Genomic DNA, 60,948 nt, shown 5'->3' with positions numbered 1-60,948 from the left:
GATATCTACTTCGTTTGAGTAAGTGTATGGTAATGGACTGGCTAACGTTCTTGGTTTTTAAAATACAATAAAAATTACGTATAATATTCAGTGATGTAAATGAAAATACTTAAAAAATTGAGTTTTTAAGTGTGAGAAGACCCTTTATTTCTGAGTAGAGAAATTGGGGTCACCTTTTACTTTCTTTTATTGAGCTTTTCTGTATTGTTTCAGGGGTGTCCAACCTTTTGACATCTCTCTTCCACATTGGGAAAAGAGTTGTCTTGGGCCACACATTAAATACATTGTGACATGTAAATCACACACACAAAAAATCCCATAATGTCTTAAATAAATTTATGATTTTGTGCTGAGCTGCATTCACAGACATTCTGAGCTTCATTGGCCGCATGGTGGGCACCCCTGAAATATAAAAAAGGCCACTTTATTTGTGGAAAAGAAACTTTGTATTAGACACTGTTAATAAGTTATAACACCATATAAGCAATAATTAGACCACAAATAGTGATGAGAAAAATTGTGAAAGACTAGATAATGGGGAACCTTTAAATAGTAATTTTATAAAAGTTGGGAAAATTGGCACTGAACATGTCAAAAGTGGTGAAAAACCGATGAAATGTCAGTTTAATGGAAGTTTGATAGCTATTCTTTTTTGTAAATTTATATATACCTTGAATACTCTTATGCAGGATTTAATTTGGCGTCATCTCATTTTAGTAAAAGCATTTATTCACTCTAAGAGCTTGATGGAAACTGTTTCTATAATAAACATACAGGTTTGTTTCCATGTGGTTTCATAATAATGTGGTATAGATTTCCCCCACTAATACGAAGCCTTTCGTAAGTCAAACTAGCATGATGATACTGTGTCACAATGCATTTGGGAGCAGAAGGAGCCTGGATTCTTTTAGCTGCATAAGGGGTGCCAAGAGTTCCCTAGAAATAATAAATTGTCTTGTGGTGTGAGAAGAGTCAGCCAGCGGGAACACAACGGAGGACAAATCCTAGAGTCAGAAAAAGTGTTAGAGAATTCTAGGAGTGCAGCATTCATTGTCTGGTACAGTCCAGAATTGATGCCGACTGAACCCCTCTACAATTCCTCACTTTTCAAAAACCTTTTGGTGATATCTCTCCTTAAGAATGCATCTTGATTTTGTAATGGAACTTGGCTCTTAGGCCATTTCATTTTTACTTTAAAGCTTACAACACAAAGAAAAACATGCATATCTAATCTAATCTGTCAAATCTTGCCAAGTCTCTCTCAATATTTTGTTACAAAATGGTGGCCGTGAAATGTGAAATATTTATATTCCTGGCATGTATGTGCCCTTTTGCTTACACGTGTCTGTTTGACTTAAACTACTCCGTATTCTTCCATCTCTAAATTCCTTTGTTTTGAGGTTGCTTTTTATTTTCAGTGAATACTTTCTCCCTCTCACTCTCTCTCTCTCTTTTTAGAGACAGTTTATTTGAGCCAAATTGACAACAATTGCCAGCAGCAAAATCTCAATGGATTGAGAAAATGCTCCGGAAAATGGAAGTTTTACCACTTATTTTATACATCAGAATCAAAGGGGAATATGGAAGGGGGATACATGAAATTCATTGGTGATAGATTAGGGAGGCAGGAGAAAGCAAATTGGGGAAATCTGTGGGATTGGATAAAAAGTAAAATGAATAGATATATACTTCTTTTACATTTGTGGGTACAGGATAGTTACCAGTTAACATTTAACACGATAATAACAATGAGGGGATTTGTGGTCTCTGCTCTGGCCTGTGTGGTGGTGCCCTGGATAGTCAAGTGGTGCTGGGCTGGGTGAGGAGGGGGGTAGGGGAGGAGCTGGAAAGAAAATCACCCTGACATTCCAAAATTATGTTATCATAGATGCAAAAAGACAATAGGCAGGCTCCGTTAAGTACAGATTGACCATTGCCAGGGAAGATACTGGCGTAGGATATAAGTACCTGCCATGATCTCTTTTTAGTTAAAAAGTTTTAATTTCAGACCGCCCTATGTGTTACTTTGGGTCTCTGAGTTTGGAAGGCCACCAAGCCAGGCCTCCCCTGAGCTGGTCAGGTTTACTATGTGAATGTTTTTTTGTCCACACTTTCCCTTTTTTGGTTGTAAATCAGTCTGAAGGGTGCATTGATGATCAACCTTTGGTCCCACAGTGCTAGAGAGGCTCATTCCTAGGAAGTCTCTTTATCAGCATTTATCTTCTGAATGATGGACCATTGGGGATGGGGTAAGACTGTACCCTCGGATGGAAGTCAAGCCCAGATTTTTCTCAAAAGTGACAAGTAGGTAAATGGGAGGCAGTCAAGTCTTATGGACTTTCATTAAGAAAAACACTCTGGATCGTTTCTAACCTATAGGCTATCATGAATACAAGTTTTGCTATCTGCCCCATTTCCCTGTATTTTACATCTAGTATAACATTTATTTGTAATTTGATGCACACTATCCACCTCTTCAGTTTAATGAATACTTTCTTTTGAGTCTTAGTGTCAAAAACTGTACCATGAAAACAAAATCTTTTATTTAAAATTGAATTTATTAGGGTGACATTGATTAATAAAATTATATTGGTTTCGGGTACACAATTCTGTAAAATCTCAATTGTATATTGTAGTGTGTGTTCTCATTACCTCGAGTCAAGTCTGTTTCCATCACCATTCATCCCCTCCATACCCTCCTCTACCTCCCCCATCCCTTTCCCTTCTGCTAGTCACTGTCCTGTTGTCTGTGTCTATGAGTATTTTTTTTCAATCTCTTTACCATTTTCATCCAGTCCCACAATCCACCTCCACTCTGACAGCTGTCAGTCTGTTCTCTATGAGTCTGTTTCTGTTTTGTTTGTTTATTTTGTTCATTAGATTCCACATATGAGTGAAATCATATAGCACTTGTCTTCCTCTGACTGGCTTATTTCACTTAGCATAATACTCTCCGGGTCCATCCATGCTGTTGAGAAAGATAAGATCTCCTTTTTTACAGCCAAGTAGTTTTTCATTGTGTAAATGTACCACTGCTTTTTTATCTACTCATCGACTGATAAACATCTGGGCTGCTTCCAAATCTTGGCTATTGTAAATAACCCTGCAATGAATGTAGGACTGCATATAGTCTTTCTAATTAGTGTTTTGAGTTTCCTTAGATACATTCCCAGAAGTGAAATCGCTGGGTCCTAAAGTAGTTCCATTCATAATGTTTTGTGGTAACTCCATACTGCTTTCCACAATGGCTGCACCAATTTGCATTCCCGCCAACGGTGCAGAAGGTTCCCTTTTCTCCGCAGCTTTGCAAACACTTGTTGTTTGTTGATTTATTGATGATAAAAAAAAATCTTGAAAAAAGAAACGACATCACAATATTGAGGCTTGGAACCAAGTTTCTTCAGTGTTTGTATATCCATGGCTTCTGAAAGCCTTGCCATCCCAGCTGCTGTGCATCTTCATTAGCTACAGACATATTCACATTTGTTTAGGGGCCTGGTTCCTAGGCCAATAATTTAATTTCTTTAAAAAACCATATATGCCTTGTATCTATATGACTTCCTTACAGGAAGGGACTAAATGAACCAGGAAATGAAGATTCCTAATTAATCTTTAAGTCACTGTCCTGTCATGTCATGAAAATCTATTATGTCTTATTTGCATAATTCCTATCAGAAATCTGGCATCACCTATATCAGTCTTATTAAAGAGTAGTCAAGAAAATTGGTATAAATCTGAGGGTGACAGGATAATTAAATATCTTGCAATTGGATTTGTATTTTTAGCCAAAAATGACAATATTTACTTTCTAAAAAAATCTGAAATTTATTTTCTACATAATCTCTTCATGTTGAAATTTTCTATCTCTTAAAAGATAAATAACTTCAGAGTTTTTTATTACATTGGTATTTGCCAATTATGGAGGAATTCCATGATCTAAGAAACCAGGTATGATCACCTGTGTCCTTAAATTCCTTTTATTTCCAGAATAATATTTTATTAATTTTTATTCTCCATAAAATAGCTATGATGTCTAAGTCTGAAGATGTAGGCTTCTTTTAGGTTGCACAATTGTGTAATTTCTAACTGGTGCTCTCTTGTTCATCCATTTGCAAGTAATTACCTCTATTCTGTTCAAATTGAACATCATGCATTTACTTGACACATCAGGTACTTTTGTTATTTCTTTGGTTGTTTAAATAATTATTATTGATCTCTAAAATCGTTGTTTATAATTTAATTTTTCAATTAGTCTTATTTTTTTTTCTTTTTATCTTCACCTGAGGACATGCTTATTGATTTTAGAGAGAGGGGAAGGGAAGGAGAGCAAGAGGGAGAGAAACATCGATGTGAGAAACATTGATTGGTTGCCTCTCATACACATCCCGACAGGAACTCAACCTGCAACCTAGGTATGTGCCCTGACTGGGAATAGAACCCCTGACCTTTCCATTTTACATGATGATACTCCAATCAACTGAGCCACACCCACCAAGGCTAGTCTTTTAAGTAAGAAATGAAAGCTACTCTCCTCAAAATATATTGTTTTCAGGAAATTAGAGGTATTCCTTAACTTTTATACACACACACATATATGTATACACACATACACACACACACATATCAGTAAGTGTTGAGCTGGTCCACTCAGTTATTTGCAGGGGTAACATACAACATACCTAAGCATCTGGAGGGTACATGGACCAACCAAGAAGAACAGCATATTGGTCTTAGAGCTGGAGAAAATTGCTAGATCATGAAGACAGGGCTTCTGGGACAGCAGCTGGAATAAATGGAGTAGCTGTATCAAAAAGACCCAGCTATTCTATTGTTTGAAGAACTGTGCCAAGATTCTAGATTCCACCTTGATGTAGGCCAGTTGACAGATAGAGCCATTTACAATGCCTCCCCTCTCTCTAAAATAGAGCAGCATGACAGTGAGGAAAGAGCATGGACTTCAGAGTCAGCAAGGCCAAGTTTGGCATAATAGTCATTTGAGCCTGGGAAAATTTCTTATCCTCTAGCAATGTCAATTTCCTTCCCTATAGGGAGCATAGCAATGTCGTCCGTGTAAGGTTGCTGGATGGTTACAAATAACATGGGGAAACCCTGGTCCACAGGAAGTGAGAGTGGTTGCCATTATTCCCTTTATTTCCGTGACCCCATTCTCTTGGGTGGCTTTATTTTTTGGAAAACTTTCTCTTGGACGCTTTGTTTTCTGCTCATACCTTAGACCTGAGTGCTTACTAGAATTCTTCCTATGGCTTTCTTGTGTTCTCTGTCTGCATACTCTCTCGAGCAATCTCATCTACCACCAGGACTTCTACCGTCACCTTAGCAACGACTTCCTCATCTGAGTCACTGTTCAGCATTCTTCCTGGGCTCAAATCTAACATATTAGTAGTAATCTGCTTGAATATGCTACAGGTACTTCAGACTCCACATGTCTCGAATTGACCTCATTTCATCACATACTTTTCTTTGCATCTCCCACTTAAAGTAGTACCATTCATTTTTAAGGGTCATCTTTGAACATTCACTACTTATTTTTATACCATAATACGTCATCTTTAAACATTTGCTACCATTTTTGGTGTCCAAATATGTCAACCATTTCTGTCAGTTTTGTCACTTAAATTATCTTTTTATCTCCACTGTCTTAGTTCAGGTCCCCATTTAAAAAAAGATTTTATGTATTTATTTTTAGAGAGAGGGAAAGGGAGGGAGAAAGAAAGGGAAAGAAGCATCGACTGGTTGCATCTCCTGTGTCCCTCACTGGGGACCTGGCCCACAACCTATGCACATGCTCTGACCGGTGACCTTTTGGTTCACAGGCCAACGCTCAATCCACTGGGCCACACCAGCCAGGGCAGGTCCTCAGTTCTTTCTCTGCTTTCCCTGTTTCCAGCATCAACCATCTCCAGACCATTTTATGCAAAGCCAGGAGAATTTTTTTCTTTTTAATATTATTTCCTTTTACATTTTTGATTACCCCCCAAATGACTATTTATTGTAGGAAGATCAAAAAATAAAGATATTTAAAAATAAGACATAAAAAATGACTAATCCTTACAGTCACAGACACAGATGACATACTGCTGAAAATTTTATATACATTCTTTCAAACTATTTTGAATGTACAAATAATGGAAAAAGGTTGAACTGTAGTATATTTCAAACCTTTGATGAAGGGAGATTGAAAATAAACTGAACTGAGATTTTCTGTCTGACCTGCACTGGGCATTTGATGGCGTATCCACTGTGCTGATGTTAAAGTGAGACCATTGTTTGGTGATTGATTATTGGCTGTTTTTATTTTAAAGGAAATTATAGCAAATCACATTATCTTTGTTGAGGTTATGGTTTCTCCTGAGGGAAATAAATATCCCTGCTGTCAGCCATCCTGAGTGATCAATTCTGGAGCATGAAACTTAGAAGGCAAGCTGAAGTGAGGTAAAAAGTTTTTCTCTTCTAAACACCAGAAGTTCTTGTAATCTACATTCTGAAGAACAGGATTCCAGGACATTTCCAGTGAATTAACAGTTATGGCTACATGGAGGATGCTGGGATCAAATCAGTCCTATTAGGAAACAAAGGTATGCTTTGACCCTGAGCAGTAGAAATTCTGGATAATTCTGCATGTGGTGTTTCCCTCTCAATATTCCCAAAACTAATGGAAATGATACTCCATGGAAGTTACAACCTGCTTCCTGAGGAACGATGGGAAAAAAGGGGAAGGGCCCGTTTGATACTTGAGGCAAAATTGAATGACTAGTAAATATAACTGGAAAGGCTTGACAGAGCCAAAATAACCACTAAGTAAATGTAGTTAAAATATATTCAGTATTTGGTAAGTAATTTAAACTTAGTAGTACAGAAAGTAGGTAAATTATAACAGACAAGTGCATCTTCTCAGAATTATGAACTTAATTGCATGCACTGTGTGCTTTATAATCCTGCATGTGGCAATAACTTAACTGAATGATCTTTAAAAGGTAAAATCTTTAGATGTTTGATTTTTAGCTAGATAATAATCTTTTGAGAAAACAAACCTTCACAGACAATAGGGGGCCGTGTTTATCTGCTTGATTTCATTGTTCAGAAGCTCTTCATTGCTGACTGTTGCTCACAGGTTTTGCACAGTGGGGAGTTCCTGTGGTTAGTAGTTACCCACACAGTATCTCCACATTGCCTCCAGTAATGGTGTTGCTTTGGCGCTTGTATGATTATCTTCTGATGGAACCTGCAGTTCTTCAGTTTAAGTCTATCTTGTGAATGCTTTTTTTGTTAGCTAGTGGCAAGTAGATCTGAGATTTCCTAAATCTCAAAAGGCATTTTTATGGACCAATTATTTTAACCTAATATCTTTGAAGACAGCAATTAACATGATGCATTTAAATAGTTAAGTTTTCCCTCTTCATTTCCTAGCCTCTGATCCTGTATAGCAATTCTAGTTAGATCATGGGGAAGAGGTGTTTCAACTTAACATAAAAACAAAGTTGCCCATTCCTAGTTTTATTTTATTGCTGTTGAACAGATTCAAGTGGGAATTTGCTCTGTAAACTATTTTTTGTTTCTTAAGAATACCCTTCTCATGGAGTCAAGCTAAGTACCTCTTTCACCTTTTTCTAAATATTTTGCATTCATAGATATGAAATGAAAATATTTTCAGTTTTTATAGTACCGAAATTGTGTCTGAACTTTTTTTAAAAAAATGTTTTATGTATTTATTTTTAGAGAGAAGTAAAGGAGAGAGAAAGAGAGGGAGAGAAACATTGATGTGTGGTTGCCTCTTGAGCACCCCCAAGTGGATACCCGGCCAGCAACCCAGGCATGGGCTCTGACTGGGAATTGAACCAGCAACCCTTTGGTTGCCAGCCCAGCGCTCAATCCAATGAGCCACAGCAGCCAGTGCCAGACTTTTTATAATTGAACAAAATACACCACGATAACTTCTGTTTTATAAGTCGTGTTATATGGATTGAATTAAATGCACACTAATGTTCAAATACTTAGGTACATTAATATTTAAATATTGGTCTTCTCCAATGGCTCAAGACAGCAGCTTGTTTATACCACTGGATCTCCAACTTTAGCTTGCATCCTACTCGGTCCCACCCCAAGTTTCTCATTCAGTAGGGCTGAGTAGGGGGCAAGAATTCACCTTTCAAACAAGTTTTTGTAGGTGACTTTGATGCTTCTAGTCTGGGGATCCCGCTTGAAGAACCATTGGTTTAATCATTCAGGTGAATGCTCTTCACAGGGTGTGCCTGGAGACAGCAGTGTTTCTGTGGCCATTAGATTCAGATGGGGTCCCTCATGGGTGTTTCATTTCTAAGTCTTTTGATCTTATACCTCCATTTAATTTCATGACCTTTAGAATTTGGGCTCAGGTGATGGGGAGAGGGCTGGTGCCATTAGCCCCAAGTCTGCTGTTGGAGAGTAGACCAGAGTTACTCTCCTGTCTACAGTTTGTTAGTTTAGGTTTGTATAAATGAAGTAAGAAGTCCAGGTGGAGGTATGCTAAAGACAAACAGAAATTACAGAGCAAGAACAGGGCTAATAACTTACTGACAACTTAATGATAGATACCTTCATTGTTTCATTTCATTTAATCTACACAAGTTTCCTGAGGGAAAGCAATAGTATTCTTATTTTTATGGATGAGGAAGGAAACTTACATTCAGAACATTTAAGTAACTTGTAATCATCTAGGGCCCAATTTTGAACCCGGCTGGTTTGTTTCTCAACTCTCTATTATATCTATGGATGAGAAAGTTTGAGAAGGAAAGGTATGCACAGTGCTGTCTGAAAGGAAAACCTTCAGTATTTTGGTTGGTGGGTGTAAGTCTCCCAATGGTAGAGACAAGATGGGAGAGGCAGTAAGTAAAGATTTGCTTTCTGAAAAGATAGGTTTTAAAAGGAAAGAGACAAGAAAATGATATTGTGAGAATAAAGGCCTTCCCTAATATAGGCACTTGTTAAGGACTGAATGTTTGTATCTATGCAAATTTTTATGTTGAAGCCCTAACCCCAATGTGATGGTATTTGGAGGTGAGGCCTTCAGGAGGTAATTAGGTTTAGATTAGGTAAAGGAGGTAGGACCCTCATGATGGTACCAGTGCCCTTATAAAAAGAGGAAGAGAAAGAAATCTCTTTTTCTCCATGGGCATGCACCAGAAAAGACCATGTGAGCCCGCAGTGAGAAGCCAGGCACCGCAACCCAGGAAGAAGACGCGCACCAGGCAACGCGGGTGCCCTGCTCTCAGACTTCCAGACTCCAGAACTATGAGAAAATAAGCCCAAGACAGCTGAGACAGCACCCATGCAAACTGGTGTTATTTACTCAGGCATGATCCATTAAAAGGTTTTTCCAAGGTTTCTAAATATATTGACTTGATGTTTCTTGATGTTTTTTTTACTCTCCCTACTTCTGTTGGAACACTTACAAATGAGCAGGGAATTCCTGTCCTGGCAGGATTCTCCTGCCAAATATGCTTAATTATGTAACTGGGTTAGGTATGTACTGCCTCTTACATAAGAACTGGTTTTTCTTTCATTTATCAAGAGGGATTGAGCTACTTCTCTTATGCTTGTGTGTATGTGATATGCATGTGGTGAAGGTAATGTTAAAGGCATTACTTGAATGGCTTTCAGTCTTAGTTTGTTTGAGCTTTAGAACTGATGAGCTAAAGTTCTTAACATGACACCAAGGAAATAAACTCTATTATATTTGTCTCTGACATGTTTAGAGAGCTTCCCAAAAATAAATGAACTATTAAGTTATTGATAAATATGGGTCAGTCTGTTAATATAAAACACAGTACAAAATTTTATTTCATTTATGCTATGAATTTACTATTTTATCTATTTTACCTTTTGATTTGAAGTTACAATGGAGATACTTATAAATTACTATAGATTTTTTCTACAGCATGAGTAAAAATTTCTTAGTTGATTTACTACTGAACTCCCAAATATTTAACAGTTAAAGCCAAGAGGATGAACAACATATTAAACACAAAGCTAGTGTGACTCAAATTCTTTTTAGAACAAGGCAGAATAGAAAATAACTAATATATTACAAAGATACTAATTAGTATCTAAGAGAAAATGATATTGCTGGCATCACATGATTTCTATGAATTGAAATAGGTTTTGAAAATGACTTATGGGTGTTTCTTTTGTCACATATACACTAACTAAATTTCCAAAACTGCTAGGAATTCTCCCCGAGTGTAAGGATAAAGACTGTGTGAAGCCATACTTTTCTTATTCTTCCACAATATGAGAATTCAAACTACCCCCAAAGTTAACCCATATTAGGTGAAATTTATCAGCTTTCCACACAAAATTGGAGAACCATTGGCAGCTTCTAATATATAGTTACTTTACAGGCCAGTGGTGGCGCTGTTTATCTCCTTCTAAGTCACCTGAAAGAAATCACAAATATTAGAACATTGCTTTGGGTTATACAATGAACAGGTGAACTATACCAACTGACCACCTGAATGTGAATTTTTATATATACACACACACACACACACACACACACACACACACACACACGTGTGTATATATATGTGTATATATACATATATATGGCTATATATTATATTTTATATATAAATATATATAGCTATATTTGTATATATTATATGGCTATATTTTATATATAAATATATATGGCTATATATTATATTTTATATATAAATATATATATGGCTATAACTTGTGTCTCAGTTTGCTCATCTGTAAAATGGGGATAATACTAGTACCTAGTTTATAGACTAGTTGTAAGGATTCAGTATTAATGCATGTACAACCCTTAGAACTATGCCTGCCGCAGAATAGGCCCCAGGTAAAGTAACACATCTATTACCTAAAAGGAAAAATAGAATAAGCCCCTCTCCCTGAAGCTAACAGTGGAAAGTAAAAAAAAAAAAAAGAAAGAAAAGTAAAAAGTAGAGGTGATTCAGCCAGGTAAGTTTGGCATGAAGAGGCAGATAGGCAGATTGGATAACATTCATGAAGTAAACGTTGTCCTGGAAGGGCACATTATGATGGAGATGGACCTTGTTTGCTCAGCAGAGCACCACTTGTGGGGACAGTGTCTCCCAGTGGGTGGCCAGGGTAAGCAGGGGCAATCCTCGAATTCCCTTTATAGAAGCTGCGTGTTTTGCTTTTGGAGCGTTGTTATCTCTGGACAAAAGCTCTAGCCTGGGCACGTTTTGAAGGATGCCACTTTCTCCTAAGATTTAGGGGCTCTCCTTCTCTTCCTTGCTCTCAACTTTTCTCCAGAGGGAGAAAAAGCTATGTTGTTTACTTCTTTAAGCATCTGTGGACAGATAACTTTTCTTAACAGACCTCTCTAATCAAGGAATCACAAAGCCCCCTCTAGATTTATATATTAAAATGTTGCATAGTCACTGTTTCCTGCTTGCTGGTGTGGTTTGGCTGTTGCAGCCTTAAACGAGCCTCTTCCAACAGCTGCATCACACCATGTTTGGGCCAGCATTGTGGGGGAATCAGGAGCTGGGAAGCACCAGTTAGAGCCATTAGCAACCTTGTTGATGGCTTTATGATTTTACTACTACTGAGCAAGTCTTCAGGCCTCCTTAGGACTCCATTTCCTTCTTACACGTAAAATGCTGAGCCAGTCTCTAAACCCCATCAAGCTATGATGTCACATTTGATTGACGCAACCCCAGTCACAAAGAAGTTCACTAACTCTAGGGCTGCTAATATGTTTCTTACATACCGATCACAAAAGCAATTTGACAGAAAACTTTTTTCTCAAAAACAATCTTAAAGCTATTGGCTCTACTGACATGGAAGCCACTATTACAGCTGACTTTACTGTGAGCTCCCTTTTGTCTGGTCTGATCTCCCCCACCTTCTCTTTACTTGAAGTAAGCTCAGTTATTCACTTCCTGGAGCTCTCAAAGTTGAAACCAGTTCATCAGAACAATCCCTGGGCTCACAAACTTCCTGGAATTGGAAGGTTTTAATTGTAAGACTTGTAAGAGTGTGTCTAGGACTCTACGGTCATTGGCAATTGTTGATGTAATAACTGGTCAAAAATACTTGGAATTGGATCATTTTCCAAACATTATCATGATAACACTTTTCTGGCAGCTAGCAACCGTGAAGAGAGGGCATGAGAAAAAAATTACTAATATGGGACTATGATGTTGCTGTGAAATTACAAAATTGGATTTCTAATGTATTTTAGGGGTCACAAAATGACCAGTAAGAATGGTTAATGCTGACTCTATTAGTGCCCGGGAAACTGTACGGTGAGTATAAAGAGCTTAAAGACATTATGTCTGACAGTGATGGGATTTGCTCCCTGTATATTTCCAGCAGTAGACATTTAAGTGTCTGGATATTATACATATGGATAATGTGAACCTGTAATGTTTCGGTCAAAGGTTTTGCAAATTATTTTGTAAACTTCTTGTATGTAGTGCCAGACTTCATTATATTCATAATAGAGGTTCAGCTGCTTCAAATGCTTTTTGAGATGAAAAGAGGAGATATCTACATACATAAATAAATCACATAATGTGTTCGATAGATATTTTAAGTGAAAATGTGGTCCCCTTACTTGTCAGAGAAGCTCATAGGTTCTCTTGAGCAAATTTATTTAAAATGTCCTATTTCCATTTTATCATTCTGGTTTGGGAACCTAGGAGATTTAAGTCATATCAAAATGCACAAAACAAGATATTTTCTTAATGCAATTAATGTCTTCACCTTGTTTTACTAGGCTTGATTGTTGTCAAGGAGCTTTAATGGGGTTGCTAAACGCTGAAATATTTCACATGCATGTGAAATGACTTAAAGTCAGTGAAGACTGGTTTACTAATAATAAGCCAAGCCTTCTCAGATGTACCTTTTTCTCTTTTCCTGAGAGCTTCACAAGGCCCAGGAATGGAAACCAGCTTATTTCTCAGCATAATTCAGAAATTGTTTCAAGATTGTACCCTAAAGAGTGTGGGTATTTGTATCTCTTTTTAGTTATTTGTTTAAATTATGAAATATCCTAGACCTATATAATATATAGATGACAGTATAATGAATACTCAGTGTACTGGTCAATTTGTATAAGAAGACCACAAACACAATTCAAGTCCTCATAAAACCCTATTAATCTCCCCCCTCCCCCATTCTTCCCAGTTTTTATACTTTTTGTAAAAAAAGTTTATTTTATTCTCATTGGAAAGAGAAAGATACATCGATGTGAGAGAGAAACATCGATTGGTTGCCTCCCTTATGCACCCCGACTGGGGGAACCACCTAGGTATGTTCCTTGATCGGGAATTGAACTAGTGACCTTTCTCCAACTAATTGCTCCACACCAGCCAGGGTTATACTTTTACAATATACATATATAGCCTTAAAAATTAAGGTATTTTTTGGTGTATTTTTAATTTGTATATAGATTGTATCATGCTGTATATATCTTCCTTCAAAAACTTTTTTATTTGTTAAACAATATATTTTTGACATTTAACCAAGTTGACAGATGTAGCTCTGTTTTGTTCACTTACACTGATGTTTGGTATTTTATTGGGTGAATAGAACAAAAAAACTTTCAGCTGTTCTGTTGATTAACCAAAATTTTTTAGTTAAAAAAATTGTATTAAATGTTCTTTAACATTTCTCCATATCTCTTAGTCAAGAATCTCTTTAGGGATATGTGTAAGAGTGAAATTGCTAGGTCATAGGGTATGTCCATCTTTACCAAAATTAGATATGGCTAAATTGTCCTCCACAGTGGTTATGCCAGAAGGTGCCTTTTATAGTTTTCCCTAAGAGTGTGCCTGTTGCTCCACTTTCTCACTAACACTTATTATCAGAATTTTTCTTTTGTACCAATCTGATGAGTATGAAATAGTATACATTATTGTTTTTTTAAATAAATTTTATTGATTATGGTCCTACAGTTGTCCCAATTTTCCCCCCTTTGTCCTGCTCTGCCTGGCACCTCTGTTCCCTCCAGCAATCCCCTCCCTTAGTTCATGTCCATGGGTCATGCATATTAGTTCTTTGGCTACTCCATTTGCTATATGATTCTTAACATTCCCCTGTCTATTTTGTACCTACCACTTTGTACTTCTTAATCCATGAACATTTTCCTCCATATTCCACCTTCCTCCTCCTAGCTTGTTAACCCTCCAAAATATCTCCATATCTATGATTCTGTTCTTGTTCTGGTTGTTTGCTTAGTTTGATTTTTAGATTCAGTTGTTGATAGTTGTGAATTTGTTGCCTTTTTAATGTTCATAGTTTTGATGTTCTTTTTCTTAAATACTCCCCTCTAACATTTCATATAATAATTGCTTGGCAATGATGAGCTCCTTTAGTTTTATCTTATCTGGGAAACACTTTATCTGCCCTTCCATTCTAAATGATAGCTTTGCAGGATAGAGTAATCTGGATTGCAGGTCCTTCTCTTTCATCACTTTGAATACTTCTTGCCAGTTTCTTGTAGCCCGCAAATCTTCTTTTGAGACATCACCTGACAGCTTTATGGGAACTCCTTTGAGGTAACTCTCTGCTACTCTCTAGCTGCTTTTAAGACTCTCTATCTTTAACCTTTGGCATTTTAATTATGATGTGTCTTGGTGTGGCCCTCTTTGGGTCCAACTTGTTTGGGACTCTCTGTGCTTCCAGGACTTGTATGTCTATTTCCTTCACCAAATTAGGGAATTTTTCTTTCATTATTCAAATAATATGAAATTATTTTGTTTTCACTTTCTCGCTAACACTTACTATCAGAATTTTTCTTTTGTACCAATCTGATGAGTATGAAATAGTATACATTATTGTTTTTTTAAAATATATTTTATTGATTATGGTCCTACAGTTGTCCCATATAAGGACAACTTACAAGTTGTCAAAAGTTTTCATTTTCTTGCTCTTCTTCTTCTCTTTCTGGCACACCTATTATTTGTATATTGGTATGTTTGGGAATGTCCTAGAGGCTCCTTATTCTATCCTCACTTTTCTGAATTCTTTTTTTCTCTTTGCTGTTCTGATTGAATGCTTTTTTCTTCCTTATGTTCCAAATTACTGATGTGTTTCTTGGCTTCATCCCCTCCACTGTTAATTCCCTGTACATTTTTCTTGATTTCATTTAATGCAAACTTCATCTCTGCCTGTTTTTCTTTTTTTATGCTGTTGCAGTACTAAATGATTTCTTTGAGCATCCTTATAACCAGTGTTTTTGAACTCTGCATCTGATAGGTTGTTTATCTCCATTTCATTTAATCCTTTTCCAAAATTTTTGTTCTGTTCTTTCATTTGGACCACATTTCTTTGTCTCCTCGATTTGGCAGCCTCCCTGTGTTTGTGTCTGTGTATTAGGCAGAGCTGGTAAGACTCCCTGTCTTAGTACATGTCCTATTGTAGAAAGGGCACCTGTAAATTGTGTGGGGTGAATCCTTAGGTAATCATCAGGGCAGAGCAACCCACTTCACCACTTCATGGCTCTGTGTGGGGGAGGGCTCATAGAGGGGACAATGCCACTGCCGGGTCTCTGGAGATTGCCTGGGAAGAATCTGTGTCCTGGCACTTGCCCTGCTGCCATTCCCCTCACTCTCTCCCCTTCTCCCCACATGTCACTTGTGCCTTTCCAGCTACTGCCCTGGTGCAGAGTGGGTAGATCTGTGTGAATCCTAAGTCCCTTGCAGCCCTGTCAGAGGAGTCTCTTGAGAATCCCTCAGTACTTCTGCCACCCTAACCACCACTGGTATTTATGTCCAGAAATTATGGGGACTTGTCTTCCTGGTGCTGGAACCGTGGGCTGGGTGTCTGGTCTGGGGCTGGGATGGCTCACTCCTGAGGTATCCCTCTTGGTTTTTATCCACCACATGTGAATGTGGAACCGTCTGTTCCGCTGCCTCTCTGCGTCATTCCATGTCTCCACACCTCTCTGCACCTCTGCCCCTCCTACCTGCCAGGATGAATGTGGCTTCTTTAAATCCTTGATTGTCAAACTTCCATACAGCTTGATTTTCTGATGAATCTAGGTGATATTTCTTTTGTAGTCTAGTTGTAAATTTTGCTGTAGTTCTGTGTGGAGGTGAAAGTTGTCCCAATTTTTTCTCCACTTTATTCCCCTCTGCCCTGTACTGCCTCTCCCACTAGCATTCCCTGCCCCTTAGTTTATCTCCATGGGTTGTACATATAAGTTCTTTGGCTTCTCCATTTCCTATACTATTCTTAACTTCCACCTGTCTATTTTGTACCTATTATTTATGCTTCCTATTCTCTGTAACTTTCCCCCATTCTCCCCCCTTCTCCTTCCTGCTGATAATCCTCAATGTGATCTTCTCCATTTCTGTGATTCTGTTCCTCTTCTAGTTGTTTGCTTAGTTTTTTTTTGTTTTTGTTTCTTTTAGTTTCAGTTGTCAATAGTCATTTGTTGTCATTTTACCTTTCATAGTTTTTTATTTTCTTCCTTTTCTTAGATACGTCCCTTTAACATTTCATGTAATAAGAGCTTGGTGATTTAGAACTCCTTTAACTTGACCTTATCTGTGAAGCATTTTATCTGCCCTTCCATTCTAAATGATAGCTTTGCTGGATAGAGTAATCTTGGATGTAGGTCCTTGTCTTTCATGATTTTGAATACTTCTTTCCAGCCCCCTCTTGCCTGCAAGATTTCTTTTGAGAAATCAGCTGATTGTCTTATGGGAACTCCTTTGTAGGTAACTGCCTCCTTTTCACTTGCTACTTTTAAGATTCTCTCCTTATCTTTAATCTTGTTTAATGTAATTATGATGTGCTTTGGTGTGTGCTTCCTTGGATCCAACTTCTTTGGGACTCTCTGAGCTTCCTGGATTTCCTGGAAGTCTATTTTCTTGGCCAGATTGGGGAAGTTCTCCTTCATTATTTTTCCAAATAAGTTTTCAATTTCTTGCTCTTCCTCTTCTCCTTCTGGCACCCCTATGATTCAGATGTTCGATCGTTCAAAGTTGTCCCGGAGGTTCCCAAGCCTCTCCTCATTTTTTTGAATTCTTGTTTCTTCATTCTGTTCTGGTTGAATGTTTATCTCTTCCATCTGCTCCAAATTGTTGATTTGAGTCCCAGTTTCCTTCCTTTCACTGTTGGTTCCTTGTATATTTTTCTTTATTTCACTTTGCATAGCCTTCACTTTTTCCTCCATTTTGCCACCATACTAGACCATTTCTGTGAGCATTCTGATTACTAGTGTTTTGAACTGTGCAGCTGATAGGTTGGCTATCTGTTCATTGCTTAGTTCTGTTTTTGGAGCTTTGATCTGTTCTTTCATTTGGGTCATGTCTCTTTGCCTTGGTACATTGGAAGGGGCAGAGCCTTAGGTATTCACTAGAGTGGGGCAACCCATGTCACTCCATTGTTTTGCTGTAAGTGGAGGAGGAGTCCAAGAAGGAACAATGCTGCTTGCTTGGCTCTCGGCTGGCTTTTAGTCACTTCCCCCACTACCCACAAGCAAATTGGGCCCATCTAGTGCTAATTCCCAGGTGGTTTATGTAGGTTCTAGGATCCTGTGGGTCTCTTCAATGAACTCTCCTGTGAGACTGGGAGTTTCTCCCTCTGCCACATCCCCTACAGGTTTTCACAGCCAGAGGTTCTGAGGCTTTCTTTTCTCACACTGGAACCCTGGATTGTGGAACCCTGGAGTCTGTCTCTCTCCCCAGCTGTTCCTTCCAGTTTATCCACCTGTAAGTATGGGACCAATCCATCTGTCATCTGCTGCCTTGCCTGCTTGGGCCTCCAGCTATTGCCTTGCCATGCTCTCCCCTCCACCCTGGCTGCCCATCTCCACCCCTCATACTGATCTGAATGAATGTTTCTTCTTTAACTCTTTGGTTATCGGATTTCCATACAGTTCGATTTTCTGGTAGGTCTGGTTATTTTTTGTTTTTAACTTTGTTGTTTTCCTTCTTTTGGTTGTGCGAGGAGTTAAAGTGTGTCTATGCCTCCATCTTGGACTTTTTGTTTTTAATTAGATTTTTTTTGCTCATACATCACCAGATAACAGAATAGGCTCATTATGATACATATTTTGAGAGATAATTATGTCTCCCATCCCAGGCCTAGGCAAAGATAAAGTCTTACATTTTGGGGTGGCACTTTTTTTTTTATAGTATACCTTTTGCAGATAGGTAAAATCTTCTGGAACCTCTCTTGATTCAGGAGCTTCAGTTCTATCTGTCCTTTACCAAAAGGGCTCCAGGACTTATGCATTACTCATGTGGTGGTGAAGAACCTAACCTTTGGTTGCAAAGACATGCAAGCACTGAAGAACTGTCTAGTATTATCAGCTTATTCTTATCTTTTTCGTTTAAATTTCCCAGTCATTTTTGGCCACTGTAGATTTCTTTTGCATTATTATCTTTAGTTTTATAGCAGGAGAGTCTTCAGGTTTTTACAGCTTCCAAACTACTAGAAAGGGAAGTCTGTTTAACTCTTAAAGCTTAGGCTACTCAGATAAGGAAGAGTCTTGGGTTAGAAAGAAAATGATTTAAATAGTAATAGAGCCAAACAATTATGAAGTGGAATACAAATGTGTTTACTTAAAAAAATGGTATTGTGCTTTAGCTTGCACTAAACTGAATTTTCAGGAAAATAACTTATTATTTTTTATTACTATCATTATGAAAATGTTTTTATTCTTTCAATGGTTGGTGTCTACTAACTTCGTGACATACAGTACAGGGTACCCTTCAGGTTTCAGTGTATTGACTAATGACCTATTTCTCTCTTTGCCAAAAGATAACCTAACCAATGTTTGAATTGTAAAAGTGACAATTAATGCTGTGCAGACCTTCCATGTGAAAAATGTGTTCTTAAAACAAATCAAAAATAAATTAAATGATACTGGAATTTGGGTAATGTGGTCGTGAATGGCTGCCCATCAAAAGCAATTAGTCCCATTGTTACTATTTTTTTAAGTGGACATGCAGCCTAATGGAGCTCAAAGGGCTCACAGTCTGAATCTGATTTTATCTTTTTTCATGAGTAATCATGGCTCATGGAAGACTCAGTAGATACAGCTACAATTATATATGTGTGTGTATCCATTTGCTCTGTTAGAAACATTATGCTGCTATTTGTACCAATCTTCTAGAAAATTAACTTTTCTAGTTTGGCAAACTTCTTTTACTTGGCAAGAGAATGCATAAGGACACTCGTTTGCATCTAATTTGGTAGAGAGATTAAAAGTATGGTGGATAAGAGTATAGTGCCCTTCATTCAGGTACACCTCTCCAAAAAGGTTACTGTAATAAAGTTTGAAGTAAAGTGTTCAATTGAGAAAAAAAATTAAAAATTTTAAAACAATTAAAATCTTATGACTTCACCAGAAAGTTTCTATGTAACTACCAATTTTGTAACTACTAACTTGTTGTTTTTTAATTCCTTCATCCTTTCATCCACACCCCAACCCTCCTCCCCTCCCGCAATCATCAGTCTTTTCTTTGTATCCGTAAGTCTCTTTCAATTTTGTTAGTTTCTTCTGTCCTTTAGATTCCACGTATAAGTAAAATCCTATGATATTTGTGTTTTTCTCACTAATTTATTTCACTTAAGCATAATATCCTCTACGTCCATTCATTCTGTCTCAAATGGTAAGATTTCATTCTATCTTATGGCAGAGTAAATAGTTCATTGTTTATATGTACCACATCCTCTTTAGCCAGTTGTCTATTGATGAGCATTTAGGTTATTTCCATATCTTTTCTTGGCTATTATAGATAATGCTATAATGAACATATGAGTTTCTATATGTTTTCAAATTAGCGTTTTCAGTTCCTTCAGATATATACCTGGAAGTATAATTGCTGGGTCACAGGTAGTTCCATGCTCAATTTTTTGAGGAAACTCCATATTGTTTTTCATAGTGGCTGCACCAGTCTGCATTCCCACCAACAGTGCATGAAGGTTCCCTTTTCTCCACATCCTTACCACCTGTTTGTTGATTTATTGATGATAACCATTCTGACAGGTGTGAGGTGACACCTCATTGTGGTTTTAATGCACATTTCTCTGATTATTAGTGATGTTGAGTATCTTTTCTTAGTCTGTTGGCCATCTGTGTGTCCTTTTTAGAGATGTGTCTATTCAGGTTCTCTGCCCATTTTTAAATTGGATTTTGTTTTTGTTTGTTTGTGGGGGTCTTTGCGTTGAGTTGTATGAGTTCTTTAGAAATTTTGGATATTAACCTCATATCAGTTGTATCATTGGTGAATATTTTCTCCTGTAGGGGGCTGCTTTGAGTGGTATCAGGGACTGTAGTCCCATGCAAGCTTGTAAGACTTGGCTGGAACACTGGTAATGTGGTTGATAGGCAGGAACTGATAATAGCTTTGAGGGCCCCCAGGGGAAATCAGGCCTAGAAATAAATTACACTCCTTGAAACAGGCTTAGTTTCTCCCTCAGGCTATAATCTTATACCAGATAACCAGCTCAAGGCTGGGAAAGAAATTTATAAAATTCCTGAACCCTGACCCAAATCCCATCTGCGCCATAATGTTTGCTCATCTCTGACCCTAGCAATTCGGTGTGTTCCTGCCATTATCTTCTTTAAACATCACCTAGTCTCTGTAATCCTAGATGACTGATGTAATTAGATTACCTATACATTCCTGCTACCTGTCCCACGTGTGTAACCCTCTCAATAAAAGCCATTGAGCACAGGGGCTTGGGGTATTCTCCTTGTGGGAGAATTGCCTTCCCCTTTCCTTGACAGGCTGTTTTGGGAGACTTCATGGGCCGGAGTCCCCCGTATTCTCCCATTCAGTAGGTAGTCTTTTCATTTTGTTGATGGTTTCCTTTGCTGTGCGAAACCTTTTTAATTTGATATAGTCCGATTTGTTTATTTTTATTTTTTGTTTCCCTTGCCTGAGAAGACATATCAGAAAAAAATATTGCTAAGAGAAATGTCTGAGATTTTACCACCAATGTTTTCTTCTAGGAGTTTTATGGTTTTGATTCTTGCATTTGATTCTGTAGTCCCTTTTGAGTTTATTCTTTTGTATGGTGTAAGAAGGTGGTCTAATTTGATTTTTTTTGCATGTATCCAATTTTCTCAACACCATTTATTGAATATGCTATCTTAACCTCATTGTATGTCCTTGCTTCCTTTGTCAAATATTAATTCATCATGGAGGTATGGTTTTATTTCTGGGCTCTCTATTCTGTTCCATTGATTTATATGTTTGTTTTCATGCCAGTACCATACTATTTAATTACTATAGCATTAGAGCGTAATTTGATCAGGTAACGTGATACCTCTCACTTTGTTCTTTTTTCTCAAGGTTGCTGTGGCTATTGCTGTGGTCTTTTGTGGTTCCATATAAAATTTTGGATTATTTGTTTTAGTTCTGTGAAATATGTTATTGGTATTTTGGTAGGAATTGCACTGAATTTATAGATCACCTTGGGTAATATGGACATTTTAATGATGTTAATTCTTTCTGTCCCTGAGTATGGTGTATGCTTCCATTTATTTGCATCTTCTTTAATTTCTTTCTTCAGTGTCTTATAGTTTTCTAAGTACAAGTCTTTTACTTTCTTGGTTAAATTTATTCCTAGGTATTTTATTTATTTTGTGATGCAATTATAAATGGGATTGTTTTCTTAGTATCCTTTTCAGATAGTTCATTATTGGTATATAAAAATGCAACTGATTTCTAAATATTTATTTTGTATCCTGCTACTTTACTAAATTCATTTACTGGTTCTAGTAGTTTTATGGTGGAATCTTTAGTATCATGTCATCTGCAAATAATGACAGTTTTACTTCTTTCCAATTCGGATGCTTTTTACTTCTTCTTCTTGTCTGATTGCTGTGGCTAAGAATTCCACATGTTGAATAATGGTGGTGAAAATGAATATCTCTGTCTTGTTCCTGATCGTAAGAAAAATGATTTCAGCTTTTCTCCATTGTGTATGATGGTAGCTGTGGGTGTGTCATATATGACCTTTATTATATTGAGTAATGTTTTCTCTATTCCCACTTTGGTGAGAGTTTAGTTTTTTTTTTTAATCATCAATGCTTGCTGAATTTATCCTTTCAGCATTTATTGACATGATCATGTGATTTTTATTTTTCATTTTGTTTATGTGATGTATCACAATAATTGATTTGCTTATATTGTACCAAACTTACATACCAGGAATAAATCCTACTTGATCATGATTTATGATCTTTTTAATGTGTTGCTGAATTCAGTTTGCTAATATTTTGCTGAGGCTTTTTGCATCTATGTTTATCAGGAATATTGACCTATAACTTTCTTTCTTTGCAGTCTTTATCTGGTTTTGGAATTAGGATAATGCTGTTTTCATAAATGAGCTTGGGAGTCTTGAATTTTTTGGAACAGTTTGAGAAGGATAGGTATTAGTTTTTCTTTTAATGTTTTGGAAAATTCACCTGTGAAGTCATTGGGTCTGAAACTTTTGTTTGTTGGGAGGTTTTTGATTACTACTTTACTTTTGTTCATTGTGCTCAATCTGTTCAGATTTTCTCTTTCTTGATTCAATTTTGTACTATTGTATGTTTCTAGGAATTTATCCATTTCTTTCAGATTGCCCAACTTGTTGGCATATAGTTGTTTGTAATATTTTCTTATAAAATAGGAAGTTTTTTTTTTTGTTTGTTTGTTTTTTAAGATCACTATGAGCTTGAAGCAAGCTGGAGCACAAGTGACGTGGAGCACATCACTTCTGGAAATCATGAAGTGCTCTCCATCTCTATTTCAATGAATCAACAAATTTCCACAAGAAATTTTGAAAAAATACTGCATTTTATCATCAGAAGGAAACAATTTAATTCAATGTAAATTTATTGAGTGCTAACTCTTGGACAGCTATGATAATTAATGGTAGGCTTACAATAATAAAAAAGACATTTCTGACTCAAATTGCTTACAATGTAGACAGACTCTTAAACAGGAAGCCATGATGCAATGATAGAGTAGATCTGACTTATTTGTGAACAGATTATATCCCTGTGGTCTTCTTACCACTAATTCCTTGACTGGGAGTGATAAAGTGCAGGGGAGATGGTCAGGCCCTGATTTACTATCCCAGATCTGCCCAGAACAATTTGTTACGCCATAATTTTGCCTGCATTTCCCACCTCCGGATCCCAGTCATATTAATAGCCTAATAATTTACCTTACTACTTTGTAGAATTACCCAGCTGCATGCAAACTCAGTTCTCTAATTTATAGAATTGGGCTCTGTCTCCTAACTACCTCTGTTCCTGGACCCTCATCTCAACATTAAACTTGACTCCTACCCCTATTTATCCTTAATCATTGACCTTGTCCTCTTCTCCCCACATCCATTCGAAAATCATTTACTCACATCCTGCCATTTTTGAATCTGTGGATTTCAGCAAGATGTAACTGAAGTTAAAAATGGGAAAGCACGCTTAGGAGGTGCATCCTGGGTGGTTTAACCCATTAGTGAAAATTGCAAAAATAAACCAGGATCCAGAAAGAACTGCAGGTGGCAGTAGAGGAACAAGCATACTTTCTGGTCCTGGTGCAGAAGAAAACATACAGGAGTTCTAGCCTCACTCCATTTTCTCCCACGTTTGTATTATTTTCTCTTCATGTTTCCATTTCTTTGCTTTTTTATCCCTAATTCACCCATTAATCTTATACCTCTTATTCTCTTTCTGCATGCATTCCCAATTGCTTTCGAAGGATATGTGCAAGCAGAGATATTGCTAGTTGTTTTTTTCCTACATGTCAAAAAATAGCGAATCTGCCATTCTTTGCCTTTTCACCCATTTAAGCCTTATTAAATAAATAGGCTCTGGGAACTAATAAACCAAGGATGTTCTCTGTCATCTTTAATACAAAAATTATAAAAGTAATACTGGGTGGGTAAAATTTGCAAAAAAGTGATTTTAGAGAATTGCCTGTATTTTTAGCCTGTGGCTAGCATATTTAAATAACTTTCTCAGAAGTACCTATCCAACTGAGAATCAAATCTGCTCAGCTGCTTATTTTTGTAAATAAAATTTCATTGAAACATAGCCACATTCATTTGTTTATCTATAGCCTATGAGTGATTTTGCACAACAGTGCCCATATGGAACAGTGCTGATTTAGGAAAAAGGGAAAAGAGAGAAGGTGGAATTGCAATGACTCAAAACTTTTTTTTTGGAAGAGGTACATGTCACTTTCACTCATATTTTATTGGCTAAGCAAGTCATGAGACCAAATCTAAGGAAGGAAGTATATTACTCCTGCAGGGACCTCTGGGAGGGAGAGGCCTGGTTAGGACAATTCAGAGAAAGCTCAGACAGCAATACAGTCTAGTACAGTGACTATTCAGCTTTTGGTAAGGGGTTCAGTTTAAAAATGATGACTTCTACAAGGTCTTAGGACAGAAAGGCTAATAATTTTTATCTTCTCTCCACTTGAAGTATATCAAACAGTAAGAATTTTACATTAAGTACAGCCTCAGAATTCTAGGTGGTCTGGGGATGGAAAGGGACCCTTTGAGCTTGTAGATTCTTGGCAAGACCCCCCAATTTGCCCTTCCCCTTCTTAGCAGCCACCCCTCCCCTTCCACTCTTTGCTTTTAGAGTCTGAGGAGTCATCTCACTTGTTTCCCTGTGTCCTGGTTCCAGTTCCCTAAGAAGGAGATTTGAGCATAGGTGGTTCACCTGGGGAGTTCTCTCAGCATCGCCAGCTTGGGGGAGGGGAGGGCAGGGAAGACAGCTGACTGTGGCCCAGGCAGTGCAATAGCAGAGGCCTGCACAGGTTCTGCAATGCTAGGGGGAGCTCTGAAACTCTCCAGGTCTTTCTGAGCGAATGAGGGGTCGGGTCAGGGGACCAGGCATTCAGACCTCTATGTTGACCAGTCACAGAAGGGGGTGGGGTGAGCCCAGGAAGGATGTAAAATTGGGCAAGGGAGTTCTCTTCATTCTCTGGAAATTCCTGGCGGGGGTGGAGGGTGGGTGCCAGTGCTCAGTTAAAAGCTGTCATGCCAGCAGCTTGAGGCCAGAGCTTTGGTCCTGGAGAGTGGGATGAGGATCTGACCAAAGCAGCGCAGCATTTATCACACCCGATCTACTTCAGACACCTTTAGAAGAACAGTACTTGGGATGCTCAGGTTATCCCTACTGCCTGGATTCTCATCTCTACTCTCTAACATATCCTTTTCTGTTTCAATCACCAACGCTTGCCCAAACCTGGAAATCTTATCCCTGCCTCCTTAGATTCCCAGACTCCTACTATGCTCTTTGAAATTCACAGCCTATCACCAGCACACATCTCTACATTTGCAAATTCTTCTCTCATCCTGCCCTTCATCTTGTTGCTCTAAGCAAGGCAGAGCTCTTCCCTGAGGCCACTGCTTCCCCAGCAGACTTTTTTTTGGTTTAACTTTATTTATTTATTTATTTATTTACACACAGCTCTATCCTCTTAGACACAGATAGGTGCCTTCCTATTCCCCACTCTGCCAGTCCAGATCATACTCCTTCCATTTCTAATACTCCTTGCTCCGAATCAGTCTCCCTTTGAGAGGAGTTGCCATCCGCTCCCCCTCCTTGTTGCAGATCAGTGGGTCATTCCCACTCATTCCTCGAAGAGTTCCACTTCCTAGTGAAACTTCATCATAAGTACCTACATAAAGGATGCTTTTAACACAGTGGCTTCCCAGTTTTCTACCTCTCCTCCTTGAGCGGCCTTGAGCCCCACCCATCATGACATTCCCCTTGTTCATAGTCTTGATCTCATTGTTACTAAAAATTATATTTCACTCAAAGTTCTATTTTAAGCACCCCGCTCTTCGGCCACCATTTTGATCTCTCCAATTCATTTCCTATGGTATCCTAATTCCAATAATTCTTGAACCCCTTTGGGTCCTCAAGTGCCACCTTTGCTCTGTCCATCTCTATGCTGCCAAGAATCCGTGGTCCGTGCTGCACACTAAATCAGTTACATTGCTCCTTGTTTCTCCTCACCTGATAAAAAGTCTAACTTTTCATCCATTGCAGTTGGACAAGGCTTGAGAAAACCATACTTTTTAAATTTATAGACTGAGTCAATTTGGGCTGCTAAAACAAAATACCACAGACTGGGTGACTTATAAATGACAGAAATTTATTTCCCACATTCCTGGAGGCTAGAAGTACTAGATCAAGGCACCAGCATGATCACTATTTGGTGTCATCCATCTTCCTCATTCATAGGTGGCACCTTCTGATTGTGTCCTCACATGGCAGAAGGAGAGAGGGAGCTCTCTGGGGTATAAGAGCCCTAATCCCATTTATGAAGTTTCTACCCTCATGAGCTAAGTTCCTCCCAGAGGCTTGACCTCCTAATACTATCACATTAGGTATTAGAATTTCAACATATGGATTTTGCTGTGGGGACACAGACATTCAAGATGAAGTCAGAGAGGTGGCTGTGGACCAGATTACATTGGGGCTTTTGGGTCATTATAAAGACTTTCAATTTTACTTTGAGAGATATGGGAAGCAATTGAAAGGGTTCATTTAACCAAAGGAATAATGTAATTCAACTTACATTTTAAGTAGCTCAGTCTGGTTGATCTGTGGAAAATAAATTGTAGAAAGGTATAATTCAACTTATATTTTAATTGGCTCAGTCTGGTTGTTCTACAGAAAATAAATTATAGAAAGATGAGCGTGGACGCAGAAGAACAGTTAAGTGATTGATCCAATATAGTCCAGAGGGTATAGTTGGAGGTGATGGGGGTTGATGGGATTGGAAGTGTTTTGAAAATAGAGTCACGAAGATTTAGTTATAGATTGGATGTGAGCTGCAATAGGAGAAATAACTCAAAAATGATTCCTAAGGTTTGGCACAAACAACTGGATGAATTCAGTTGGTATTTACTGAGACGAGGAAGAAAAGGGGGAGAAGACATGGCTTATTTAGGGGAGCGGATACATTTCTGTTTTGGAAAACTTCAGGTAACTTCCAAATAGAAATGTAGGTTATATATATGTTTGGGGTTCAGAGTAGGACTAGATATATAAATTAATGATTCATTGGCATATAGGCAGCATTTAAAGCCAGCAGGCTGAGATCATCAAAGGAGTAGTAGGTAAAGAAAAGATCCAAGAACCAAGCACTGGGATCTTACAATATTTATACGTTGGCAGGAAGTAGAAGATTCATCAAAGAGGCTGAGACTGAGTAGCAAAGGTTGAAGGAGGAGAGCAAGAGTATGTTGCCCAGAAACCAGGAGAAGAAATATTTCAAGAAGGGAACAATGGTCAAATGTGTCAAACCCTTCTGATACGTAAGATAAAGAATAAAAATTGATCACTGGCTTTGACAATGTGGGGTCATAAGTGACTTTGATGAGAGCAGAGAAATGATGTAGTACCTAGAGGAAACTGTGACGACAACAGAGATATTTTAAGATGGAAGCATATGTAAATGCTAATAGAAATGATTCAGGAGAGAAAGAAAAGTTGGTAATGCAGGAGAAAGGGAGATAGCTGCAAAATTGAAAATGCTGAGTATGCAGGAGGAAGTGAGATCTAATAATGAACAAGGACCAAATTCATTATAGTAAAAGGGATGGCAAGGCTTATGGCTCCGGGTGCAAAAAGTTAGTAGATTTGTTGACAGGGATTTTATTTTTTTCTCATTGAAATAAGAAGCAATCATCTGATCTTGAGGAGGGGAAGGGGTTTGAGAGGTTTGAGAAAAAGAATGTGTAAAATCGTTTAGGAGAGTAGACTTGATAAAAATGCACAACAGGGAACATGGGTTAGCCTGTTGTTTGTGGTCATGATTTTACAGAATAACCAGTCAGCATGATTGTGGTTTCCTCTAGGCATATTCAAGTGCACAGGGGCAGGTGAGGAGTAGTAGTGGTGGTGGGGTGTGGGGGTGGCGGCAGAGAGGGAGAGAAAGAGAGAGAAAATTTGTCAGACTTGGTCAAGGTTGGAGTTTTTCAGGCAGTTAGGACTAAAAGAGATGTAAATGGAATTGAGGGTGTCTGTGCAGGAATGCTTATCGTATTGACCATGAAATTTGAGCTGAGTGTAAAGAGAAGTGAAGATGCGAGCAGGGGAATGAGCAATGAAAATGAGGTGCCGATGGGGTCAAACATTGGTGGCGTTGGGGTATGAGAGGGAGTGAGCTGACGGAAGCAGAACAGTACTCAGGATGCTCAGGTGCTCCCTGCTCCCTGGATTCTCATCTCTATTTGGGACGCTTGAAACTGGGATTTTGGATGGGATGCCCCTGTTGGTAATGACAGGGACAAGGGTGTGACCATGCATAGGGGTGTGGCCAAGGTGAGATGTGAGACAATCTCCTTGTTGAAGAGTTAAAGATTGGCAGGCTAATGAGTTGAATGTATTTCCTATTATATGGGGCATTGAAATTCCAAGAATTATGACAAAAGTAATTAGAGAGAAAATGAGTTCGATCTAAAATCTTCACTGAATTAGAGGCAGTGACTGTGTGTTCTGTCGACAGCTACAATAATTAGAGGTTGCAAATATTTCCTAATACTAATTTTATGAGGTTGGCTATTTCATTCAATCAGTGTGGGTCTCGGTTTATTTTTCTAATTATAGGGAAGTCACCTTTTGTTCTAAATTCTATGTATCTGTCAATCTATCAAACCATGTTTAAAACGTCTGTTAAGCTGAGAACAGTTGAACTATAAGTATTTCAAACTTCTTGACATTATAAGGATATCTATCTATTTCAGACTGTAATGTACAATCTTGCTACTTTATAGGATATTTTCTTTTCTATATTAAATGTATTAGAGTGACATTGGTTAATAAGATCAGATAGGCTTCAAGTATACATTTCTATGATTCATAAAGATATTTTCTTATAGCTAAAAAGATAAATTAAGAGAATTTCTGGGTTAAAAGAGGTGGGAGATAGGGAAGGAGAGGCAAAATTTAATTCTACAAGTGTCTATTAAGTACCAACCAGGGAAATCCAGGGAAATTTAGAATTAATGTTGTTGCAGGTTTTACCAGGGAAAATTGCATGACTGTTTATGAAATGAGCCAACAAAGTCTTTGCCATCAGAACTTTAATTGAATGAACAGTCTCACATATCAGAGAGAATTCCCTCACTCTTTCATTCCCACTTAACCCTGTGTCATTTTTCTACCAGAGTACTTTTCCTTTTTTTTTTTTTTTTTTTTGAAGATTTTATTTATTTATTTTTAGAGAGAAGGGAAGGGAAGAAGAAAGAGAGGGAGAGAAACATCAATGTGTGGTTGCCTCTAGCATGCCCCACACTGGGGACTTGGCCCACAACCCAGGTGTGTGCCCTGACTGGGAATGGGTGACACTTTTGTTCACAGGCCAGAGTTCAATCCACTGAGCCACACCAGCCGGGCCAGAGTACTTTTCTTATTGTGACATAGTAATTTAATTTCTTCTCTACCACCCTGGTCTGGAATTGGGAGTGCCCCAAAGGAAGGCTTGTTTTTTGTTCATTCATCTTTGCATCCTTCTTCAAGTACAGGACCTAATATAAATAGCCACTTGATCAATATCTGATCAATGCAGGGTTGAATTATTGAATCCATGAATGGAAGCAGTAGCTACTCATTTATTTGCTTTACCATCTATTAAAAAATGACTATCTTGTAGTTTGTAGTTACTGTATACTTAGGTGTTTGTAAGTAATATTTAAACTATATATTTGAACTACATTTGAGGAAAATCACATGACTAGGTAGTTTGTTTGTTTTGCTAAGTACTTTTATATGGTTGCTGGTTCCTACTGAATGCCATTTCCTTTTTACTCCCAGTTTCCATTGTATCTTACAAATGTGCATGGCAACATCTCTCCTTGTACAGATTCCTTCTGATTTGAACTTGCTTCCCACCAGCAAGGCATTTGCAGTATTCTAGGCCTTTTGGAAACTGGAACCAAGAGTCCTCAAAATGTTACAAGAAGACTTTTGAGGAATTGTGTTTCTTTTTGGCCATTCTTTGCAGAGGTTCTGGACTGTAATCTCCCACATAGGATTTTTTTTATTATGTTTTATTGATTATGCTATTACAATTGTCCCAGTTTTTCCCCCTTTGCCTCACTCCTACCAGCATTCTCCACTCCCTCAGGCAATCCCCACACCATTCCCACATAGGATATTGGTGTGTTAGGGCAAAAGGTGAGTAAAAGGAGCCTCACTGTTTTTTTTGTTACTGATGAAAACCTTTTTTGTAATTTTATCACATTTATAATTGGAGAATAAACCATTTGTCCCAGACCTAGAAATAATCAGTAAGCTTTGACATAAACTCTCTCTTCAGACAAGCCAGACCTGTTCTGGACGTCTCGGACGGGGACAGAGGCCTCCCATGTGGAGCAGCTGAGACTCATGTGGAGGTTGAAATCATTCACTGCCTCACCTTTGCCTCTAGATCATTGATTTTTATACTTTTTTACCTCATGGCACACCAACTTAATTATTGAAATTCTGTGCCACACCATAGAATATATTTTTTGCCAATCTGACAAAAAGAAAGAGATATAATTTTGATATATTCACACTGGATGATTATTATTGTGTTAGCAGTTGTCATTTTTTTAATTTGACAACCAAAGGGGAAAGAGGTCAGTGCCCTTGACTAAATAGTCAGGTACTGTGTGTTTTAAGAATTCTTGTGGTACACTGGTTGAAAAATTGCTGTTCTTGTGGGCTCAGAGACCAGAGGCAAGTCACTTCCCTCTATGGACCTCTCTTCTTATCTGCAAAATAAAGCGCTTGACTCAAGAGGGCCTGACTGTTTTTTTTTGCCACCTCTATCATTCCTAAAATGCTCTGGACTTTTTCTTTTTCCAGTACCAGTTGTTCTTTCAGCTCTAAGTGAGCCCTGTCCAGCCACTCCCTTTTCCTCTTGAGATAATATTTTAGTTGAAACTCCCTCAGTCTCTGCCTCAGTCCTGTGGGGTTTTTTTAGTTTTTATATCATTGTTTTCTTGTTCACATCTAATCTAGGTTGGTTTTCAAACCTTCTGGAGAAATTAAAATCGAGTTGGCATACATTTACTGAGGTAGTAATCAGCGCCACACACTGGGGACCTGTACAGGAAAAAACGGCTCTGTCCCTCAGGCTCACACAGCTTGGCACAATTGCCACTTCACTCCATTGTTGCAGATTCCATTTTAGAGACCATCAGTGTTAGTGAGCATTACTTCTGTCTCCCACAGGGGAATTTTATTTATGCCTTTCCTAAAGGATGTAAGGAAGTTACCAGTAGCTATAAATACAAATGGAGATGAACATTTTTCTCAGTTTCTTTGGTGCAAAGATATTACGTACCTTCTATCAGTATTTTTTAAAAAGATTTTATTTAATTATTTTTAGAGAGGGGGAAGGGAGGGAGACATACAGGGAGAAAAGCATCAATGTGATAGAGAAACATTGATTGGTTGTCTCTTGCACATGCCCAGAACTGGTAACCAAACCCGCAACCCAAGCCTGTACCTTAACCGAGAATCAAACTGGTGACCTTTCCCTTTGTGGGACGATACCCAACCATCCGAGACACACTGGTCAGGGCCCTTCTATTAGTGTTAATTTGGTTAGACTACTTCCATTTTGCAGAATTGTTATCTTGCTGTGATATATTATTTAACAACAGGAGAAAACATTATACTAAGAAAGAAAGCAGGTCCAGTGAGCTGTGTGAACCTGCAGTGCTGTCTGAGATGGAAGGAGAAGGCCACTTGGGTGTCTTAGCTAAGTTGCTGTTGCTCCCTCTAAGAATGGGAATTATTGAATTATTTTGCTGACATACTGTTAACCTATTAAAGATTTTTGAAAAGCAAAATTTTAGCGCCACCTCTGTTCCAAGAGAATAAACTTTATTTGAGAACAAAGGAAAATTGTCTGTTTTCACTCCAGGAAAGAGTTGAACCAGAGTGGGGACTGGCAAATGGCAACTTCCTAGGTATCCACAGTGAGGTTCATTCTGTGATCTGATAATAAAAAAGTCAGAATAGTCCACGGCCACATATTTCACTATACGCAGAAAAATATATCCAAGGAAAAATTTCAGTGATTTTTAAATGGCTCTCACCTCTACTCCTCTCCATTATCTTAAATATTAGATAATTGAGAATATTATATTTTAAACACTTTATAGTTGACATTTGATTGGTTACTCATTTTTGTTGTGTTTTTTAGTAGTTTTATTGTCTGTTTATTAATTATTGTTGACATTCATCATAAATGAATGATACTATGTAGAAAAACTGTATCAACTTCTTATAGGATTTAAAAAACAAGAAAAATGTGCTTGCTAGTAAACATTATTTAATTAGAAAAACTGTCATTTTGGGAAACATCTTTTTAAACATTTGTATTGCAGTGACAGTGCTTAATAAAATTATATAGGTTTCAGGTGTACAATTCTAAAATAGCTCATCTGGATATTTTGTTGCGTGTTCACCATCCAAAGTCAAGTCTCCTTCTGTCACCATTTACCCCCCTTTCCCTCTGGCAATCACCATAGTGTTGCCTGTGTCTATGGGGTTTAGTTGTTGTTTTTGCTTAATCTCTTCACCCTTTTTTACCCAGTCCCCTTGATACCCCCTCCACTCTACCAGCTGTCAGTTTGTTTTCTGTATCTATGAGAAACACATCTTTTTTTTTTTTTTTTTAAATGTAACTTATCCCAGCTGTCTTTTACCACTGTCTTTGAGCTCTTATTTCCTTTTCTTGAATCTCTGGCTCCTAGAAAGTAGAATATCATTTTGCTTACTTTTGTGTTCTTTCCAATTCTGCATGCCTGACACAAAGGTAGCATATAATAAATGCTTGGTTTTAAGCCACGAATTTTAGAAAATCCTTGTGATATACACAATTAAGCAAATTATTGACCTATTTGGTATTCAACAAGAGAGGTAAAGTGACTTGCCCATGGTCATACAGCTAACAGGTGGTAGGGCCTGGATTCAAATTCAGGAAGTGTGCTCCTAGAATTCCCCACATATAGTCAGGTGTCTGAATTAGGGCACCTGTTTCTGTCTCCCCTCCCCCCACAACTGATGTTGCTTCCTTTCCCTTAGTCACCCGGATTCTTACAAATGTATCTGCATCTCCTGCATATAGCCCATTTGCTGTGGGGAATGGATTTCATTTCTGGCTACTGAAATGGAACATGTAACTTGGGTCTACCCCAATGATTGCTTCTCATTTCTTGGCCAGAGCTATTGCATTGTGGATGGGCAGTAAGCCTATAGACCATGTTTGCTGAGGAACTGCAGGGAGAGAGCTGTCCTCTCTCTTCTGGAAAATCCTTGGGTAACTAGCTTTTTTTTTTTTTTTTCCTCACTATCCTTAGGTATGAATGGAAACATAGACCAGGCACTTGTGAATAGCCAAAATAGGACCACTGAAAGTGAAGCAGACATTGCCAAGGACAGGTAGATGCAGAAATAAACCTGATCTTGGTGAACAAGTGAGTCAAGTCAACCGTGAAACCAATCCTACCTCTAGCATTCACTCTTGTAAGCCATTAAATCTCTTTGTTTAAACCACTTTCAAGGGTTTTTTTTTTTTCCTTTTTTTTTTTTAATCACTCAGTGGAAACTATCCATGGCCATAATTTGGAAAGAAGATTCTATCTCTTTCTCAAAAACTATCTGGTTAGGGATTTGACCAGGTACAGCTGTTATGTTTGGAGAGAATTAAATCTCAGTATTTAAGAGCTATGTGATAACTAGTTCAAGCTATATTTACAACTCTATATTTAAATAAAACTTAAATGTCAGGTGCCTGAATAAGAATATAAAAATATCAGGACCGGCTGTTACTGCAGCTGAACTCAAATTATGGCTCCCTTAGTGAGAATCAATACTTTTCTTTTAGGCCAAACAGACTCCTACATGTACTTCCAAAGGACAAATAATAAATGGCCAGAGAAAATATTTTAAAAATACCTCCACAGAGGATAAAAATTAGGGAAAAAAATACTGCTTGCCTGTTATAATTGTTGGAAAAATCTTCCTTTAAGCTCCTCCAATGTAGGACCTTGCTTCTCCCCCAAAGCAAAGCCAGTTAAAAAACTTTTAAAGTGGAAGAGTCGATTACCAGTGATCATAAACACAAATTTAAGGATAAAGACAAACTCCAAAGATTTCAATGGTCCTAAACTTTGAACTAGGAGAGCAGTGCTTCTGTTGGTACTAACAAAGCCAGGGAATGAAATATCTTCAGAATAATGGTGGGTATATTGATTTATCCTATTAGGAAACCTTCAAGACCCTGTTATTCCAAGGTTCCTATTGTGTTTTCCTTTTTCTTTTTTCTTTTTTTGTTTTGACAGATTTTAAAGGCTTAAGACTTTTCTTTCTGGCTTGGAGTTCTCTCACCTCCTACTCATTTACCTCCTGGCACTCTACCTTAAACAAACAGAATTATAAGATGCTTAATAAAGTTGGGAAGAAAATGGTGATTTCCTGCTTTTGTTTCATCTGTATTAGAAAGAATAGAGGGTTCCAAGCCACCGAATATAATGGACACAATATCCAGAGAGGGCTGCATTTCAACAATTCACTATAAAGAAGAATGGTTTGATTTTCAAGGTCCCTGGAATATAGATAGCTCCAGCTCTGGTTGCAAGTCACTTGCCTCTAGCAGGCATAAATAATTGTCAACTGATGGAAAATAAAGCAGGTAATCTCTAGAAATGCCTGGATAAATTAAAATGAAATCCAACGTAAGGCTTCAGCCCTTAAGGCCCTATTGACTACTGTGTTCTCAGTCAGCTGGTAAGATTTTAATTTATTTTATTATTATAGTTTGTGACAAATGTAACATAAGTCATCCATTTTTGTACATTAATCCACTCCTTCATAAAAATAGCATACATGATGATGACCTACATTAAAGTAATTAATTATCTACCATATGTAAGATTGTAGTGATAATCTATAACTAATATATAATAAAAAGTTTGTAGAAAATTAAAATATAAAGGATTAGCTGCAGAAAGAAATATCAATCTTTAAATAAAGGGTCCCCCCCATATATTGAACTAGTGTTTTATCCACTTGAGCCACCTAGTGGTGATATCCATAAAATATGATTTCTCATACTACAAAATAAGATAAAACTAAGTTTCCAACTTAGTGCGAGTGAATTGGGTAAAAAATAAATCATAACCATTGTATATATTCAGATATTTAAATTAATATTTACTTATTGGTAGGTTGACTATTATAAAATAAATTATAAAAGCATAATTTTTTGTTTATTTTGTTTATTCTAATACAGGCCATTTAACCAAAAAAAAAAAAAGAAAGAAAGAAAGAAAGAAATACAATAATCAATGAAGGGGAAGGTTTCAATGTATATTGCAAAGAAATGGTTATCAAATTTTTAGTAAACTAAAATGACTAATACATTTTAGAACTTACCGCATTCAATTGTAGTCTTTGTTTAGTGGTCTTGGGTGTAGGTAGTCCTGTTTTCCAAGCCTGTCTTCCAGCTAATCATTAGCCCCATGTTTTCACATATTTGAAGAACAAAAGTTAATCATCAATCTGCTCAGTGGTCCATTAGAAACACTTCACACTGAAAGTACATGGTGGCTAATTTTAGATTTCTTTAACTGGGAACTGCAGTTTTCATGTTGGCTCTGTTCTGTAATAACTTCCAGCAGAACTGAATCAAATGCTTACTGTTAACGTCATGTGTCAAAATCCACATTCATCTTTGCCTTGTTAACTTTTAAGGGTTTTTTTATTTGTTGTTCCAAGAATGTCAGGTTCTTTGGTTTCCTGCTTTCTTAAATTGCCATATGTTTCTAAATAGGTTCTTTTTTTTTTGATATCAGAATTTGTACAAAAAAATGTTAGATTTATCCTCTTCAGATGCACAGAGCTTCCCAGTTGGTACAATTGTAAAGCTATAATATGAAATTGGCAGTGAAAATATTCTCTCTTTTGAATGATTCTGTTTCTCTGAAATCTTCCCATCTCATCTGTGCTTTCCTTAGGTAAGCAGGAAACAGGTTGTTTTCATAAATAGTTCCTAGAAGCAAAGATGTTTGGAGGAATGAAGAGTGTCAGCTTGAGAGCAGATGAGACCTTTAAGGAGTGATTGAGCAGAATCAAAATGAAATAAGCTCGAAGAGATGAGATGCTTCCCTGATATATAAGGCATCAGGGAGATCTGTGAGGGGATGAGGCATTTGAGGGAGGATTCTGCTGTGAGCAGATGGTGGATGTCTATTATTTTGCCTTTTATTTTTTTCTGGGAATACCATCTCTCTGGACAGAGCTGAGGCTTTTTACATACAGCCAAGTAACTTGTTCAAGTGTATCAGGGAAAAGTGCAGGTCTCAGAGCCCTGAGAACCAGGTAGATAATGATCAGGAGAGCCCACTAAGACCCAGTGTGGACAAAGATGAGATAGGTAACCCCATAAAAATCATGAGATACTGAAAGTGAGCCCATGTGCGTGTGTAAAGAATCCCAGGAGGATATGGAATTTTCATCTACCCTAGAATGCTCATTACAGACTATCTATGTTTCCTTAATTTCTTTTATCACCATTAAAATTTCTATCGTGATGACTAACTATTACAAGTGGGAAGTACTAAGATACAAAGGTTGGGGCTGATGCTAGCTGTATCAATACCGGCGCCTGTTATGACAGCTGCCCTGTTTGAGTAAAACTGTCCAGTGTACCTTTTCCTGAGACTTTTGGTCCCATGCACCCACATTTGGTATCGGGTGACCTACCTATACCCATCCTCATCGTTACTCCTACTCTTACCTTTTTAGATGAATTCAAATTTGAAACATGCCATGTTCATGAATTAGCAAATTCCAAAATGAACTTCAAAAACATGTGCTAGACTATAGTAGAGTAAGCAAACCCATCCAGACTTGTGGGGGAATAGGACTTTCCTTTGTTCTGATTGTACTTTTGATACAGAGTGGCAGACATCACCTAAAACTAGGGTCTGCCTGTGTTCAATCTGGTTTTGGTTCCTGTCCCTCTTCTCACTTTTCATAGGCTATTTGAATAACCTCATTTACTGCCATGGTTTTTGCTCGCACCAATGTGCTAATGACTCCCAAATTTACATCTCTATTATTGAATTCTTTCTTGAACTGAACACCTATACATCTAATTGTGTATTAAACATTTCTTTTTAGAAGTCCTATGGAAACCTCAAAGTCAATGTATCTAACAACTAACTCTTCCTGAATTCTTCATTTTCCCTTGGTCAGAGAGTGGCATTACCATCTACTTGAAGCCAGAAACCCATGAGTCATCAGTAACTTCATTTTTTGACACCCTTCCCATCCATCTTATCAGTCGCTATGATATTTCCAGCTATCTCTTTATTATATCTCAAATGCATCTCTGTCTCTCCATCTCAACCCCTATGTCTTTAGTCAATATTATAATTTCTCTCAGCCTTGAGCTACTCACCATTGGGTATCATTCTCCTCCCTGGAATTTACTTTCTAAATTAAAGATCTCATAATGTCACTTAAAAAATCTTTTATGATTCCTCTTGCCAAAGAACAGTGTGTTCTTCTGTATGGCTTTTCTAACATGATCTTTAGCCAATCCCTTCCAACCAGTCTACTTTTCAGTTCTGCAAGTTGCTCCCTCCTGCCTCTCTGTGCACAGGCTCTTCCTTCTGTGAGTACTGTCCTTACCACTTCCACCTGCCCAGCTTCACAGTGCAATTCAGCCACTTCCTCTGTCAGAAAGCCTTTCCTAACCTTCTTACTCTGTGAATATTTCCACTATAACACTTATCACACTGACATGCCATTATCTGCTTACTTCTATATTTTCCCAAATATGTTGTAAATTCCATGAAGCTACAACCAGCACCTGGATATTGAACGAATAAACAAATAGAGTCTTTTATTCTACTAATAAGCTCAGAGATGAATAAAACCATGACCTACTTGCTCATTACTTTGTTTGGAGTTTACTTTCTGGGCAGCATCAATTCTGAACTAGTAAACCAGAAAATGAAGATGGCAGTGCAATAGCAGTATTGTTAAAAGACATTGCAAAGGAGGAGCCTCCTGCCTTAATCCACCCACTTCTAGCAGAACAGATTGGTGGGTGAGAGAAATAAAGTGTGGCAGCCTAAACTCACATAAGCTAGGGTGAAAGGAAGGCAATCCTTTCATTGTGATAGAGTAATTAATACCTAAAGAGAGACTCTGCTTTTTTGTTAACTTTTAAGCTGCTGTAACAAACATTGACCAGTGTCTGAATGGACAACATTGAAAGCCTTTAACTGGCTTCAGAAATTGGAAAAGGCCTTTCTAGATCAAGAGAGTAGGGGAGCTGTGTGGGAGCCTACAAAGACTCACGCACAAGAACCGATGGGATTTGGACTTTATGATCCCAACTCAAAGGAACTGTCCAAGAAGCTTATTTTCAGTGTGTTTCTTATTGTTTCATCTTTTTTAGACTGTTCATCTCTTGATAACATTTAGAAATTAGCTAATAAAATAGCATTTGCCTTTTTTTTGTAGGTCAACTAAATTAGTCTCAGGATCTCTGCCCCTTTCCTCGTGGGACACTGGCCCAACTGAATTATCTGCTAGAGATACTCTGGTCTTTATCATCCACAAAGAAGAGTTAGAGACACACCCAAGGGACATACATCAAGAGATCTATCGTACTTGTCATATTAGAAAATTTCAGTGACACTTATTTAGCACCAGCTGAGAAGTTGCTCCAGAGTTTCTATTAAAAGAGGCATTGGAGGCGCGGTTTGTTTAAAAAGACAAGGTCAGGGACTGATGCAGTTATGGAGATTATGGAATGGTAGGGTGAAGCTCAGTTCCTCCTGAGCCCCCTGCTTGTGTTAACATGGTAAATATTTTCTTACTACATTGTGCTGGGCATTGTGGGAGATTAAAAAGAAATACCACAACTTGATTAAAATAAACCCTGCCTTCATGGAAATTAGAGTTCAGTCAGAGAAGACAGAAAAACTAACAGATTTAAAAGGTGAAAGATTTACACAATCTGAAGAGATACCACGGTATAAAACTAACAGATTTAAGAGGCTATTAATAAACCTAGAACAATTTTCTGAAGGCAACTAAAGAATGGGAAAACCCTACTGTAACATGATGAAAGAAGTTTAAAAAGTGCCCATAGTGTAAATACGTAGTCAACATCATTGCCAGATAAAGTAATGAGGCTGGTCTGTGCAGCTGATGGACAGGAAGGTTCAGGCCCGACCACATCATTTAAATCCCTCCTGGTCTCAGATACAATTCGTGCCACTTGACAGCCTTTGGGTCCTCTGGTTAAATATCAGTGGCGATGACTCCGGGTCTTGGCCCTGGCTAGACTTTCAGGGCAGCTGCAAGGGCTATAGGAATTCCTGGGTTGCTTGGTAAGCTCATTTCTTCAGCCCAGTGCAGGGAAATCAACCTAAGAGATTCCTGGAGACATGGACATGCTCCCTTCATGTCCCTGTTTCCTATGACAGGGTTGCCTGCAGTCTCTCCACCCAGTCTTGCTCCCTCATTCTGCATGTCTTCACTCTAGAAAATGAGAATTTTGTCTGCCCTGCTCCATTTCAAAAGTGGGATTGGCACAGATGAAGACACTTTCCAGTTTCCAATTGCGTTGTATCTGACTTTAAATTATCCTGGGGCATGATTATCAAGGGATTTTTCTGTAATAATGTTCTCTTTAAGTTGAAGGAAATGAAAGTACTGCCCTGAGGATAAAGAATTAACTTATAATTATTGTACAAGGTGGACATGTGTGAATAATGATAACTAAGGGTTATTGAATCTTTATGCCAGGCATTGTTTTAAGCAATGTATTTGTGCTATCTCATTTATTCTCCACATTGGCCCAAGAAAGCCTGCACTGTCATTATCTTTATTTTAGAGATGTGGAAATTTTAGGTATAAAAGATAAAGTCATTTGCCCAAGAGCACATAGCTACTAAGTGGCAAAGTTGGGAATATGAATTCAAGCCAGACTTATTCCAGAGACCATGTTTTTAACCACAATGTTATTTTAAAGTGAAAGACTAAAGGTTACCATTTTTTTGTTGTGTTGTGCTTTTGTTTTATATTATGGTCAGATTCACAGCTGGACTATAATAATTAGAATTTCACTAGCTAGCTTTACATGAAGAGAATGCTATTAGGGTAGGGAAATCCTGCAAACACTTGGATTTTGTATTTCTTCCAAAGAAATTTTGATTTGATTTCTAATCCTAGACACCTATATTTTCACCAAGCCATTTTGCAACCTTGTTCTAAGGAAATCTCTTTCCATAGAATTTTCCATTTTTGTCTCTTATTTTCTTCCCTTTTCCATTTAAATGTGCTCATGTCTACTACACCTTGGAAAAAACCGTAGTGTCTACTCTTAACTATACCTACTTTCTCCAGTTTTTTAAAAAGGCTTATTTCTCACTTCCACTCCCACGTTCACTTCACTTCCTTAAGGTTTGTCTCTTGAAGACCCAAGTAATCTCTGAAAATTTCAAGGCCATTTGTCACTTTCATTGCTTCTGGATCTATCTTCTGCACTACCAGGGTATCCAACTATTTCGCATCATTTTTTTTTCTTTTTTTATCTGTAATCTTCCTCCTACCCACTCACTATGGGTTTCTTCAGTGCTTATTTTTTAGAACTCTGTTATTCTTTTAATGCATTCTTCCCTTTGAAAAATTTACCTACTTTTAAAGTTTCACCTCTCCTTTTAATACGTGGTACTTTATAAATCTATATACTTTATTAATTTTCTCTTACCCAGATGTCAGTATTTATTTCTAAGTGCTTCCTGGAAATTTCCAGTTAAGTAATCTGCTGTCACCATTGAGTTCAACGTGAACAAGTCTTAGTTCATAATAATATTTCCCATATGGGTTCTCATGTTGATAATGGTGGTGGTGATGATGATGATAATAATCGTTTATATACAGCATAGGCACCAAGCCTGACACTTTTCTAAGTATTTTATATGTATTAACTCACTTAATCATTAAAATAATTATTATACTTATTCAATAGAAGAAGGAACTCAGGCCTAGAGATGTGAAGCAATGTGTTCCACTGACATCACAGAGTTACAAAGTGGAGGAGACAAGCTTCCCTCCAGACAGCGTTCTAGAGTCTTCATCCCTAACAAATGTTCTGTATCTCTATGCTATGTTTTCCAATTTCCCACTCTTAAAACTGTACATTTTTTTTTCTTTCAGTCCAATTCATAATTTCCTTACTTTTCTTTCAGTATGTTTTTGGTGTCTATATTGGTCAGGGTCTGCAATGGCACAAATGGCTCATTCAAAAAAAGACACAGAGGTACAGTTAAGGAAACCAAAAAGGGATGGGGAAGGTCTGAGGTGATAACACCATTGGGATGACATCACAAACCCTAGTCTTGAAAGGGCAAGAGTGTTAAACAATTCTATGGGAATCCAGAGAAAGCTGGGTATCCAGAGGAATATAGTCATTGCTGAACTCTAGTGAGAGTTGGTGTGGGAAGGTAAGTGAGGGAATAAATACCGTTCCCCCTTTCTTCTCGTGGTTTCCAGTTTCCCATTTACGCTTCATTCCCCAACACCTTGATCCTTGTCGCTGCTTCCTCAATGACCTACCTTATTTTTCTTCTGCTTTAGCCTACTGCCCTATCACCAAGCCTGTCTTCTCTGGGATACCACATTTTTTATGCCATCTTTCTTCTCATAACGTTCAAAGGCTTCTCATTGCTCCGTGGTCTATTTTTGGCAGTCCTGCAAATCCTGCATCCAATTCTTCTTTCAAATATTATCTTCTGCAACTCTCCTAGCCCTTTTGTCCAATTTGCCTCCTCATTGTTGTCTTTCTATAAACATGCCACTTTCATACCTGCATCAAATACTGTGCCTGAGATATCTTTGTTCTTCTATCCAAATGCTATATATCCTTCAAAGGTCATCTCTTCTGTAAAAACTTCTCTGACCATTTCTGCATAATGAGTTCCTTTATCTTCCTAAGTTTCTACTGAATCATGGGTAATACCTTACCACTTAGGTCTGAATTATATTCCTATTTGTTTCATAAACATGGTTCTTATCTCCTCTAACTAAGGGTTAGGATCCCAAAACTAAAGTGTGGTTCATGGTGTGTCAGAGACTCTCATTTTCTAAGGTATGACAGTTTGAAGGGGTACAATTAAAGCAGTGTGGGGAACACTTAGCATGCCAACAAAAAGTGATCTATACTCTAAGCCCCTTATTGTTCAATCAGGGCAACCCAGCTTTAAGTTGCTCTCTCTCCTAGGAGGGCCCCCGGTGCTCTCTTTTGCTGTTAGAAGCACTTCAGATCAAGTGACTGGGTCACCTCTGCTGTGCTCCATCTTTGCTATCATAGGCTGTAGGCCTTACTGCAATATGTCTTTGACATTGATCTGTGCTCTGTATGTACCTTTCAATTTTCCTTCTGGGGATTGTTTATTTCCATATTGTTGGAAATGAACACTCTTTGTGGTGAAAGCCATTCTGTTTGCCAAGAATTGCCTATAGAGATGGGGTTGTTTGATTCATACCCCAAAAGGATTCCAGTTAACTGACCCTTAGTTACTGTTTCTGGTTTAAGTTGGTCCATGTCAACTCTTTCTGCACATAGGACCATGTCTGGGAGATGATCTTCATTTCTCCTGTTTGCTCTGGTATCCCAGTACTGGAGTTGTCTGTTCTCTGGTTACCCAAGAACCTTTCATGGATCCCTCTGTGACATGCTTGGACATACCTGAGTTCCCCCAACTAGCATAACAATTTGTTCTCACAGGACCCTTGCTGCCTGTTATCCACCGTTACATTTACACACTAATTTTTTCTCTTTCCTTTTCCCAATCTCATTCTTTATGGCTCTCTACTGTTCTTTGCTGCTACTAGGAAAGCTTAAAATGCAATTTTTATCAGTTAAGTAGAGACAGCATGAATTAGAGAACATGAATGGACTTATTCCATTGTTTATTTAGATGGTTTCTCTGGCCTTAATTCTAGAAGCCTTTCTCTTTTTAAAAATTTTTAAATTTTTCTACCCTGTCTTTTTCAGTGAATGTTCCTTAAAACGGCAGATTTTCCAATAGTTTAATCTGAATTGGAGGAATTTTTTAAACTGATCCTAAGAAAGACCAAAGTATTTCAAAGGGAAGAAGAATTTGCATAGTGAAAATATATTAATAATGGGCATCTTGGGATCTTCTGAACTATACAGGCACAGGTAAAATATAATTCACTGTGACCATTAATTTTGGAGCAAAGAAATGCAACTTTTATCCTTTCTAATCTACTGTGGTTTGTAATTAGGTGAGCGAATGCATTCTTCTCCAAGTTCAGCAGCAGTTAGCTATCTAGATGTTTCTTTCTACCAAATAAAAGCTATATTGCTTTTTCCAAGGTGATCACAGAAATAGAAAACATCACCATTCTAGCTAAATCAAGACACAGGGAATGGAGGAAACAAAGAACAATTTTAAAAAACAATTGAGTTCATACAAGAACAGTCCTTCTGAAGATTTGATCATGAAAGAACTTATCTGTCTGCCTCAACTGTTACAAAATTATATGAAGTGAAAGAGGAAACTAGAGCTAGATGGATGCAGAACAGGGAGGGGGCCTGGGCAATTTCCTTTGGCAACACAATGACCTTCTTTTGTTGGAATGGAAAAGAACAAACCCAGAAGCTGAACTTTTGAGTTTGTGGGCTTGCAAATGCAACCAGCTGAAACTTTATAAACATTTAGCATAAAACTCATTTTTAATCTCATAAACTTAATTTTTTCCCCCTAGCATATGGGATGCATAAAAAGGAAATAAAACTTTAGTAAATTGAGCCTTACTTGTGCTTTATAAAAAAGAAATTGAATTGCTCTAATGGCAGCTGCAGCTGGCTTTCAGCATCGAACAACCAGTGTAAATCTAGTTTTTAGTGCTTGATTTAGTAAACACTCAGCTGCAAACAGGCTCGGCAAACAACTGTGAATTCAGGGTTTTCCGTAAAGGCAGTTATGTAACCTCTATGTTACGCCTTTGAAATATGTGAAGAATAGCAGAAACCCTGATTGAGATATCTTACAATTGTCCTTACTCTGTTTAAATCTGCATAGAGTTTGCTACTCATAATACATATAGCTAGCACAAGTGGATTCTAATTGGTCATAAATTTAAATGTATGTTTAATACTCATTAAAATTTTAAAAACGGAAAGGACCCATAACCAGTTTGGAAGCCAGAGTTGAGTCGTCCACATTGTTGAGTCACCTCCAGGTGATAATCACAGCTTGTTTTCACTCTGCCCGTCTGCAAGCCTTGTCATGCTTCCACACGTTGAGGGGTTGCAAGAAATCCTAGACTGTGTTCTGTTTAGCAAAGGCTGCATGTGTCTGGCTTGCAACTTTTGCTAAAAATAGGGAGAAAATCTTGTTCTTGATGAATGAGATGAAACATCCAACTGCTTTTAAGTTGATGATGCACATGTAATTATTACAATTCTAATGCTGGTTGATCCTAAATTTTCTTAGTGACTTGGACTTCACAGGGATTTCTATGTTTTGGTTGTTGGTTTTTGTTTTTGTTTTTGTTTTTTTTTTTTTCCAGGTCACTATATTCACTGGTAGACAAAATGAAAGTTGGCATTTTATGGAGTTTTTGCTAAAGGAAACTTTTAAAATAATTCTGGCTAGGATGGCCAAGGTTAATCTTGGGACCGATTTTGAATTAGGATGAACTTGTGGTGCTTCTTTCTTCCTCCCTTCGACGTCTTCCAATATTTTTAGCTGGCCGTCAACCAATCCCACTCAGCCTAAGTGTTAAGGTACTCTGTTTCTTAGGGGCACTTTCAATTTTAAAAGAGATCCTTAATGTGGAAAAGCCTTAAGACCCAAATTTGGGCTGTTTTCATGACAGGTTCTGGGTTTGATCTTCTGGGCAGAGGTTCTAAGCAGTTCTAAGACTGGCTCTGAGTACATTGGCTGGGAGTTAGGGAATTAAATTCATACACTCTCTCTCTTTTTTTTCCCACCATCTGGTCATTTGGCTGCCAGCAATTGGAGCTATTAAACAAATGGAGACTTTATGAAATTTGAAGACAAGATTGCTGTGCAGCATGGTAGGTGGTGTGTCACGAGTGAATGGTTCTACTCATGGCTGTGCTGTTACCAGCTGAGTGACTTTAGGGAAGTCACAGATTCTCAGGGCATCTATCTGGTCTACCTTTCAAGATTGTTGCAGGATCAAATAAAAACATGAGAAAGCACTTTGAAATTATACAGTTTTGAGAGACTTTGATTATTCAGGGCAGTGAAGGTTACATACACAGTAAAGAGTATCTTAATCCATTGTTGGGGGAGGGGGATAATCGTCATTTGTACCATTGTGTTTCAGAGAAATAATGTCAGCAAGCAACAGATGCCTGTGGGTGTTATGTCTTGGATGAAATTCTGGATCCTGGAGAATATTGGATCACTGACTATTCAAACAGTTAAAAAGGATGAAAGGGCTATGGAAATTAAAGCAAATATTAAAGTGAAAGCAACTGGGCTATTTCAGGTGTAATCTGTGTTATGCCTTTCCCCAGCTAGGGGCTCAAATATTACCATGTCTCTTTTTAATATTCAAATTAATCACCCGAGAGCCTACCCGTTCATATTGGAAGTCCAGTATTTTTGTTTTCTTCATTTTTAAATTAAATTTCAAATCAAAATTTTACATGTATGTAGTTTAAAAATTCAAATAGTAATAAGAGAGCAATTAGAGAATTTAGCTATTACAAAATTTAGTTTCTTGACTCACTGCTTCTCACTTTCCCTGGTCCTCCTTCCCAAAGGCAACTTCCAACTCTTTTAATGCTCCTTTTGGGCTTTACATATCTCCAAAGTTCTAAAAACGATGCGTATATTACCATGTCTTGATTCATCAGTTTTAGACCATCTATTAAATTCTTACCATGAAAGGTGTAGCTAGCCCTTTACTCTGTTGTTATTTTGCTTCCCCTCTCTCATCTTCCCAATACAGCTGTTTTATACTTTTGGTTAAATCAGCATTACTACTATTCTAATATTCTTTAGAATTGAGCACTGTTGTAAACTGTGGTTATTTTTTTCTTTATATTTTTTTATAAAATTAATACAGTTTTTTCATTTGCTCAGTTTTCTTTGTATTTATTTTAAATTATATCTATTTTTAATGGCTTTTTAGTAAAACTTTCCACAAACTCAACCACAACAGCTAATCTATTATTCACACACACACACACACACACACACACACACACACACACAAACACACAGGCTGTTGGGTTGAAATATATATATATTTCATTCCTCTGTTCTCTCTCTTCTTTCTGGTAATCTGATAATTATGGTGTTGGACTTTCTAGACTTGTTTTATAGTTTTCTTATTTTTTCTAGTTGTTTTTATATTTATCTTCTGCCCTGTTTTCTGTGTTTCTTAAATCTTAGATTTCTCATTTCTGTTTTCATGTTCTTAATTTTCAAGAATATTTTTTGTTCTCTAAATGCTCCTTTTGGAAAATTCTATTCTTGTTTCAGGAATGCAGTATTTTTTTTTTTTTTTTGTGCCTCTGAGGACAGTAAAAGCTTTTGTTTTTATTTTATTTAGTTTAAAAACAGAAATATACTTTATTTTATTTTTTGAATGTATAAACATTATTATATTTTTTTTCATTACCATTTAGTTCCCTTATAGGCCCCTTGCCCCAGCAATCCCCACTCTGTTGTTTATGCTGTGAGGGGCCTTTTGTGGTTCCACATAAATTTTTGAAATATTTGTTCCATGTTAAATACATCATTGGAATCTTGATAGGAATTGCATTGAATCTATGGATTGCTTTGGGTAGTATGGACGTTTTAATAATGTTAATTCATTGTATCCATGAATATGGTATGTGCTTGCACTTATTTGTATCTTCTTCAATTTCTTTCTTCAGTGTCTTATAATTTTCCAAGTATAGGTCTTTTACATCCTTGGTTAGGTGTATTTCTAGGTATTTTATTCTTTTTGAAGTCATTGTGAATAGGATTGTTTTCTTAATTTCCCTTTCTGTTAGTTCATTATTTGCATAAAAATGCAACTGATTTCTGGATATTAATTTTGTATCCTGCTATTTTGCTACATTCATTTATCAGTTCTAGTAGTTTATTGGTGGAATCTTTAGGGTTCTCTATGTACAAGACCATGTCATCATCAAATAAAGACAGTTTTACTTCCTCCTCTCCAATTTGGATGCCTTCTATTTCTTTCTCTTGTCTGATTGCTGTGTCTAGGCTTCCAGTACTATGTTGAATTAGAGAGGTGCAAGTGGACAACCCTATTCTGTTCCTGATCTTGAGGGGAATGCTTGTAGTTTTGCCCTGTTGCTGGCAGTGGATTTGTAATGTATGGCCTTTATTATATTTAGGTGTGTTCCCTCTATTCTCATTTTGCAGAGAGTTTTTATCAGAAATGGTGCTGGATTTTATCAAAAGCTTTTTCTGGATCTATTGATATCATGTGATTTTTATCCTTCATTTTGTTTATGTGGTGAATCATGTTTATTGATTTGCAAATGGTGCATGGTCCTTGCATTCCTGGAATAAATGCCACTTGATCATGATGTAAGATCTTTTTGATGCATTACTGTATTTGGTTTGTTAATACTTTGTTGAGGATTTTGGCATCTATGTCATCAATGATATTGACCTATAATTTTCTTTGTAGTGTCTTTATCTGGTTTTGGAATTAGAATAATGCTGGTCTCATAAAATGAGCTTTCCCTTTTCTTGAATTTTATGAAATAGTTTGAGAAGCAGAGGTGTTAGTTCTCAGAATGTTTAGTAAAATTCACCTGCGAAGCCATCTGGTTGAAGGCTTTTGTTTGTTGGGAGCTTTTCATTACTGCTTCAATTTCATTAGGTGTAATCTGTCTATTCAGATTCTCTGATTCTTCCTGATTTATTTTGGGAAGATTGTATGTTTGTAGGAATTTGCCTACAAACAGGTTGTCCAGTTTGTCTATATATAATTGTTCACAATATTTTCTTACAACCCTTTGTATTTCTTTAGTGTCAGTTATTTCTCGTCCTTCACTTTTGATTTTATTTATTTGGCTCCTTTCTCTTTTTTTTTCTTGATGAGCCTGGTTAAAGGTTTGTCAGTCTTGTCTATCTTTTCAAAGAATCAGCTCTTGGATTCATTGATCTTGTGTATCTTTTTTAATTAATTTTTATTTTTGTTCAAATACATTTGTCTCCACCTTCCTGCCACCATTTTTCCCTGCCCTCCTCCCCCATCTCCTTCCCTCAATCCTTCCCCACTTTGATTTTGTCCATGAGTCTTTTATACCTGTTTCTTGATTTGACCCTTCCTCTTCTTTTTCCCATTACCCACTTTCCTCCTTCCCTCTTGTTACTGTTGGTTTCGTTTTTCTTCCAGTGTTGCTGGTTATATTTTCCTTATTTGTTTGTTTTGTTGATTAGGCTCCACTTATAGGCGAGATCATATGGTATTTGTCTTTCACCCCCTGGCTTATTTCGCTTAGCATAATGGTCTCCAGTTCCATCCATCCTATTGTGAAGGGTAGTAACTCTTTCCTTCTTTCTGCTGTGTAGTATTCCATTGTGTAAATGTACTATAGTTTTTGATCCACTCATTTACTCATGGGCACTTAGGTTGCTTCCAGCACTTGGCTATTGTAAATTGTGCTGCCGCTATGAACATTGGGGTGCATAGGTTCTTTTGAATTGGTGTTTTGAGATTCTTAATGTATAATCCTAGCAGTGGAATCTCTGGGTCAAAAGGCAGTTCCATATTTATCTTTTTGAGGAAATTCCAAACTGTTTTCCACAGTGGCTGCACCAGTCTGCATTCCCACCAGCACTGTACAAGGGTTCCCTTTTCTCCACAACCTTGCTAGCACTTGCTGTTTGTTGATTTGTTTATGATGGTTATTCTGAGTGGTATGAAGTGGTATCTCATTGTGGTTTTAATTTGCATTTCTCTGATGGCTAGCAATGATGAGCACCCTTTCATATGTCTCTGGGCCCTCTGTATGTCCTTCCTGAAGAAGTGTCTGTTCAGGTCCTTTGCCCATTTTTTAACTGGATTGTTTATCTGCCTGGAGTGGAGTCGTGTGAGTTCTTTGTATATCTTGGAGATTAAACCCCTGTCTGAGGTATCATTGGCAAATATATTTTCCCATATGGTTGGTTTCCTTTTCATTTTGCTGATTTTTTTTAGCCATGCAGAAGCTTCTTATTTTGATGAAGTCCCATTTGTTTATTCTTTCCTTTATGTCCTTTGCTTGAAGGGACATATTGGTGAAAATATTGCTGCGTGAGATACCTGAGAATTTCCTGCTCATGTTCTCCTCTGGGACTTTTATGTTGTCATGACATATTTAAGTCTTTTATCCATCTTGAGTTTATTTTTATTTATGGTATAAGTTGGTGGCCAAATTTCAATTTTTTGCATGTAGCTGTACAGCTCTCCCAACACCATTTGTTGAAGAGGTTATTTTTTATTCTATTTTATGCTTCTGCCCCCTTTGTCAAATATTAATTGACCATAGAGACATGAGTTTATTTCTGGGCTCTCTATTCTGTCCCACTGATCTATGTGTATGTTCTTATGCCAGTACCAGACTGTTTTGATGACAGTGACCTTGTAAAATAGTTTGATGTCAGATATTGTGATCTCTTCTACTTTGTTTTTCTTTCTCAATTTCTGCAGCTATTTGGGGTCATTTTTGGTTTTATATATATTTTTGAAATGTTTGTTTTACATCTGTGAAATACATCATTTGTATTTTAATAAAGCTTGTGTTGAATCTATAAATTGCTTTGGGTAATATGGACATTTTGATGATGTTAATTCTTCTAATCCATGAACACAGTATGTGCTTACATTTAGTGTGTCTTCCTTAATTTCTTTCTTCAATGTTGTATAGTTTTCTGCATAAGGTCTTTTACCTCTTTGGTTAAGTTTATTCCTAGGTACTTTATTTTTCTTGTTGTTATAGCAAATGGGATTTTTTTTCCTGATTTCTGATTCTGATATTTCATTATTGGTGTACAAACATGTCTTTGATTTCTGAATATTGACTTTGTATCCCACTGTTTTGCCACATTCACTTATTAGGTTGAGTAGTTTCTTGGTGGAGTCTATGGGTTTTTCTATGTACACTAACATGTCATCTGCAAACAATGATAGTTTTACTTCCTCCTTTCCAATTTGGATGCCTTTTATTTCTCTTTCTTGCCTGATTGCTGTGGCTAAGACTTCCAATACTATGTTGAATAGAAGTGGTGAAAGCAAACAACCTTGTCTTCTTCCCGACTTTAGTTGGAAAGCTTTAAGTTTTTGCCCGTTGAGTATGATGGTGGCTGTACGTTTTTCATATATGGCTTTTATTATGTTGAGGTATGCCCCCTTTATTCCCACTTTGCTGAGTGTTTTATCATAAATGGATGCTGTACCTTATAAAATGCTTTTTCCACATCTATTGATATGATCATGTGACTTTTGTCTTTCCTTTTGTTTATGTGATATATTATGTTTATTGATTTACAAATATTGAACCACCCTTGACTCCCTGGGATGAATCCCGGTTGATCATGGTGGATGACCTTTTTAATGTATTGTTGGATGCGGTTTGCCAATATTTTGTTGAGGATTTTAGCGTCTATGTTCAGTAGTGATATTGGCCCGTAGTTTTCTTTCTTTGTTATGTCTTTATCTGGTTTTGGGAGATTAGGATGATGCTGGCCTCATAAAAAGAGTTTGGGAGCCTCACCTCTTGGATTTTTTAGAATAGTCTGAGGAGCACATGGATTAACTCTTCCTTAAATGTTTTATAAAATTCTCCTGTGAAACCATCTGGTCCAGGGCTTTTGTGTGCCGCGAGTTTTTTGATGACTGCTTCAATTTCACCAGCTGTTATTGGTCTGTTCAGGCTTTCTGCTTCTTTTTCATTCAGTGTTGGAAGGGTATAGTTTTCTAGAAACTTGTCCATTTCATCAAGGTTTTCAAATTTCTTGACATATAATTGTTCTTAATAATTTCTTACAATCCTTTGTATTTCTGAGCTATCAGTTGTAATTTCTCCTCTTTCATTTCTGATATTATTTATTTCAGTCCTCTCTCTTTTTTTCATCATGAGCCATGAGGCTTGTCAATTTTGTTTATCTTTTCAAAGAACAAGATCCTGGATTTTTGGATCCTTTGAATTGTCCTTTTAGTCTCTATGCCATTCAGTTCTGCTCTGATCTTGATTATTTCCTTCCTTCTCCTTGCTTTGTGCTTTGTTTGTTGTTGTTTCTCCAGTTCTTGAAGCTGTAGGGTTAGGTTGTTTATTTGAAATGTTTCTATCTTTTTTAGGTAGGCCTGTATTGCTATGAACTTCCCTCTCAGGACTGCCTTTACTGTGTTCCATAGGTTTTGGACTGTTGTGTGCTCATTTTCATTTGTATCCAGAAATTTTTTGATTTCTTCTTTGGTCTCATTATCGACCCATTCATTGTTTAATAGCATGCTATTCAGTCTCCATGAATTTGACTGTTTTTGAGTTTTTTCCTTGAGGTTGGTTTCCAGTTTCAAGGCCTTGTGGTCTGAGAAAATGCTTGTTATGATATCAATTTTCTTGAATATGTTGAGGCTTGTTTTGCATCCTGTCATGTGTTCTATCTTTGAAAATGTTTCATGTGCATTTGAAAAGAATGTGTATTTTGTTTCTTTGGGATGAAAGGTTCTATATATGTCAGTTAAGTCCATTTGTTCTAATGTGTGGTTCAATTCTACAATATCATTGTTGATGTCTTGTTTGGAAGATCTATCCATTGTTGACAGTGAGGTGTTAAAATCCCCTATTGTCAGTGTGTTGCTGTCCGTATCTTTCTTGGAGTACGCCAAGATTTTCCTTATATATTTGGGTCTTCCTATGTTGAGTGCATATAGTTTTACAATGTTTATGTATTCTTGATGGATCCTTCCTTTGAGGATTATGAAATGTCCTTCTGGGTCTCTTTTTATGGCCTTTATTTTGAAGTATATTTTGTCTGATATAAGTATTGTTATCCCAGCTTTTTTCCCCCCTGTCCATTTGCTTGGAATGTTTTTTTTCCCCTCCCTTAATTTCAGCCTGTGTAGGTCCTTTGTTCTGAGGTGGGTCTCTTGTAGGCAGCATGTGGGAGGGTCATGTTTTCTTATCCATTCAGATACCCTATGTCTTTTAATTGGAGCATTTAATCCATTTACATTTAAAGTTATTATTGATAGGTACTTATTTATTTTTTCCCTTTGTACCTGTGTTCCTCTCTTTCTCACTCTTTTTCTTCATCTTCTTAAAGCAGCCTCTTTAGCATATCTTGCAGTGTTGGTTTGATGGAAGTGTATTCTTTTACCCTTCTTTTGTCTGGGAAACTCCTTATTTCACCTTCCATTTTCATTGAGAGCCTTACTGGGTAGAGCAGTCTTGGTTGCAGGCCTTTCCTTCTCATGACTTAGAATATTTCTTGCCATTCCCTTCTGGCTTGTAGTGTTTCTGTTGAGAAGTCAGCTGCTAGCTGTATTGGGGCTCCCTTGTATGTTACTACCTGATTCTTCCTTGCTTCCTTTAGGATTCTCTGTCTTTGATATTTGCCATTTTAATGATGATGTGTCTTGGAGTGGGATTCTTTGGATTCCTCTTGAATGGGACCCTCTGTGCTTCCTGGATTTGTGTGACTTTTTCTCTCCTTCAACTAGGAGATGAAGTTTTCCATCATTACGTTTTTGGGCAGGTTCTCTATGCCTTGCTCTTCCCCTTTTCCTTCTGGTATCCCTATATATGGGTATTATTACATTTCAGTCGTCCTGCATTTCCCTCAATGCCCTTCATTCTTTTTGGGTCCTTTTTCATTTTCTTGCTCTTTCTGGGAGCTTTTTTCTACCTTATCTACAAGCTCACTGATTCAATCCTCTGCTTCATCTAGCCTGATTTTGATTCCTTCTACTGTGTTCTTCGATTCATGAGTCATATGCTTTATTTCCTCTTGTCTCTTATTGATAGTTTCTATCATGTTCTTTTTCATGCTGATGCAGTTTGCAGTAAGTTCCTTGTAGTTTCCCTGTAGTTTTTTGTAATTCTCTTTGAGCTCACTGATCTCACTGAGCTTCCTTAGAACCATTGTTTTGAACTCAATATTTGATAGTTTACTTGCCTCTATTTCATTTTGTTCTCTTTCTGGGGATTCCTCCTTTCCCTTCGACTAACGGGTATTTCTTTGTCTTCCCATTATTTGTGAGACTCTTCTCTTTTGCTTGTGCTTCTTAAATTGATCTGTCTTGATTTCCTGATTTTGTGATGTGAACTTCTATGGTAGGAGACCGCTGTTTTTTCTTTTTGGATCTGCCTCAGATGATGTTAGCTGTTGACCACGTCTGACCTTAGGCAGTCTTTTTGAGACTTCCAGGAATCCACTGTCTGTGGCTGTCTCCTTCAGTTAATGTAGTCACCCTGCACTCCGCAGTCAGGCTTAGGCACCACAGGGCAGGGCAGAGTCCCTCCTGTGGATGGGGTTATTGTGTCCTTTCACAGCTTCTACCACTCAGGGGGAGTGGTATGCCTGAGCAAGATGGCTGCTTTTGTATGGGGTAGGAGTTAGCACCACGATCCCTCTGGCCACTCTCTCAGTTCTCCTCCTAAAGCCTCTGTCTCCAGACTCTCCTTAAGTGTCTCTACTCTCCTTAAGTGTCTCAAGACAACTCTGTGCCTCTTTTAGTCAGGGATCTACTATTTGTGACTGCCTCTCTGTACTCAGCAGTTAGGCTTGTGCTCCACTGGGCCAGGGAAGAACCTTCTGGGGACAGGACTATTGTGTCCTCTCACACTACTGTCGCTCAGAGAAGTGTTCTGCATGAGCAAGATGGCTGCTGCTGTTTGAGGGATGAGTCAGCACCAGGACCCCGCCGGCTACTCAGTTCTCTCCCCAAAGCCTCTTTCTCCAGTCTCTCCTCAGGCATCGATCTCCAGGCTACTTTGTCTGCAAATAAAAATTTATGCTTTGGCCCTTTAAAAAGACAGAGACAGCTGCCTGTCTCTGGTAGAGAGCAACCCTGGGGTTTTTCACAGCTGGCTGTTGTCTGTGTATTTTTTGGGCTCTGGTGCTGTAGGCTCGAGATCCCTGCCTATGGTTCAGGCCCCACTATTCTCAGGGGGCTCCAACTGGTCGTTTAAATATCCTTCTGATGCTGCCACCTGTGGGTGCCCAGCAGGCTTTCTCGAGTCTCTACTGCACTCCTTACCAATTAGGTTGTGCTAAAGCCAATTCCTCTGTCTGTCTGAGGTTATAAGGCTCTTCTCTCAGTATTTTTCGGTTGATTGTTCCAAGTGTTTTTTTCCACAATTTAGTTGTAATTCCAGATTGGTCCTGGGAGGTCAGTGTGACTTCCATTCACTCCTCTGCCATCTTGAAGTCCAGTTCTCATTTTTTAAAATTCTTTTTTTTCATTGCTCTGTGATTTTATTCTACCCTGCCTTTCAAAACACTGATTCGATCCTTTGCTTCATCTAACCTACTGTTTATTCCTTCCAGTGTATTATTTATTGCAGATATTGCATTCTTTATTTTTGACTGATCTGTTTTTATGGTTTCTCTGTCTTTTTTATGCTGTTGATTATCCTTATAATCATTACCCTAAACTCTCTATCTGATAAATTGCTTAATTCCATTTCATCTAGTTGCCTGAAAAATTCGCTTGTTCTTTCATTTGGTATCTATTTCTTTATATTCTCATTTTGACTTCTTTTTTTGTATTTTCTGCCTTCGATGTTAAACTAATCAGCCATTAATCTGATCAGTTTCTTAATATAATCAACCTGTTATCAGCAGTCAGGCTTAAGCACCATAGGGTGAGGCAGAGTTATTCCTGCAGGTGAAGCTACTGCTTTCCCTCAGGCTAATGCCATTCACAGAAGAGTGCTCTGCCTGAGAGAGATGGCTCCTGCAGTATGGAGGATGGCTCTTCCCTCAGTTCTCTCTCCAGAGCTACCAACCCTAGGCTCTCCTCAAGCCTCTCTAGTCCACTCTGCCCTCTCTTTGCTGGCACCCAGGGTAAGTGACTACAAAACTTTGTGTTTTGGCCCTTTTAAAGGCTCTCTGCATTTCTAGCTGACTCTCCCTGGCTGACAGAACGCTGCTGTTTTTCACAGCTGGATGTTATTGGGTTCCTCTCTGGCTCTGCTGCTGTAGACGGGAGAGCCCAGCTTGGGGTTTAACCCCATAATTCTCAAGGGGAACCCCCCAACCATTGAAATATCCCTCTGGCACTTCAGCTGCCACCCCTGAGAGCCCAGCTAGCCCTCTCATATATCCTCCATACTCCCAGCATGCTGTGCTGAAATATTTTCTTCTGTCTGTCCATGTTTGTAAGGCTTCTCTCCAGTTAGTGTTCAGTTAGTTATTCAAGATGATTTGTCTTCAATTTAGTTGTAATTCCAGATTGGTCCTGGGAGGAGTTTAGTGTATTTTTCACTTACTCCTCTGCCATCATGGATCACCCTCAGATTTTGTTTTTAAACCTTTCCTCTTTTTGCATCACTTCACTTTTCTCCAAGTGTCTTTTTTTCTGTTTGGTCTCTTCCTTATCTTTCATGTTAGAGATTTTCTCATATGGCTGGCAGCCTTTTGTTGTCTGCTCATGATTGAGATTAGGGAACTAAAACTCTGATTACAATATCTGCAAATGTGTTTGGGGCTTGGTAACTGTGAACCTCACTGTAGGGTCTTCACTTAGGTCATTTGTAGAGGAGCTCTCAGTATTACTATTTTAAGTCTTTCTCATTTTTTAAGATTTTTTTTTTTGCTAAATGTCAGAATCTACATAGTAGCATGCACTGCAATGTCTTATTATAATGCTGTGACTTTGAATAACTTTCGTTGAATAAGAAATTTGTGAATCTTGTTTCTTTCATCTTTTACTGACCTTGTAAACTACTTAACTATGAAATGTGGCTTATTACATCAAGCCTCCTGGAATTACATTTTTTCTGAAAAAGAGATTTTCCCATTGTAAATAAGACAGACAATGATGTCTATTAAACAAAAGAAGTATTTCCCAGTTTCCTTACTTTGAAACACATGATTTTCATCAGCTGCTTTTTTCTTCTTGGCAGGAACTATTTGAAAAATGACAGACTGTACCCACACCATCTTCATCTATTTCCCTACCATCTGCCTTCCCTCCAAGCCAACAGACACATACTTCTACCTGCAAGGGAACTCTAATCAATGATTACTAATGGCATGTCCATCAGTACACAAGTTGTTGATGTCATAGGATGTAACCAAGCTGAGAAAGGTACCTTGACTCCCTAGCTGTTAAGCAAGATGATTTCTGATATCAGACTTCAGATTGTCCTGACAACCTGAATCTCTACTTCCATATCTCTAAGAAGGTAATGGTTACACTAATTTGCACATTAAAATAAATTATTAGGCTGCTTTAGAGCAATTTTAACACCCGGGTCTTTTCAAGGTGGGCCCTGTTTTTGAGGGTCCTAAAACATGCTTACCCTGTAGGAAGGTGCAGGTGCCACTGAGTGCCTTATATATGGATGCTAGGGCATAGATTGTTTCAATAATTCCTCACTTCAAGGTATTTTCTTATGATATTGTTTTGCTATTTTTAAAAACTTTATTGTAGAAAAGAAAGACAGGTAATGAGAAATAATTATATTTGATTCCTAGTGTTGCTATGAGGAACAAATGGGAGCCAACTGCCATGTTCATTCTCTTCCCTTTACAACCAATGATTCTGTCAGATGGACTCCAGTTAATAGTTTTACAGTAGCACATCCTGTGGGTATACTGATACACATTAGGCATGTCTATTCAGTGGGAAAATCAGGCCAGGTCTGTGGACATGATCCCATAGTATAAAAAGACCATGGATTCTAGAGCCAGACTGTCCTGGTTTAAGCTCTCTGTCCCAGATGTTTTTGAACTTGTGTGAATTGCTGAGCTTATGTGGACTGCAATTTCCTTGTCTGTAAGATGGAGTTGATGGTACTTTGCAGTGTTGATGTGAATATTCATTGAAAATATGATCATTAAATGCCTGGTACATAGTTAATGCTCAGTAAATATTAGCTCCCTTTCCCCTTCATTGTGTGATAAAATAAATTTTTTCTTATATTTACTTTAAAATACATTAAATATAATTATGTGTGTTTAGTATGATTTTAAATAATTGTTTTGATGAAATTATATATTTCCTTGTGTTATTATATGTAGACTGTCTTTTCACACATTGACCTGAGTTAATCTTTTAAGAAGGGTGCAACTTATAGGCATCATGAAGTAACCATCGGTGTAACACAGAATGGTTGCTTACTGACCGTGAGATGAGCACTGTGTGGGGACAGATAGCCTCAGACTCTCTTTCCTTGTCTGCTGCTGCCATTTCTCAATGACCTCTGAAGTCACCACTATAGTAACAGAGCATCTCTTCTATGAATAGCTTTTTCTTACTCTGGGATGAGATAGACACAAAGGAAAGAAATACATTAGCTGTGTTAGTTATAAATGCATACATGCTAAATTCTCTTTCCTAGATATTTGTAAACTCAGTGTTTTAGTCAAATGAAACTAATAGTCTTTCCAGGAGCATTCATTTCATTATTCTATCTCTCTTTGAATTTGTATTATCTATTATTTTACCTCTCCTTCTAGGAGTTTTATGGTTTCAAGTCTTGCATTTAAGTCTTTAGTCTCTTTTTAGTTTATTTTTGTATATGGGGTAAGAAGGTAGCCCAGTTTAATTTTTTTGCATGTATTTGTCCAATTTTGCCAATATTAGTTATTGAATAGACTGTCTTAACCTCATTATGTATTCTTGCTTCCTTTGTCAAATCTTAATTGACCATATAGGCATGAATTTGTCTCTGGGTTCTCTGTTCTGTTTCATTAATCTATGTGTCTGCTTTTATGCCAGTACTATGCTTAATCACTATAGTCTTGTAGTATAGTTTGATATCAGGTAGCATGATTCCTCCAAATTTTTTCAAGAATTTTTTTCCTCAAGAATGCTTTTGCTATACTGGGTCTTTTGTAGTTATATATAATTCTTTTGATTAATTCTTCTAGGTCTTTGAAAAATGCCATTGGTATTTTGTTAGGAATTTCTTCCTGGTCATTTTGAGCATCATAAGCTGGTTACCAGGAGTTCAGTAAGAAGGAAGAAGTGGAGACAGATGTATATTTCACATGAGAGGTGAGCCTGGTCAGATGTATTGGAGGTGATGCTATGAAGATAAAAAAGAAGGGCAAGAAAGACACAAAGCTGGGCAGAAAATAGAAAAGATTGCACAGAAAGATAGTTTACATGAAGAAACAAATGGAAATAGGATTATGAAATTCAGCTCCAGGAGAAATAAAGCAGATTTTCTTCAATGCCTCTTCTTTCTACTTTGCATACCTTCTTAACTTCCACTGATTTATTTATTCATTAAACAGGAATTTATTGAATTCCTACTAGATACAAAAAAATCCTCCAAGGGGAATCCAGAGATATGAAAAGGAAGCTCCCTTCCTTTGAAGACTATAACTTAGTGGGAATGACAGAAATATGAAAACAGTAATGGCAAAACAAGGCATATTGACCCACTGATTAAAACGTAAGCAATGTGGTCTGACAGCTCAGGGTATAAATACCCTCACAAATAGTTTCTTAACCCCTGTAGATTTCCCACTTCTTACCAAGGGTCTGGGTCTCCCACTCTGACTTCTTCCCCAACACAGCTTTGCTCAGGACTCTACTAACTGCTAGGGTTAGTGAGGTAAGTTAATGCTAATTAGGTTATTAATGCTTGATCCTGGCTTTATGTATGATTCTTCCAGATAACTTAAATAATGTATTATTTTCACCATTAAGAGAGAACAATAAAGTTTATAGCAAATGCCATATGCCCAAAACCACAATTTGTCTCATTCCTTACAAGTACGAGCAGATGGCCACAGGCCTACTTGGATGATTCAAACTTAATACATGGTTCTGAATCATTTCTTTATATAAGCCAAATAAGTTCCAGCTTGAACCTAAACTGTAGTCATCCTAGGATCCAGACCCTATGGAAGGCCTCAGTGTTGGGGCACCATAGTGTATGCATGTGATCAAGACTGAAGAAACCAGCAATCAGGTGTAATAGCTTGGTTCAAGGTCAAGTCTCCATGCAAAACTGGACACCAAGAGAAGAAGTAGATTTTTAGCACAGTATAGTGACTCAGCATATCCAGTAACCCAATCCCATGCAGGCAGATATTTATTCAAAGCCCAGCTTTCCTTGGGTCAGGTAAGAATGTGTCATGAAATTTAGAAACAGAGGAAATAGTCAATTGGAAGCTTCAATCAACTCAGTTACATGACAGGAGGAAGGAGAAAAAACAAGGTGTTTGAGAATCAGGAGGCTCTTGACAGCTCAGAAATTGCACCACAGAACGGGCTGCCCCCAAAGTGGTCAGTCCGATAATGAGAATGACCTCACTTCTGAGCAGAAAGTTCTAGGTAAAGTCCAATTCTCTAGAACAGATTGAATTTAATGCTGTTATGGAACAAATAATATTAAATCAACCCCAGCTAAAAACCAGAACATTTTTATTTGTCATTAGCTTGAGCTGATTGTATAATATGACTCTGTCCACTGAGATGGGCATTAGGTCTCTACTTTAGAGTTGCAGAACTAGAGATTCAGAGAGATTAAATGATTTTCCCAAGGTCACACAAATAGTAAATGGTGAAGCCAGAATTTAAAGTTGGCCTATCTTGACATTAGAGCTTCTGTACTTTCCTCATCTCCTTCCACATGCAGTGTGGAACCAGTAGAAGTAAATAATATTTGTAATTTTCACTAAGATGGAATAGGAATAAATGCCTAAAGTTTCAAAAGTTGGAAAGCTTTTCCTAAATAATCATTCCTATGAGACACTGGGATATGTAGCCATGGGATGTCTTTGAGATATGTTTTAAAATGGATTCAATGACTGACTGGAAGTCCTAAGGCAGCACCATGCTTATAAAGTTCATGTCTGGTAGTCACCTCTTTATCTCTATCAACTATTATAAGACTGCTTAAAGTTATCAAGGTGGTCCTCTCTAAAATTAACTTCTGTGTGTTCCCAGTGGCTTAAATCAATCCAAACCAGAGAAGTCATAACGAGTGTCACCCATAGCAGGTCCTGAAGACTTGGCAGGCTGAGACCACCAATCTTCTTCATCCTTTTGGAGTGAAGAGAAAGACAAATATATGAAAATATCAATACTCAATACTAGATGAAAGGGAGAATGACCATTCAGGCATTCTCCCAGACAACTTGCTGCTACTCCCAATCAAAAAAGAAAGAAAATTATTGGGGTTTTTTTGTTTGTTTTTTTATCCCGGGCCACAGTTTTCTTCATGCTCCATCCACTTCTGCCTTCATACTTATTCTATTAGTTTGAGTATCAAATTATAAATAGAATTCATTTTGTATTTCGTTATACATTTATTCACATGCTAAAATAATTCTTGATAGGGATTGCATTAAATCTATCGATTGCCTTGAGTAGTATAGACATTTTAACATTAATTCTTCCTATCCATGGGCATGATAATATGCTTCAGTTTATTTTTATCTTCTTCAGTTTCTTCAGTGTCTTATAATTTTATGAACATAGGTCTTTTACCTTCTTCTCAGTATTTTATTTTTAATGAAATTGTAAATGCAATTATTTTCTTAGTTTCCCTTTATTATAGTTCATTATTGGTGTATAAAAATGCAAATGACTTCTAAATACTTATTCTGAGTTCTAGTAAAGTTCTATGTGCCAGTTTTAATGGTATTTTTTTTTGGTGGGATTTTAGAGTTCTCTTTATATAGTATTGTCCCATCTGCAAATAATGACAATTTTACTTGTTCCTTCCC

General features: G+C 37.6%; 1 long non-coding RNA gene across 1 annotated transcript; it reads right to left on the bottom strand.

Moving 5' to 3' along the window:
* Window positions 1-230: 230 nt before the first annotated feature.
* LOC129084264 (uncharacterized) lies at window positions 231-35,482 on the bottom strand. Its single transcript, XR_008530573.1, has 4 exons — window positions 35,420-35,482; window positions 26,556-26,581; window positions 4,680-4,783; window positions 231-402 (listed from the first exon to the last, which is right to left on the bottom strand). It is a non-coding gene; the product is annotated as an uncharacterized LOC129084264 (long non-coding RNA).
* Between the last annotated feature and the right edge of the window lie 25,466 nt (window positions 35,483-60,948).

Source organism: Pteronotus mesoamericanus, unplaced genomic scaffold (genome assembly GCF_021234165.1).
Source record: "Pteronotus mesoamericanus isolate MK-2021 breed Mesoamerican mustached bat unplaced genomic scaffold, CSHL_Meso_final contig_130, whole genome shotgun sequence".
Taxonomy (NCBI): domain Eukaryota; kingdom Metazoa; phylum Chordata; class Mammalia; order Chiroptera; family Mormoopidae; genus Pteronotus; species Pteronotus mesoamericanus.
The sequence above is the reverse complement of the archived record's forward strand: the minus strand, read 5'-3'. Positions and strand labels throughout refer to the sequence as shown.